General features: G+C 36.9%; 3 protein-coding genes and 2 long non-coding RNA genes across 9 annotated transcripts in view; 1 reads left to right on the top strand and 4 right to left on the bottom strand.

Annotated features, from left to right (window-relative positions):
* Positions 1–11,925: 11,925 nt before the first annotated feature.
* LOC122652864 lies at positions 11,926–32,933 on the bottom strand. Its single transcript, XR_006331657.1, has 4 exons — positions 32,766–32,933; positions 32,411–32,419; positions 12,760–12,763; positions 11,926–11,936 (listed from the first exon to the last, which is right to left on the bottom strand). It is a non-coding gene; the product is annotated as an uncharacterized LOC122652864 (long non-coding RNA).
* Positions 23,500–29,526, bottom strand: LOC122652863 (NAD(P)H dehydrogenase (quinone) FQR1-like). The gene is made up of 4 exons (XM_043846743.1): positions 29,404–29,526; positions 29,129–29,222; positions 28,739–29,004; positions 23,500–23,927 (listed from the first exon to the last, which is right to left on the bottom strand). Exons 1-4 carry the CDS (start codon positions 29,430–29,432, stop codon positions 23,687–23,689), a joined length of 630 nt encoding a protein of 209 aa, XP_043702678.1. The 5' UTR covers positions 29,433–29,526; the 3' UTR covers positions 23,500–23,686.
* Positions 32,934–45,225: 12,292 nt separating the features above from the next.
* On the bottom strand, positions 45,226–45,968 carry LOC122652942 (30S ribosomal protein S31, chloroplastic). Its single transcript, XM_043846829.1, has 3 exons — positions 45,744–45,968; positions 45,581–45,645; positions 45,226–45,480 (listed from the first exon to the last, which is right to left on the bottom strand). Exons 1-3 carry the CDS (start codon positions 45,889–45,891, stop codon positions 45,352–45,354), a joined length of 342 nt encoding a protein of 113 aa, XP_043702764.1. The 5' UTR covers positions 45,892–45,968; the 3' UTR covers positions 45,226–45,351.
* Positions 45,969–61,721: 15,753 nt separating this feature from the next.
* LOC122650114 lies at positions 61,722–62,487 on the top strand. The gene is made up of 3 exons (XR_006331380.1): positions 61,722–61,757; positions 62,035–62,113; positions 62,422–62,487. It is a non-coding gene; the product is annotated as an uncharacterized LOC122650114 (long non-coding RNA).
* Positions 62,488–70,535: 8,048 nt separating this feature from the next.
* LOC122649902 (anthranilate synthase alpha subunit 2, chloroplastic-like) overlaps positions 70,536–72,089 on the bottom strand; it is an 11,629-nt gene continuing 10,075 nt past the window's right edge. For all 5 annotated transcript variants that reach the window (XM_043843159.1, XM_043843160.1, XM_043843157.1 and 2 more), the window contains 3 exons: positions 71,267–71,347; positions 71,020–71,106; positions 70,536–70,922 (listed from right to left, as the gene is read on the bottom strand). In XM_043843159.1, the coding sequence (XP_043699094.1) occupies positions 70,599–70,922; positions 71,020–71,106; positions 71,267–71,347 (492 nt within the window). In that variant the 3' untranslated portion in view covers positions 70,536–70,598. The remainder of the gene's footprint in view (positions 70,923–71,019; positions 71,107–71,266; positions 71,348–72,089) is intronic.

Below are 72,089 nucleotides of genomic sequence, written 5' to 3' on the forward strand. Positions count from 1 at the left end.
GGTTGCATGGGTGAACAACACAAACGTCAAGGTTGTTTGCTCACATATTCCATTGGTGGACTGATTGATCAAGTGCAATGTGATGTCCTCCCTTTGAAAGTCTTCCACATTCTTTTGGGATGCCCATGGTTGTATGACAGTTATGAGAATACATATTCCTTTCAGCATGGTGGATTTGAGATGAAATTCCTCCTAGCGAAGGAGCTTCCATCTATCAAACTCAAGAAGACAGTCGGTACATTTCTCCTACAGCGAGTTGACTCAGGCGGCATTCTTGAACCCTATCCGAACTCGTTGGAGTCAAGTTCTTTTCAGAGGAGGAGAGATGATGCAGTTGCCTTAGCCTGGCTGGACCGACATGACCCACTTTGGAAGCCCAAACCAAGGACTGGTCCTAAACTGGTTTTCTGATCTGGCAAGGGCTGGTAGTTCACTTAGGAGTTAGGATGCAATAATTAATTTGGTTTATTTATTTCATGGGTAGATTATGTAGGAGTATCTTAGTTAGATTCCTTTCTTTAGCTATGGTCGATTTTAGTAGTTTCATTTTGGGTTGTTTCTATTTTAGTTAGGTTTCTATTTGTTATTGGTGAAGCCTGATTTCGGTCCAGAAAGTGTAGTTGGGACCTTCGAAGGGCCGTTTCGGCCTCAAAGCGACCTTGGATTGCCAAAAAATGGCGTACATCACTGCCAAGGGTTGTGAGTTGTGTTGGGCTTGTCGAGATCTTCGAAACAGTATATTTTGGGATATATGTTATGTTTTGGTCCGACCCTGTCCGGTTTGGCATTTTTGGGTCTGAGGGCATTTTTATACTTTCTCGGGTTAGGGCTTCTCTATATAATGTTTTTATCTCTGGGAGGGCTATAAGAGAGGTTTTGTAACATTTTCAAAAGATAGTGAAATCTGTTCTATTGTTCGGCCGTGGACGTAGCTTCCCATCTTGGGGGTGAACCACGTAAATCTCTGGTGTTGTGTGCTTTCTCTGTTTCTCGTTTTTCTTCTGCAAATCGCCATTCTGGGCATTATTTTCTTAACACTATTCCTATGCAAGGCTAATCTCAATTTATTCATTGTAATCGTAGGAGAGCAACAGATTTGAAGATTTGCATAATTGAAGAGAAAAAAACTTATGTTGAGTCACTAGAGAGTTAATTTGGCAACTACTAGAGAAGAGAAGTGTTTCAAGCAAATATGTAGACATAATTAAAGATATGTATGATGGTTTGGTGGCTAGTGTATGAACTGAAAGGGGTCAATATAGTGAATTCCCAATGACAATTGGGTTACATCAAGGATCCGCTTTAAGCCCTTATTTGCTTATCATAGATGATTTAACCAGAGACATTCAAGATGAGGTTCCTTGGTGTATGCTTTTTGTTGATGACATTGTTTTGGTGGATGAGTCAAAAGCATGGATTAACGCTAGGTTGGAGTTATGGAGATCAACCTAGGAATCAAAAAGTTTAAGATAAGTAGAACGAAGACAGAGTGTTCAACTTTAGTAACACTAGGATGGATAATGAGGTGGTGAAAATTTATGAAAGGGAGACTCCGTAAGTATCTAGGATCAATCATATCATAAATAAAGAAGGTGATATAGAGGATGGTATTTCACAAAATTAAAATAGGATGGATGAAGTGGAGAGGTATGTCCGGAGTATTGTGTGATCGAAGTATTTCTCTGAAAAAGAAAAATTTATAGGACAGTTATACGATCGACTATGATGTATGGTGTAAAATGGTGGGTAGTTAAGATTTAAGAAGCATCATATAGATAAACTCAATGTAGTAGAGGATGTTGAGATGAATGTGTAGCAAAACTAGGAATGATAAAGTAAGGAATGATCATATTAGAGCTGATTTGGGAGTAGCTCTGATACATGATAAGCTACAAGAAGTTGTCTAAGCTGGCATAGCCATGCCCAATGGAGACCTTTGGATGCTCCAATATGGAGGAGTGATTTGATTCAGATTGAAGGAACTAAAAGAGCTAGGGGCAGACATAAAATGACCTTAGGAGAAGTGGTGAGGAAAGACATGGATAGCTTAGGCCTTCTAATGTTATCCTAATTCGATAGGAGACCAACTAGGAGCCTGTCAACTAGGATCTATTATGAATAGGTGAATCAACTAGGTTAAAATAGGGTTTTTGGTGAAATTAGGGTTAGGGTTTGGTTAGGATTAGGGTTTGATGTATGGGTTATGTCAAGTTGAGGTAGGGGAGTCTTACAGTGAAGGTCATGAGATGTTTTAATAGAGGGAAGTATGCTAATTTAAATTAACAATAATTTAAGGTTAGGGTTTCGGGTTTTTGAAAAGTGTAAAATAGGGGAATCTAGGGTTTAGAGTGGGAGGATGGGGCATTGGGGCTCGGGTTTGGATCGAATGTTATAAGGGCAAGGGTGGAGAATTTGATCTAAAAAGGAGAGATTTTGATGGTTGTTGGTTTGGACAAAATTTAGGTTATGGGAATGATGTTCAGAGATGGAGGGGATGTTAGGGTCTGGTGGTTTAGAGGATCAAAAGCAGAAAGGTTAGAGTTGAAATGAATCAAACTCACTGTTGTTGTTGTAGTAGTCCCTTGGCAGTAGCTTATTTGATTGAAAAACTTGAATAAAAATTGAATCTTTAACTAGAACTTTAAGGAGATTTCCAATAAACTTGAAGGAAAGCTTCAAAAGAACCACTCGGGCTTCCCACCGCAAGGTGTCAATCGGATCAAACACCGATTCCTTCAAATGATCCACCTAGGCTTCACACCGCAATGTGTCAATTGGATCAAACACCAATCCCACAAGCCTTGATCAAACATAAGACAAAAATCTTCAATGGAGAAGAAGAGCAGCAAAAAGCTTTTCATTAATCAACATTCGTGTTTAATACTTGCCCCCCCCTTTACAACCTTATATAAAAGACCCAAAAATAGACTCCTACACTAAAATGGAAAGGCCTAACCCAATCTTTAATCTATTAGATAACTTAAAATGACTACGAAACTGAAATAGATTCAAAATAGAGTCCTAATCCAGTCCCACTAAACACTTAGAAGAAAACTACTAAAATCACTTAAATTGAACCATTGGTTGAACCGATTCAATTTATAAACAAAACATCAAAATAAAACTAAGTATGGAACTAAAACAACTAACCCCGTATGCAACCTAATTACCCATATTTTAGGCTCATAAAAGTGATATATTACATAGAAAACCCATAGGACCAAAGGCCCAACATATATATAACCCAACCTTATACTTATTCCTAATAAAACAAACTTATATTAGTGATGAATCTGCATCACCTTGTATCAAGTATGACCTCGAATAGAGCTGATTGGAGGGTTAGGATCCATGTAGCCAACTCATTTAGTTAGGATAAGGCTAGGTTATTTGGTTTTTTTTTAGGGGTTCATCAGCTTATAACTAAAAATTTGTAACCATACTTTTTTGTCCCTATAGGATGACATGTTAGTATTTTAAAGGACTTGAAAATGTAAATTCACAAGTAACCTTTAACCCTCTTCAACTCATGATAAATATCTCAGCTTAATGGGTGTTTGGGAAATTCTTTGGCCCAGTGGCGGTAGATCCTCTCTCTTCCTTTGTACACCTTCCTTCCTCACCCTAGATCAGGGTTTGAGGAGGGTTCTAGGTCATCTCCCCTTGCTCTTTTACCAATAATGCAGTCCATCCCTAAACTCGGCCAGTACCACAAAACTATTCCTCCACTACCACTATCATGGCCCCACATCTCATCTAGAAAAGACCCAGGTGTATCATAGTAACAGTCATTAATCTCCCCAAATCCATGTCATCCCCTAAAACTTCCACTGTACCACGACACTGAAGAGACCATTTCAAGCCATCACACTGATGTGGACACGCCTTTGTAATCCTGTATGTCTACTTTGTACCACTTAAAGCAAAATGTAAATTTATCCTAAAAAATAAAGTTATTTCCATTTTCTGGTACATTGATAGAGATGGCATTACTAATTCTCCTCATCATCTCGAGTTCAAGGCTTTACTCAGTTATCCGATTCGCTGCTACTCAAAACAACGTGGCCACCATCACTATCTTCTGGAAGAGCAAAATATGACATCGATACAGCCTTATCATCCAACCCTCATCTTCCAATCCACTCTCACACATATACCTTACACTAACAAAGAATTGTCACCCTCAGAATCACTCTCCTCGTCCACAACGAACCCATGTTACTCTAGAACAGTCCCAACATTATCACCAATATTAGATTCCTGGGTAGCACCCCAACGAGAACTCGAAGTGTCAGATTTGATAGAGAAACTTAAAAGATGCACCCTCATACACTGCAACATCAGCAACCTCCTCTCTATGTTTCTATACTTCATTTACGCCCAAAATACATGAATTCTCAGCGACTTTGGGGGTTTGTTTCTTCTCAATCAACAAGAATTGGAGTCTCGAGCTCAAAGAAGAGAAGCTCGTAGGTGAAGAATCATTTTACATAGCTTGTCAGCCAGGGAAAAATATGACCAGACTCGGTCAATTTACTTCCTAAGTCACAAGAGACTCAATAGTATTCCTTGTCACATAAAACTCAGCATGTCAGGTCATCTTTTAAAATGTGGTCTAACGCACATACTAAACCAGTCAAAATTGTAATAAATCTTTGGTCCAATCTCCAGTCTCCTCGGCCCAGACTTTGGTACTGAATTCCCATTTTAAAAACCTTAAGTGGTTGTTGGCCATTGCAATCTTAAGTTCTCCTTTAGGCTGCAATCCCGCAACTACCTGGATGGTGAGGCAAAGCCTTGACTCCCCTGTGAATCGTCTCTTAGATCAAGCTCCTCTTGCACTCTGCTCTCATGAAATGTCCTCGTCTCAGGCACTGAAATCTAGGGTTCACTTTACAGATTCTTTGCAATGTCCTCTCGAAACACTTGTAATTATCCACACTGCCAATACCATTCTTAACAATCTATCCATGGCATTTCTCACCAAGTTTAGAAATCTGAGTTCCACTGTCCATGTATGAATTTCAAACCAAATGTGACCGATCACCGAGCTACCAAAAATAGTGATCATTTCCATTTCTTCATACAACTATGAATGTCCAATTTGACAAATTCTTATCAATAAGGATGGATCAAATGTATATCAGGCAGCTAATTCCGTCAAATAGGACCTTTGGATCAATCCATAAATATTCATATTGAGGCATATATACATGTAAATCAAGCCATAAAGAATAATTCTATTAACCCAAAATAGACTTATGAATAATGGAGTTTATTTGATAGCTTCCAAATCATAACTTGCAGGTCTGAAGGAAAAAGTAACCTACCTCACTGGAACCGCGGTGATACTACCGATTGGAGCAATTTGAAAAGTCCAAAGCGGAGACAAGCCTTTCCGAATGTTTATTGGATTTTCGTGACTGAAAAGCTGATGCTCGAAGATCAATACTTCGTAAAAAACAGGAGTGGGCGTGGTTGCTATTAGAGAGCAATAGTGAGGTTTGGGAGTTCGGTTTGGGTTTCCAAATCTAAAATGGATAATTTCAAGAGGGGAATATGTCAAGGGTTATAAACTTATGGGTCGGTGTTCTCTGTGTGGGAGCGTGGCCCTTGTGTGTACAGGGACTAATGAAAGTGCATGCATTGGCACCTTGGAGGACAAGATTTCTACCTTTCATGGGGGTGGAGCGGTCATTTTGTCCCCCCCATGTCTGGGCGTGGGCGGTACACTCCCCCACAAAGAACTTATGGGAAAAATGTTTCGGGACATCGTGTAGACCTACATCAATGTAGGGTCAATGAGAGCATGCATAGGGGTATCAACACAAATTTTTTATTTCAAAAGGGGTTTGGCGATAATTTTGTTTGCTCGTGTGCTTGAGTGCATAAGCCATGCAATAAAAAGCTTTTTTTTTTCTAATGTTTCATACAATTTTTTAATGGTAGTGCGTAGCGGAAGAAACAGAATGTAAACGTGAATGGTTGTTGCAAAATGCGTCTCAAATCTCTCTTATAGGGGTGTCAATTGGTCGGTTCGGGCTGGTTGTGGTCTGGCTTGAATCGATTTTGGTGTGGTAAGGGTGAATTCAAAACCAAACAAATAAAGAAAGCTTAGGTTTGGTTCGATTCAGTTTAGTTTGGTTTCGATTTCGATCCAGTTTGGGTTCAATTTATTATTATATATATATATATATATCATACTATTATATAAAATCATGAATGCATGCTTTGTACCAAATCTTTTCCTTGACTACTTTACCCTTCTTTTTAATTTTAATACCCTTTCTCTCTTACTATATTTTTTCTCTCTCCTTTCTATTTTTTAGTGATTCAAGGTACCCTTACTCTCAATTTTTTATAATAAATAAAAAATAAAAAATAAAAAATTTCCTTTCAATTTTAAGGAAACTCTACACTTACCTCTCTCTCTCTCACTCACCTTCTTAGAATATGCCCTCAATAAGATCTTACCTAAAAAAAACTCTCATTAACATCTCTTTTCCTCAATAAGATCGCTCACGTCTCTCCCTCTCTCTCACATTCTCACAACTCTTTCTATTTTGGTGTCTCTGTTGGGGTATTCTGTTGAAGGTAATGAGAGACTTTTGGTTTACGAGTTTATGCCTCAAGGGGCATGAGCAAGCCCCTTTTCCACTGGAAGAGTCTCAAATTGGAGCCTCTTTCTTGGAAGAGGAGACTAAACATTGCCTTGGTGTTGCTAAAGGGATGGAGTATCTTCACGATCTTGCACACCAGAGCTTTATACACAAAGATCTAAAATCTTCAAATATTTTCCTTGGTGATGATTATCGAGCAAAGGTTTCTAATTTCGGTTTGGTCAAACTGGCTGATGGGGAGATAAATCAGTAGTGACAAGACTTGCTAGGACGTTGGGATACCTGGCACCTGAGTATGGTGGTAAGCATTTAATTTTCTGAACTTTTTTGCGTCTATTATTATCAAATACAATGTAGGCAGAGTTTTCCTTTCGTGCAATGTTCAAGGAGATTAGGAAATGATGGGGAATGGTGTATAGTTTTGTCTTATAATTCAACAGCAAAGCCCAAGGTATAATTAGTCGCTTCTCTATATTTTACGACCCAAGGTATAAGTCTTTTCAAGAAGGAAATTGAATCTAAAGTTCTAATTTCTATATTTTTATTTTTGTGCTCATTGATGTCATCTTGATTTCAGGGCTAGCCCATCATAATTTTTCATACCTTTGGCAAAGTACATTAAAGTAGTCTATCATACTTGTGTTTCTGTTTGTTTGAGAATAGAGACTAAAAAGACAAGTATTCATTGGTAGGTGTATGGAACACTTTTGAGAATGTCTATAGTAACACACAATGCATAATCATTTTGCATTGGAGAATATGAACTTTTTGAATCATACATTTGTTCCTATGTATAGGAGAATATGAACATTTCGAATTAGTTATAAGGTAGAGACAGATGCATAAATATGGAGGGGGTTGTTATGTTCTCAAGATAGAAATCTCATTTAAATTTCAGACATTGAAAATATTCTAAATCCTAAATAAATTGGTCATTTAGTCGTATGATCATGGGCATCTATCATGTCACTTCCTTTTGGATAGAAGTGCTGAACTACTCACTGAGTAGGAGACACAGTCCTAGAGGCCTTAAGGAGTGCCCAGTAAATGTATGAACTCACTACTGAGAGGTTACAATTTTTTAATATTATTGCTCCTAGATAGGTATTTTAGCTGCCAAGTTAGCTTGGCACAGGTCATACTGTAAGGAAAATGAGAGGGAGACCATACCATTGTGTTTTCTCTCTATCTATGCTGTCAAGAGACCACTACTACCATCCAATAGGCACGATTTGATTTCTTTCCGGTGTCTATATCTTCTCATGTCTCATTTCTTTTGTTATTGGGCTACTACCTCTTGATAATTAGAAAATTTATGCAGTGTTAATTTCAATTATTCGAGTAAGCACTTTAATTATGGATTCTCAAAATGCATGAATAGAGTAACCATAATGCCTTATCTGGTAGTGTTGCTTTATCTTATAGTAATGAAGTTTTTTTTTCTTCTTACTTTTCCATGATATTCTGCAATCAAACTAGAAAGGTTGAAGAAGTCAATGAAACAAAGAGTAGAACTAGTTTTGTCTATTCAGAGATGGAAGAGCAATTTATCCGTATTGGTGGTGATGTAGTAGAATTCTTTGTCCATATCAAAGGATTGACATCCTTTTCGATGTCACCTTTTACAGTGAAGTGGATTGACTGGTGAGGATGAGTCCGAGAGACAACTATCAAAGGAGAGGTGGTAAGGAAGGTACTCAAGACCAATGTCTCTACACCCGTAGAGCTTTAAAGCATCAATAAACTTGTTGGATCGGCAGTGGTCGATGCTCTAGGTCGCTTCAATGCGCATGCAATCAACATAGTCATTGCTATCTACATAGCAACTACCCAAGATCCAGCACATAATGTTCATATCTCTCACTACATCACCAACATTGAGCCCATTAACGATGAAAAGGATCCTCACATCTTTGTGACCATGCCTTCCATTGAGGTTCCTTATCATTCCCTGTAGCCACCCAATTTTTGTAACAACTTTATCTTAACCAACGTAAATCATGTTAGGGTTTAAGCACAAGGTTGTTTAAAGCAATTCACCCTACATATCAAGTTTGGAATAAACAGGTTGCTACCTCCAGCTAGTATTTATAGGAAAGACTAGGGTTTTAGGTTAGATGGGCTCTATCCAGTGGGACCCACCACAGCCTTATTCCTTATTCAAGTAGACTTATATTAGAACATATAAAAGGGTATAGAATATACCCAACAATCTCCTCTTATGTTCTACATATAGTCAACACCAAGAATAGATAAACATTGTTCCAACGAAATATTGAATCAAATAAACTGAATGTTTAAAACTTTAACGGATCATAAAATAAACTTCAAGAAATAAAAACCTTTGAGTTTTAGATCGAATCTAAATCCAAACGTCTAGAAGTTCCACATGCAAGTGAACTAATTAAAAAAGAAAATAAAAAGATCTTTGCATTCCTTAATGACTTTACTCATCAAGTAAGTCATCATCACCGAGATCCATATATATTTAAATGTTCTCCTCCATCTTTGTCATTTTCTGTAACTTATCCAATATGAATTTCATAAGAAAAATGAATTCAGTCATTTGCATAAAGATATAAGAGTATCTAGTTCAACAAGAAGAACTTAGTACAATTCATATAATGACTAAAAATAAATCAAAATTCAACAATAAGCATTATCGTCAAGTTTCTATACAAGTACAATACCCTACATAGTCTCTTTCATTAGGACTATATCATGTTTCCTTTTGGAATATTATAATCGTCATAGCAATCATAGATTTTGTATCATCAAGTTTGAAATGACACATCATACTATGAAGGACTGGAAGACAAGCATAATATCAATGAAACATATCAAAATAAATTTTCATATTTCTTTGTAGCATAACAAAGTAAGGAAACGACATACAGAAATTTGCTATACCATCAATTTTGGAATGGTTTCACAAACCTCCATACTTAGTAATCTTACCAAATTGTCACAAATGCTTATTATGGCTAGATGAGATTCGAATAACTCAAAATAACATAGGATTAGATTAAGACCTGTCTAAAAGGTCTTTAATCCCATTTCCCCAGCAATTTTAAATGTTTGATCTTTGTTCAGTCCCTTTGTAAGGGTATCTGTCGAATTATCCTTCGATCACACATCGATCAAAGTGATGATTTCGTATTCTGTTAGATAATTCAGCAATGACCTGTTTCAGCCTGATATGCCTCCTCTTTCTGTTAAAGAGTGAATTATTAACTACCATTTTCATAGCTTAATTATCACAGAATATAAATAGAGAGTTTAACTTCAAACTTCTCCATGGAATATCCATAATCAGATCTTTGATCCATTCTGCTTCATCTCCTGCTAAAGCTAGAGCAACAAGTTTTGATTCCATAGATGACAGAGCAATACAAGTCTATCTCTTGGATTTCCATGCAACAGCTGCTCCACCAAGTGTAAAGATATATCCACTGGTAGATTTACTGTCTCCTAAATCTGAGCACCACGATGCATCAGAATATTCTTCTAAAATTAGAGGATGTCTAGTATAGTACAAGGCATACCTTAGAGTACCCTTAAGGTAATCTTATGAGCCTTGTTAGAGCATCCCAATACTCTTTACCAGGGTTACTAGTTAATCGACTCAACATATCTACCGTAAAGGCCATGTCTGGTCTAATACAACTCATTGCATACATGAGACTACCAATCAGTCTAGAATAATTCAACTGGTGCACGGTGTCACTTGCATTAGGTTTCAGCCATTTGGTATAGTCATAAAGTGTCTCAATTGGTTTCCAATCATTGTATCCTTATGTGGAAAGTAGTTTCTCAATATAATGAGTTTGGCTAAGAGTTATCCCTTGCCTATCAAAACTTACTTTCATCCCAAGAATAGTGTCTACTACACCAAGATCTTTCATGTCGAATTTTTTGGACAAGGTTGTTTTAATGTCACTCACTATAGAATGATCAGAACCAAGAATCAACATATCGTATACATACAAGCAAATAATTGTAACCTTATTTGACACAAACTAAAATTAAATACATTTATCCCAGTTACTGGTATGAAAATCAAAGCTCTTTACTGTTCTATCAAACTTTTCATGCCACAATTTATGTGCTTCTTTAAGACCATATAGAGATTTGTTCAACTTACAAACTCTCTTTTCAAAACCCTCTTTGACAAACCTTTCAGGTTGATTCATGTAGATTTCTTCCATTAGATCTCCATAAAAGAAGGTCATTTTCACATCCATTTGATGTACAACATAGTGCTCAATAGATGCCAAAGCAAAAAGAATCCTTATCGTCGTAAAGTGATAGACCAGTGAGTAGATATCAAAATAATCTATCCCACTAACTTGAGTATAGCTTTTAGCTACTAAGCGTGCTTTATATCTGGCTATAGATCCGTCAGGATTAAGTTTCTTCTTCAAAACCCATTTACAACCTAACATTTTAGCCCCTTTAGGCAAATCAACGAGTTGTCGAGTCTTATTCTGCATTAAAGAGCTCATTTCTTTATCAATGACTTCTTTTCATAAAAGTGAGTCTGTAGACCTCATTGCTTCCTTAAATTTAGATGGATCAGCCTCTAAATGGTAAGTCACAAAATTCTCACCAAAATTCTTAGGTCCTCGATCCCTAGTAGAAACACATCTAGACTTTGATTCAGGGAGCATTGTGGGAAGAGTGTCAGAAACAACTGGTTCAGATTTCAAAGTTGTTTCTGTAACCATTCCTGTCAGACCTGATAAGGTCATGCCTTTATGAGAAATTTATCCTAAAAAAACACAGCATCCCTAGATTCTATCACCACATGGTTGAGAGATCCAAAAAAATAGTCTGCAGCACTATCTTCTGCACATCCTATATACATACAAGTGTTGGTTCTAATTCCCACCTTAGGTCTCCTAGGGTCTTGTATCCTTACATCAGCGATACCGTCCCAAGTTTTAAGAGTATCAAATCTACAGGGATGGTTATGCCAAATTTCATGAGTAGAAGTCAACTTAGAGTGTGGTAACCTATTTAGACTGTGATTGGAAGTCAACACTGCTTCTTACCAATAACAAGCAAGCATGCCAACTGTCAATAACATGGAGTTTAACATTTCTGTCAATGTCGTGTTCTTACATTCAACTATGTCATTTGATTGAGGTGAGTAAGGAGCAATAGTTTCAAGTATTATGCCCTGAGAGGTACAAAATTCCTTGAACTTTGACAATTTATATCCTCCTCCTCTATTACTTCTAAGTCTTTTAATCTTTAAGTTCAACTGATTTTCAACTCGGTTCATGAAAATTTTAAATTTTTCAAAAGCTTCATCTTTTGATTTTAATAAATAAATATGACAATACCTAGAAAAATCGTCTATAAAAGTAATTAAATACTTCCGATCACCTCTGGTAGTGAAACTTTTAAAATCACAAAGGTTAGAATGTATTAATTCAAGAAGTTGTGTACTCTTGGAAACCGAACGGAAAGATTTTCTAGTAATTTTGGTTTGAGCACACACGTCACATCTGTCAAATTTAATCAAAGTGTCTAATGGCATATTATGAGTTTTAGCTAGTTTGAGCAATTTTCTATAGTTCACATATCCTAATCTGCAATGTAATAATTTAGGATCAAACAAAATTTGAACTAACTTGATTAATTATCTCATTTGTTAAACTTAATCTGTACATGTCATTAACTAAATAAGCACAACCAAAATAATGAGAGTTAACAGACAAAGTTACTCTACCACCATGAAAAGAAACACACATGTCAGCATCAAATAATAGGCTAAGTGAAATTAAATTCTTTCCAAAATCAGAAACTACTTTAATATCTTTCAAAATTCAACTCTTACCTGAAGACAAGACCAAATTTACAGTTCCTTTTTGAGTTACCTCCACTGATGCTCCATTGGCAACTGTAGCTGTCTCTGCTACATTGGCTTTCTCAATCAGCAAATTTCTGTTGTTGCACACATGACAAGTTACTCTAGAATCCAACCGCTAATCTGAAGAAAATGTAACCTAACCCTTTCCAACCATGGCAACAAAATTTGTAGGCTCAGTCTTATCCACCATCATGTGGACTTCCTTCTTTGGTGTGTCAAAATCTCCCTTTTTAGGGTGTTTACACTCAGATTCATAGTGACCCCACTTACCACAGTTGTGACACTTGCGCTTCTTTTTAAAAATAGCATTTTTAGCCTCCAACTACTTTGGTTCACTTTTAGGTGGCTTGGATTTCTTAAGAAATTTCTTGGGATATGTAACAACTATGTTAGCAGCTGACTGTTGTTGTTTAACCACCTCTAAGTTATTCTTAGTCCTATTCTCATCTTCGATTCTAATGAATCTCTTGAGATCATCCAGCCCCACTTGCACTTTCTTTTTATACATCTTAGTTTAAAAGAATGTCAAATCAAAGGTAACTTAAAAATAATAGCACCAACAAGGAATGCATCACAAACAGGTATTTTTTCTAGGTTTAATTTAGACTGTAAATTCTCAAGATCAATTACTTGAGGGAGGATTGCCTTATCTTCTTAAAATTTAAAGTCCATGAACTTATCCACTAAGTGAGTTTTGGATAGTTCCTCTTCCTTAAATTGGACATCTAAAGTATCTCATATCTCCTTTGTAGTTTCAAATTTACTGTAAGTTTCTGTAAGTCTATCTGACAAGGAATTCAGCAAATAATCTTTACAAAAGTCTTCATCACCGAGCCATTGAGATTCTTTAATATCAATGCAGTCTTTGAAAATATTCGTTACAGTATAGAACACATTCAAATATTTTAGACCAAACCGAGTCTTCCGTTTCCATGCATTGAACTCAGATCCTCTAAAAGTTTCCAATTTGATCATCTCAAACGAAACGACAAGTTTCTCCATCTCAAGATTGCTATAATTTTTTTTTTAAAAAATATTTAAAACAAAACAATCGCACCTGGTGAGAGAAGAAGCGGAGGATACCGACGAATCAGACACAGCAGGCGGGGACTGGATGGTGTTCTACGCTAGCGCTGGTGTTGGCTGCAGGGCTGTTGGTCGCTGCCGCAGGTCGTGCCGATTGGTTATGAAAATCGAAACCAAAAAAATAATAATAATCTGAAAAAGGTCTCTGCACACGCTTCTTCTTTTTTTTTTCTTTTAATCAACCAAAAAGTTTTGTGCAAAACTTTTTGGCAAAAGACAATTTCTGCAGACTCTGCTCTTGTCCCTTTTTTTTTTTTGTAATTTGAAACAATCAAATCAACCTCTAACTTAAAAAAAAAAGCTTAAAATGACTAATCAAAGCTTTTCCAAAGCTTTCTGACTTGCTTTTGTACTTTTTGTAATTAATTAAAAGCTTTGAAGAAAAGCTTCCTGCCAACATCCTTTTGGCTTCTTTTTTTTTTTTTTTTAATTGAATCAGTCGAGGGAAAAAGGCTTTTGACGAAAGCTCTCTTACAAAGGCTTTCTGCAAACTTCCATTTGTTTTGAAGATAAAACACCAACAACCGTGATGCCAAACTCCAAAGCGGATCACATAAAATATTAAAACCCCGAAGCCGATCAAACAATACCAGAACCATGATGCACGATCAAAGGAAAATTCTGCAGAACCGTGACACACGATCAACAAGCCAGAACCGAGATTCCAAAATCCGAATAGGTTTCGCATGATCGAGGAGAACACCGAAGCCAATCTTTCGGAAAAAAAATAAATAACTATTGCTTTAAGATTGTTAGAGTTTAAGCGCAAGGTTGCTTAAAGCAATACACCCTGTATATTAAGTTTGGAATAAACAGGTTGCTGCCTCCAGCTAGTATTTATAAGAATGACTAAGGTTTTAGGTTAGATGGGCTCTATCCAGTGGGGCCCACCACAACCTTATTCCTTATTTAAGTAAACTTATATTAGAACGTATAGAATATACCCAATCATTTGTGGTTCATTTCTTTCCTTGGTGACATTTTATACAAACAAGTTAACAATAGCCATTCCAGTTACAACATCTTGGTTCTTGTCGATAACCCACTTAGATCACACACACTACCATTATAAAATTGAAAGATGTCTTTAAATTTTGATGAAAGATGAGAAATATGCCTTCTGTTAAAGAATTAGGTAGAATCCGAAGTAGTATTCATTTGATATTCTTACGTTTGTTCTATTGCAGAAGTGTATAGTTGGTACTGAGATTCAATATGCATCTCAATCATCTTGTCTAAACTTACTTGGTGTGAAGGGTTCAGATTAAGATTCATCTGGATCAAATGCAAGCTTCTTGGGAACCATTGTAGCTAGCTCCATGCTTACTAAAGAGCTATCCCTCATGTCTACTCTTGAAGCTGGGAAGCTTGTTAAGAGCCACATGAATAAAAACTTATCAATCAAAGACATCTACAAAGCTATAGAGTTGAAGTTCTATCTGGAAAACCTGGTCAACTACAACACTTGGGAGGTCGTTTTCAACAAGTAGCCTAATTTTTTAACTTAGTCGTTTGATTTCGTTTGTCCCTTTTTCTTTCAACTTTCTACATATACATTTTAGACGTCATTTCGTATTAACGTGATAATAAATGAAGTTTGCCTCACTTTTATTTCTTTCCCCTATTCTCCATTGAAAGATGGAAAACATTTATAGCTCTCTACGAATTGTTAATGAATTTTTTAAATTGAATCTTGTAATATCTGTTCTGTTTGTATGTTTTATATTTGACAGATTTTCTCTCTCTCATTGGTTGGCTAGGTCTTGGCTTTTATTATATTTTGAAATATAATAAACCATTCTTGGCAGTGATTTCTTCTTGTATGCTAGGTTTTAAATTCCCATTTTGAATTGGGGTTCGGAGTTCTTGAATCTAGACCTTCTCCTGCATTTAAATATTAGCAATATGAACCTATATCAATATAATTCTTATGAATCCTCTTTTGGTTTCAGATCAAGCAGATTTGTAATGTTTCAAAGCTTCCAATGTGCGATGGCTGGTAAAAACCTTTACAAGTGATTAAGCTACAGTACTATTGTTGTTGTGGGAATGAAAATGGTGTCTAAAGGCATCCAGAAAGTCCTTGACTACCTCCATAACTATTTCCATGAAATGGATCTCATGGAAATATAGGGTTAGATACTTATCCTTGACTTTTGCATTAAAAACAACTGACACTCATAGAAACCAGTCTGGTTAATCTGATGGAGCATGCTTAAATTTCATTGACTCTGCAAATTTGGGTGATTGTTTCTGAAGACTTCATTAACTAATGTATTTGTAACTAGGACTCACTCACAATATCTATAACAGAAGAGAAAAAAAAAAAAAAAAAAAGAATCCCATCAATACTTAAGAAGTGTTTTATCATCCTTCTCATATCCATATCTAGCTATTCAGTCTTCATCTTTTTTAGATATTTTGTTCCAAATTGTTCAGGAATTTTATGTTCAAATAAGAAGCCAGTTGTACTGAATTGGATTAAGGGGCATGGAAAATCTGTAATCCGTGACATGATTATCAAAGAAGAGATGGTAAGGAAGGTATTCAAAATCAATGTCTTTGTACTTGTAGAGCTTAATATGCTCAAGAACCTAGGATGGATTGGCAGCGACCAAAGCTCTGGGTGGCCTCAATGCACATGCAAGCAACATAGTCACTGTTATCTACACATCAACTGGATAAGATACAGCCCAGAATGTTGAGAGATTTCATTGCATCACCATGATGGAACCCCTTAACGAGTGAAATGATCTACAGATCTCTGTGACCATGACTTCCATTGAGGTACATGGTCATTCCCCATAGCCACCAAATGTTATTTCTTTGCTTGCTGGCATTTTATACAAACAAGCTAAGGCGAGAGATTAGAATTGCAACATCTTTGCTCCAGTCTTTCATTACCGTTTTAAAATTGGAAGATGCCTTTAAAATATGAGAAAGATGCCATTGTTAAAGAATTATATGGAATTTGAAGTACAATTCATTTTCTAACCAATAAGTTTATTAGGTGTGGCTGGTGGTATTTATTCTTCAAGTAGGAATGTGGATCATTCTCTACATCCTTTGTACATAACATGAATCCATAAAAGTGAACAACCGCTAGCTTAGTTGGTTGGAGGCTTGCCAGTTGAAGTGCATGCCCCCCCCCCAGGAGGTCATAGGTTCGACTCGCTTGGTCACACTTTCTCCCTCCCCCCTCCCCCCTTGATAGTTGTAGGTTATATTGGCTTGTCTAAGCCTTCCCTTCAATTGGTACTTGTAGTTGGCCTATTTGCCTTGGCCTAGCGCCCCCCCCCCCCCCCAAAAAAAAAAAAAAAAACATGAATCCATGAAGTGATGCAACTACCTATTCCTTATGATTTTCTCAATAATGATTTAATTTCCTCGATATTTTTCCTCTACGGGTATCTTAGGGGATCAAGGTCTAACCTGCAAAAAAACAATACTTCTTTGTGTATAAGATCAAAATTACTAATAATTTAGTTCGCCTTGTTCAGCTTCTTTAGGAGGTATTAGATCATCACAGATGACAGTGGGAAAGTTGAGCATGTTTGAGTATAGTTCAATGTTGCTCTTTGATATGAACTTTTGATGTTGTATGTCACACCCCTAGAAAGACTAGACCTGGTGGGGCCCATGACACCGGATCTAACTGGGGATCGTGCAAGCAAAGCTTAAATAATTTTATTAAAAACATATCATGCATGGATCTTAATTATTGATGAAGTTTAAAACTTCAAACCTAACATGGTAAAACCATTCCTTAGATCCATAACAAGATAATTATCAGTCATAGCAGGACATCAAATTAAAAACCATTAAAACTTACACCCATTCATTGGGTGGTAACACTGTTGGCATCAACTCTATTTAATACAGTCATCCTTAAGAGGTACAATTCTCAAACATCTATAATAAAATGTTTAAAAAACATATCATAGACCTTAGCTAAACTTCCAAGAATAGCAAGGTTCCCTTCAATCCAAGTGATCCTGCTCGATCACGATTCCCTTTCCTTTGTCTTTAGCTCCTTTCTCTGTAAAAACATTTATGATAATGGAATGAGCTTGACAGCTCAGTAAGCAAGATAAACAACTATTCATAATCAAACATACTCTTTATTTTCATCAAAACTAGGGTAACATGCATCTTTTATTATTTTCATTTTTCTTTATATCGTTCACATGATACTCATTTAACATTCTTAGCCTTAATCTCAACTCCTCATTGGAAATGGTTTTATTTCCTGTCGGGCCGTGTCTTGACTAAAGTCTCAATGCCTCTCTAAGCTTTTTGTGTCGGGTCATGTCTTGGCCTTAGCCTCAATGCCTCTCAAAACACCATTAATTACCATTCCGAGTCGTCCATTTACTTAGGCTACATTTTACATTCTTTCTTAAACATTTGACTTACATTATGTATATGTGTACCTTTCCCTTAATCACTCCTAGCCCGATCTTGAACATGTGAGTAATACATAGGAGCATAACATAGTTGTGAGGCACAACATAAGCATGAATATTCAATTCACATGCACAGTTCATAAACCATGATCATGCATCTATCTAAATCATATTCTCAATTGCACATATAATACTAATTATCATTTTCTTCTATAATTAAATAAAACTTTCACTTCCATTCTAACATACATATCTTCATATACTATGCATACAAAAATTTATAAGTTGCATAATAACACTCATTCATTTGTTCATTTGATCATTCAAAAATATATTTATTTTATAACCATAAATTTTAATATGATCATGTATCATTACTTACCGTTCGACGCTTCCAAGACTTCCAAACTTTAATCCAGTTCAAGTAGTCCTAACTCCATAAATACCTTCCTGTTCAAAGCTATTTTTGAGTCATTTCTAGAACACCTGGGTTAATGATTCCTTCATAGAAAAATTATGTTTTTGAGTCCTTTAAACATAGAATAAAAAATCAGGTCATTTTCTTTTGAAATGACCAAATTATACCCATTTTACTGAACTAAGGTCATTTTGCCTCTGTACCTAGAATTCTACCCGGAAGTTTACGTACCCTGACTTTGCATACAAATTTTCCCCTATTTAGGAGCAAAATCTGTGATCGAATCCTTGTCCAATATTTCCCCCCATATGTCTAGTTTCCAACCCAACTTGAATCATTCACTTTTGATTTATAACGAAGTAGATATTCCCTCTGGACTGACCAAAGGTCATTCTGCCAGAGCAGGGTATCCGAATTTTAATGGGATAAAACAAGGGGTAAAGATCGGAGGTCTTAGCCTCACACCATTGCATCTATACCATCATAATTTTAGAATACCATGGTGTACGATCAAAATCTCATAAATCTATAAAATGAACACTTATGAAATCTAGTTAGATTATACAACAAGAACAAACAAACAAACTTACCTTCACAAAGTCGGTTACACATCTATGGAAATCCAACACCTTTTTAGATTCATTATTTTCCTTAATCCTTTCTTCAAGTTCCAAAGGTTCTTCACAAAGACCTTCAAATTTGCCTTACAATTCTTTCCATGAATCAGTAACCTAGCATTAGAATTATATAATCATGCTATTACACTAACAATCCTCTAAAACCCACTCTTAAGAACAAAATTAAACTATTAATATAGATAGGTTTTCTTACCTTCAAAATTATATGCATGGGATTCCTTCTTCTATTAGAGCCTTAATCCTCCAATAGCCCCTTCAAAATCACCTCAGAAACCCTCAGCTTCACAATCTTCTAGCCATTTTCCCCTCTTTCTCTATTCTCCCTTCTTTCTCTTTTTTAGCTAAGTGAATAGAACTAAAAATGTAAATTTTCTTCTCCATAAGGATTATTTATAATCCATGGCACTTTAGTAAATATCAAGTCTCCATTTGAAAATATCCAAAAAACCAAGTCAAAAATCTAAACCCTAATCCTAACATCTAATAGTGTTCAAGGATACAAATATCTAGCTATAGTCTTTTACTTAAATACCCTTAGTTCCATTGCTAGGTTAAAATTAACTCAACCCAAATTCACTTAAATTAACTCAAATTAAATTCACTTAAATTAACTTAAACTAAATTCACTTAAATTAACTCAAATTAAATTCACTTAAATTAACTTAAGATAAATTCACTTAAATTAACTCAAATTAAATTCACTTAAATTAACTCAAATTCATACATAAAATTAAATCAAATCAAATGAACCTAAATGAACTCAAATTCACAAATGGGCCCACAATCAAACACATTACATTCTAGGCCCATAAATAAAATAAAAACCATGGGCTTTAACAGAAAATCTCATGAGGCCCATACCTAGCCATTAATCAAGAATAAACCCATGAACCATTTTAACACAAGTAAAAATCATAATTACAAGAGAATTCTTACCAAAATCAAGCAATATCATACAATAGAATTGATCTCCTTCCATCCAGTCCATTCACTCTATAAAATAAACAATAAACTAATGTTAAAAGATAGTACTTGGGTCGGGGTATTACATCCTCCCCTCCTTATAAAAATTTTGTCCTCAAAATTGACATACCTTAGTCATCAAACAACTGGGGATACTTTTTCCGCATGTCGGACTAAATAATGCAAAGAACCAAGAAAAAGCTTCTTGAACCGGTATGCATGAAGATAAAACCAAGAGAGCAAGTATGGAGCGAGAGAGAGAGAGAGATTTTAGCACATAAAAATCATGTGTTTTTGAGCTAGAGATGACTCCTACTTATAGACAGAAGGAGCCCCATGAGTGCACCTCTACGAAAGGAGTTGTCATTTCAGAGGAGACCGAAACTGACACCAGAAACACTGTGGTCGACACCACTTCACAAGTGACTGGTATCGGCGACTAGATGACATCAAAGGACGTTGGTTACCTTCCTGCCAACATCGGCCAGAATGGCCTACACATCGGTCAGAGAACAAACCCTGTCGTTTTTGTCTCAGATAGATACCGACATGTACTGTGTTATGACCGGCTTCATTTGCATCCCAACCGACATCGAGCAAAAACCAAACGACGTCAGTTAACACAGATTTTAATTTGGTTCAAGTTGGAGCAAAAAAAAAAATATTTTTATATATAAAAGCCTCGCCCCGATATGATCCGATGCACACGTGTGTGTGAAAAGCACTCCGGACATGAGGGAGGAGAGATACCTCTCTTCAAGGAACCCTACCCTTGTAGTTCCCGTATATTAACTTCTCTGGTTTCTCTTCCACTTCCAATGTTGGATTAAAAGTCCTACACAAAAAATGACAAGCTAAAACAACTCCCAAGAAAACAAACCTTGAGGAGGGAAAACATCAAAACTAAAATTTCAAAAAGAAAGAGAATTTTTTTTACAGGGCCGAGTTTCCCTCCACCCACAGTGAATGGGATCCCATTCACTGAGGGGCGGGAATGGGTATCGGGAGGGTATTTTGGAACATACCAAAACCGTAGGAGGGGTTTGTGAACGCTAGGATGGTGAGTGAACCGTCCTCTATGGTGGAGGAAAACTTTGTCCTTTTTTGAAACTTTATTTAAATAAATTTAGTTACAACAATAAACCCATTACGGATTGGATAAATCTCCTACCTGAGACTGAGATATATGATATATGTACATGTATCTGACTAGCTTTCGAACTATCTTGATATATATCAAAAAGCCAACTTTTAGAATATGGATTTCTCTAGATGGATTCGAACACGGATCTAGTCTTGATTTTAGGCTATCCATTTACACTCTGTTTTTTTTTTTTTTTTTTGGGTGAAAAGGGAATTTATTGACATGTGCACAACCAAGGGCTTCAAACTCACCTCATAGAGTCGGTGAAGCCAAGTTTTGGAATGTGGCCAATCTGTCAAACACATGATAGATAGGGCCTTTCGAGCCGGACCATTTACACTCTTAATAGAAAGCTGATAAATAAAAACTAAGCAATGGTACGTTTATAAATAGAAAAAAATTGACTCAACAGAGCCAGTTAAGGATAAAGAAATACTGCTATTTCTTCCGGACTAAAATATCATTATTATCAAACATCTATCCAACTTGTTGAGATAGACAGCTCCATTGAGTGGTATAGGCGTATAGCTCTATTGGCGAAAGCTTAGCTCTACTCTATTCAAGTGATTCTATCAAAGCGGTCTATTTGAGAATGTTCCTTTTTAATCATAATTAGAGATGTTTTCTTATATCTGATATTTTTTTTTCAAACAAATCGAAGAACCAATGGATCAAACTCATCATTGGTCGGAACTAGGGCTGCAACAGGGTCTGGTTGGGTGGGCTTTTTAAAACCCCAGCCCAACCCTGACTCCTCATGGCTAGGCCTATGCTCAACCCGACCCTGACTCAAGGCCTGAAAAAACCAAACCTAACCCACTCTTGGCCCGGCCGGGCTGATCCTATTTGGCCCTGATTATGGGGAGGGGAAGGGATAGATGCATGGGTTGAGCTGGGCCGAGGAAAAAATTATCAATTTTACATAAAATAATATTATAATAAAATATGCAATATCACTTATCACCTTCATATATAATATATTATATAACTAAATGTGTGTGATGTTTAAAGTTTATGATATGTATAGGAGAAAGTTCTCTGTCCGGGAGTGTGGCTTACATCAGCACTCCCATGAGTCTATCTATCTCTTCCCCATATGAAAAGACACCTTTGTCCCCTTGTTTTGAGGATGTAGACCACACTCCCGGACAGAAAACTAATTCTCATATATATTATATCAATGTATATTTTATAATATAACTTCAAACAGAGTCCGACTGGACCAGGCCAGGCTTAGCTCAAGGACTCAACTCAGGCCGGGCCCGACCCTGACTTAGATCCAGAAATTTCCAACCCTAACCTGCCCTCAGGGCCAGGAAATCTCAGCCCAGGCCTTGTTCGGACTCAGGGCGGGCCAGGATGGGTTCGGGCCAACAGGGCCAAACTTGCACCCCTATTTGGTCCTTTTCCTTCACGGCATGGCCATGCCTGCCAGGTCTCTCTCTCTCTCTCTCTGTTGATCATTCTGTACAACACAAGACATTTGGAAATTTCTCAAATTCTCTAGAGATCACTTCAACAAAGAATCATCAAAGTCTTATTTAGGAGTCTCCAAATCTTCTTCAACTTTAATCCACTCGAAACATGATTTATGAGGGAGGATAATTCCACTTGAAGGCTTGTTTCAAGGAGAGAATTCATACCCTCATAGCCGATTGCACGCGAAGCATGGTGTTAAGAACCTATTCGACCAGTGCCATAGATGTGAAACATGTCATTCTGACCCTTTCATTATGGTGTAAATAATCAATAGAGTTCATAACTGCCATAAGTTTGTAGAACCAAGAAAGCAGAGCAAACAAATAGAAAACAAATGAAAAGAACTAAGCTGCACCACATAATCTGGGTCTATTGAAGACATTACTCTAACATAATTTATCCAGAAAGTGAGGAATGAACAAAATGCTGCAGAATAGATGTAATTCCAATTCACTAACCAGTGTTCCAACAAATCTATATATCTTAAAAAAAAAAAAAAAACAGAGGAATTAGATCATTCAGCCCTTGCTGTGGCAGTTGAAAAGATATGGCTACCTGTTCACAGTCAAGAGAAAACAAGGGTTTGAATTTCCCAACGACAATCAGATCATCCAGTACTCTGAGACAATGCATTCACACTTTCTCACTACCCTACTGCAACAGCTACTGTATATATCATCCTAGGTGTGGACTGCAGTCCAATTGCATTTCCAAAAAGCTTCAGAGATGCACAAACACCACATTTGAAACAGCCCAAGCAACCCCATGGCTTTATTTCATCTTTGGTTCAACATATTTAACTTCAGACAACCCCCTTTACTGCAAGGTCACTGAATCGGTCCCAACTTTCCCAACTAAAAATTTTCATTTGCATTCCAACAAGCATGAAACCAACTCATTCATAAGAACCAATAGTATCATGAAGATGTAACCTTCTCACCCTCTTCTTTTGAGGAATAATATATTTACATTTTAGTATCAGAAAAAGAAAAAGGAATAAAATAATTACATTGTTGTAACATTCTACAAACTTCATCTTTAATATACGGTATTGTCACACCATAGGGGTATTATCTTTGAGCTTTTTTGCTATTTCAGCAACATACTTACCCTGGTAAAATGCTTGTTGGAGCTCTAGTTCTGTGGGCTGTCGAGATCCATCTCCTGCATAAGTCCCAGCACCGTATGAAGAGCCACCCTTCCATTCATTCATCTCAAACATGCCACTTCCAAAAGTGTACCCAATAGGGACGAAAAGTATACCGAGATGTGACAACTGTGTTATTGCGGTTAATCTGCAATATGGGAAAATAATCTATACTTCATATACATATCAAAGAAAGAACATTACAATGAAGGCAGAGGAGGGGGGAGGCAAACAAAAATAACCAGCGTCTCTACTCCCCAGTGTAGAACCAACTAGTTACTAAAACCTTCCAAATGCTCGCAAAGATTATTAAAGTAGAAAATAGAGGAAAATGTAGACGATTAAGAGAGAAAAATAATATGCAAACTAATATACAAAGTTACAAACAATACCCATTAAGAATAACTTTAGATAGTAACAAATGAGCATGAGAAGCACAAATGGAACAGACATATCAAGGAATCTCCAATGGTTTCATACACTTGGAGTTCCTCAGAAGGAAAAAAAAAAAAATACTCACGCTCTTAAACTTCCTATATTACCTGAAATTGTGTGTGTGGGACAAGTGGTGATCCTTAGAATCAGAGTTGTAGTAAGCTGTCTTCTGTTCTAAAATATGGGATATAATGGAAATTTAGACAACAGAGCTTTTGCCAAGAACATATCAAGTTTTCTGCACGATTACAAATACCCATGGTGGGTTGATCTGTATATGTTGCCTTAGGTAGCAGAGCCCATGAAGAGACTGGTCTTTCAGGAACCCGAAATGGGTACAAGAAATGAAGGGATTACAAAACATCGTCCACATACAAGACCAATTTTGAAAAGATGAAGTGTTTTCGTGAGTTTTGGTTTGTAACAACCAATTTTGAGAAGATAAAGTGTTTTCATGAGTTTTGGTTGGTTATGACCAGTGCCTTGAGTCATGGCTTGGCAGGTTCTAATCTAAAACTCTCTTCCATTCTCGATAGGAATCAGAAGAAGACTTGATGTTTAAAAAGGGGCATACCCAGTGCGCAAGGCTTCCACCACTGCGGGGTGGTCTGGGGAGGATCATAATGTATGCAGCCTTACCCCCACTTCGCAAAGAGGCTGTTTCCAGAGACTCGAACCCGTGACCACTTGGTCACAATGGAGCAACATTACCGTTGCACCAAGGTCCACCCTCAGAAGAAGCCTAGATGTTTCTGTTACAAAAATTAAGAGAAAAAGATGCTCTTGACTTTTGATACAACTTAGGACATGGAAACACCTCAGAGTACCATGACGATGAGGGGGAGGAGTCCACAAAAGATAATAGATCATAAATATTAGCACAATTTCAAAAATAAATAAATAAACTAAAAATTAACCATATTTAGAAATAAAGGGACTATTGTATGAAGGCATATTTAATTCACCTTAATAAAAATTGGGACCTAGAAAAATGAAAAACAGACTTCCTATTAGTACTAAAAAAGAATCCTGGTTACCCAAAAAAAAAACAAAAACAAAAAGAACTCCTAAATTAAAATTGGACTCAACGGATGGAATGAGATGGGGTCTACTATGGGGGTTCAGATTTTTTTTGTTGGGGGGGGGAGTTTATAACTTCAACCAAGTCACCAAAAGTAAAAGTTGTCAAAAATTAAAACAAACCTTACTAGCAGGGAATCACCCATCTAACCCACCCCATCTCCAGCCATATTGCACTTTATTCTTGAACTCTTAACTATTCTTAACTATGACACACACCCAAAAGACTTTCAGACTTCATATGTGCCATTCCGGCTTCCTCCAAATCCACCTCAGCAGTTCATGATAGTTTGCATCAACAATAGTGTACAAAATTCAGCTAGTTGTAGGGTATCTCCATCTGGATCCTTCTGTTTGTCATCAAGCACTGCCGGTCCGCCCCATCAGGTTGCACTGTTTAATTGTTATGGGGTTACCAGAAAAGGGAAAACCACTACTATTGGTTGCCAGGCTCTCAGATAATTGATCATGACAACTCCACCAAGACAAGTTTTTAATGTTCCTTAAGCATCTAAAAGCTAGTTATGACTAAGTAGGAGAGAAACCAAAAACACGAAATGTGTCCTGCCTCCTATCAAGCTGTCTATGATATATATGATGACGGTGATGGCTATCATCCACTAAAATTTGATATTCTAATGCTTTACCAGTTGATTAATTTGTTAAGTCAGCTCTGTTCAGAAGGTCCAGCAAGCAAAATTTTGAGAGAAACTCTTGCAATCACAACTTGAACAAGTCTAATTATCATCTTCATGCTTCATGCTTATAGGATTTGCGACCCCTTGATAATATCCATAGCTTCCCCAAATTGAGAATTTTGTTCTTCTATATTTAATTCTAGGATGTCTGAGACCATTGATTACTAAAAGATTAACCTATAAGCAACAATAAACTGAAGGGATGTTCACAAAGAAAATAAAAATAGAGCCATAATAATCTAAAAAAGTTGTACATACGGCAATAAATTGGGTGAGGGGTGAATTATCAATTTGTTCACCCACATCAAAAGTTCCAATGACACATATATATATTCTAAGCACCTAGAAACACCCTGCTGAGAAAAATGCAAGCTAGAAAGCATTCATGGAAACACTGGAAGTTTTAGGTAAGGACATCCCCTGAATGCTGTTGAGTATCTATGGAATGCTTGTACCATCCACACATTAAGGCTGTGATTGGAATGCATTCGCAGAACATGTTCAAGGTCTAGAATGTCTTCTGGAATCATAAAAACATTGTTGGGTAGGCGTTCCCATTCTAAATCATTAGAATGGGCATCATTCTTCTGTGCTCTCATTCTTGCTTCTTGCTTCACTTCAACTCATGGAGACCAGTGAAACACTTACATGGTGATCTCGTATCCCAGGACGTGAAACAAAGCTTCAGAATCGGCAGCATCAATTCCGTTGGGAGCTTCTACGACCAAGTAGCGTTATTGGATATCAGTTACTGTTTGAGATCACTTGGAAAGGTCTTGGTGCTTTGGGGATTCACTGCAAGTCTTTGGTTCATTTGAAGGCAATTACTTGGAAGAAACTCTTGGAGATGATAAGTTCTTACTCTGATGATTAGTCTCTGTCTCTGATTTGCCATGGGCATCTTGAATAATCTCTTGAAGCCACCATCAAACTTGGAGAGTTAATCTTCTGATTGGACCAGGTACACTAAAACGAGTTTAAACTCTTCGACTTTGATTTAGAAGGCCTCTGTTATGAGCAAACTTTGCACAGCTACTCTCTGTTGTTCCAGAACACATGATCTTGACGGAGTCTCTTCAGTCCCACTAGGAGATATATGGGCAGAAGAAGGAAGATGACTTCAATACACAGAAAGTGTTTTAGGGGACATGTCTGAAAGCATTGATGGAGAAAGCTACAGACTCCAGCAGTGTTGAAGCGTGAGAAGAGAAATATAAAATTGAAAGGAACTGAGTTAAAAATGATAATGGCTTTCCAAAAGGTCCATAAGACAACACTAACTTAGTAAGATGGGTTAATAGGTTTGGGAACAGGCTAGGTAGGAGGAAAAAAGAAACAGGATGGACTAAGGGTGGGAGTAATTGACCCTAGAAGACCTGGGTTTGAATCGTGTTACAGAGTCACAGTACACGGACAAATATAACAGGGTATGAATTAAGAACGACCAACAAATATTGCCCATGAGGTGTTTGATGAAATGTGAGTATTCTACCATTAAGAATCCATTTTAGCCAAACATATATCCAAATGGTGTTCTCATTTTCAGTTAAGAATGCACTCTGTTATAAGAATGGAAATACACATTCTCAGAATGGGAATGCATACCAAACACAACTAAGTATGCATCACTCTCAACTTGCTTAAATTCAATGCAAGGATGTGAAAGCCACACTCGAAATGTGGTAGTGAAGAGAGCCATTTCAATGGCTGGTTCTCCAAATGGAAGTTTTAAATGGGTAGGGTTAGAGTCTACCAACCATATATATCATTTCCTTATCTAGTCCCATTTCTAGATGGCAACACACATACGGTTACCAATCTAAGCTTATGACTTATCTTCTATGTAGAGTTTATATTCTTATCAACCTCTGTAATGTACAAAAAGTAGGGTTTTCACATTGTATTTATATATATGTTGTCTGAGATTACAGACCATGCTAATAACATTAAACCATGATCTAGCAGAGTCCAAGGATGGAGAGACAAGGTAAGCTGTTTTTAAAGCATTCAAGAAGCACCAAGAAGAGACACGATACAACCTAGATAAACTCAAGAAAGAAACACTCTATTAGCATTACTGGAGAAGAGGGCCTCTAAGAAAATAACTTCCATGGTGAGGTGGGAAGGGGAAACACTGGGAAGGGATAAGAAAAATAGAGACATTATTTTTCCCAGACTCCAACCAGCACAAATGGAATTGACAGAAACCAAAACCATTTAGAAATAGCAAGAGTTTGCAAATTCAGAAATTGTCAACAAAGATTGACATGGAATAGTCCTTTCAGAAAGGCCAAAAGACCTGTTCATCTCTCCTTTTACTCCTTGCACTTCTTGTATGGATGTCTTGTTGCACCCTAGCAAATTTCGCTCAGCAACTGACTGATTTCATAAATACTGATGCAAGAAGTTGTACACACTATGTGATGCAGAAACCGTTAATATCTAAATATAGGAGATGGGAAATAGTCAAACCCAAGTTCCCAAACAGGGGAAAGAAAAAGAAAAGACTTGAAAAATCCTCTGCCCGCAGACTAGCACAGAGACAGGAATCGAGAATCACTTAAACAGAAGATAGATTCTACAAATCCTCCTCTAGCAGCCTAGCACAGAAAAGTATGGAACCCAGATTGGATAACAAACCAGAGGCGGTGATTGCAACAATATCTATATCTTAGGGAGGATTTGAAGTTTGAACTTTCAAATGAAAAAATGTAAGGAAAGGATAAGAAAGAGAAATGGGACGCACGCAGTATTCTCCTGGCCACCTCCATGGAAACCGGTGCTCCAGAAGATGCCAGCAGGTTTGCCAGCGAGGGCCTGAGAATCGCCAAGCTCATGGGTGCCATCAAAGAAAGCTTGGAACTGGGCCGCCATCATCCCAAAACGAGATGGAAATCCAAAAAGAAAACCGTCGGCGTCGACAAGTTGTTCGGGGCTTATCACTGGCACATCCTCTGCTTTTGGTGGGGCCTTCATCTTCTCCAATACCCGCTCCGGGAGCGTTTCAGGTACCTGTTCCATCACTCCATTCCAATCAATTTTTTTTTTTTTTTAAGGGATGAATCAATGAAAGAAATGAAGGAAACAAAAAAAGCCCCCTTCTTCCTCTTGAATCACTGTCAACAACGCTGCTCACCTGCCAGAGCATGGCTTCCACACCTTGAACACTATTAGCTCCTCGATGGACTTCCCGTGCCATGATCCCCACGTGACTGTACAAGGAGTAGTAGCTGCAATGAAGAGGACATGAACACCATTAAGAATTCACGTCACTTGTATAATCAAAGAATATCAGAAATTGAATTACCAACAACAGATGAAGGAAGAGGGAAAGAGGAAATCCAATTTAATCTACTCCTTCGAAAAGAGAAAAAAAAAAAGAGAACTGTAGTTAGGAAGTTAGCTACCCACATTACGTAGAGCTTCGTGTTGTTGGCCATGTCTGCAACAAGATCGTCGATGGGGATAACCACACTTAGCCTGAGTTATGCAAGAAAGCTGAATGCAGAGAGAGAGGGAAACGCCGAGACGGAGATCGAACTCTTATATAAAAATTCGGTTGGGGAACCTAACGAGTTGGGAAGTTAGGATAATGATATTGTGATGTCGGGACTAGGGGGCGTTAGTAACGTTTACTCTGGATTCTTCATATTTTGACACGTGTTCAAGAAAATAAGATCATCGGAGCTTGGTCGATCCGGCTCCTCTCCAGAAAACTCAGCGTCCACGGAGTGCCCAAGGGGCACATAAGGGTGAATTGTTCGGCACATATTTCGGCGCATGTCTAGGGATTTGTGCAGCACAGCCCAACAACTGGATGCACCTTGAGCATGCTGGGTTCTCTGAGGGGAGCTCAATCCCATGGGGAAAGCGGCTTTATCTCATTAGTTCTTCTACACGAATTTAGCTCACCTCCAGGGAGCCTAGCATGCCCAGAGTGCATCCAGCTGTTGGGCTGTGCCGCATACATTCCTAGGCGTGCACCAAGATATGAGCGATACAACTCAACCGTTGGATACCCCCTGACCGCTGGGCTCCCTGGAGACAATCCTGATCCCTTCTACACTGCAATAACAAAAGATCATATAGATGTAAGGATGAAAAAAATAGACAATCATGTTATAACTTTTTTTTTCAGTAAAATATTCTTATAAAAGGTAAAATAAATTCCGTATAGGATAGCTAAAGATTTTTTTTTATTTAAGAATATGATTGTCATTATCATGTGTAACGCTGGTGGGAGATAAGAGACAAGACTCCACCAGCCACGGACTGGAGAGAGGTTAGACTAACGTACACGGATTAGATAGGGCTTTCCAAGTGAGAGAATCTGCTATCGAATTGAAAAAAAGATGATAGATATAAAATATCTGCGATAATTGGTTCAATGGAGATAACGGCTGCTTTGGTTTTTTTTTTTTTGGGGGTAGAAAGGGCTGCTTTCGTCGGGTCTGGAATGAAGGACACTACCCTGGCATTGTCTGACTCTACAATGATGTCCTCGATACAAAGGGAAATGGATTCTAACAAACTAGTGCGATCTGCAAGAGCATTCCCCCAAAGTGAGATTGTTGAAGCACGCGATCTTAAATTTCCCAAAGATGGGATGGCCGGCAGAGTTTCTGATTACAAACCCAAGCCCGCTCAAGCCGTTGTTTTGGATTAAAGAGGCATAACAGTTAAGAAACAACATAACTATGACAGTAATATATATAAATTTTTTTTTGTTATTTTTTTTTATGAAACAAAAATAAAAAATATTTGGATAGTGCACCACATTTTGGATAGCAAAAGTGTTCCAAAAGTGTATTTTCATCCTCCCAAGTGCGATGCATTCCAAACGTAAAATTTAAGTGTTGGGTGAACGGTTGGATTCTTTAATGTGGTGCAGTGGATAGTGCACCGCACTTGAGAAAATTAATTTCCTCCAAGAGCCAGCATTGATGGTTGCTCTCGTTAAACAATTTTGCTAAATTGCCAAAATCTGTCCATATATCTAGGTCTTTGAATTCCAATGTTACGACCCCCTTCCAATCCTTGTTGGAAGCCTCTAACTTCCGCTTCTTGTATACATCCTATTATTCCAAAAAATCCATATATTCCCAAACAATTTTTTGTTAAAAGTAATAAAAGATGCCCATCCTGACTTCCCATTTGTAGGGTCAAAGCTAAGGGTGTAAATCAATTTGCAATCGATTTATTTGGTTTGATTTCAATTCAGTTTCTAGAGGGTGTTGGTGTGATCCGGAACTGAACCGAGAACTGAATCGATTTTGAATTTGATACTCAATTGAGCCTGCTCAGTTTGGTTCGATTTCAGCTTTCAAAATTGAATTCTTACACGATTCAAGTATGGTTCCTATACTTTGTCGATGTACTATGATATATTACACTATAATATTATATTATAATATAGTAGTATTATAAGATCTAATACTAATATTAATAATATATACTATAATATATTAGTATTATAATGTATTAATATACTATACTGTACTAGTATCCAAATTCAGTTTGGTTTCAGTTCCAAAATTTGGCTCTAATGCTAAAATTAGAATCGAACTGAACCGAACTTGGTTCATACATTTCAAAACCGAATTGGATTCAAATTACATTTGCTTCGATTTGGTTTGATTCCGATTCCAAATTGACACATTTAGTTAAAGCTACCATGACATCATGATAGATCCTATGATGGAAGGTAAAGATAGTACTTATTTAATGGCAAAGAATCAGTAAAGGATTAGGTAGGCTTCCTACCAAATCTATAAAGGTTACGAGCATGCCATATAAAATAGGAAGCCACAGAGGCAATAGCAAAAATCCAATGTACATAAGTAGACAAAAAAACTTGGATTAAAAATAAAGAAACTCAAGCAGTGTTTGGTACGCATCTTAATCGATTTCATGTTCTCGGTTAATATAAACAATTATTTTTATCGCCCAAAAATGCGTACCAAACACAGTTTCAATATATACAGCATAGAGGTATCATGGAGGCGGCCTTCAATCCTAAAATCAATGGCCCAACAAACCATTTATATTTAGAGAATATACAAGAAAAAATAAGTGGCAATCCATCTCATCTGCCACATGACAAAAATCACAAGTGAAATCAATTGGATTAAAAGATAACAATTTTATGCTTTGTTACTGAAAATACCCTTATTGTATAGGTTTCGAGCCAAGGGTCAAAAAAAAAAAAAAAAAAAACACTTTTATGGATCACTTGGACAAGATTATATGGCCCCATTATTTTATTTTATTTTTTATAATAAAAGAGTTTCACACTCTCCGATTACACATGGGTTTTTTTTTGGTTTTGGGTAAGGATACACATGGGTTTACATGTGCATTAGGTTTACCCGGTCTACCGCGGTTTCTTTGTTATAAATTAATAAATTTTGAGCTTGACTCTTCTCTACTCTATGGGCCACTTGCATAAGATTCTATGGCCCCATGGGTTACAGGCGGATAAAGCTCCTCTCCAATTTTTTAATCTGGAAATTCCAGGCAGTGCCACTTTTCCTGTGCGATACATGGCGTAAAGAGATTCTATGGTAGAGATTAGTTTGTACCATTTCATGAACCACTAGCCATCGGGTTATGCTAACCGGAATAGTACCCAAACCCAAAAGAGGAAATTAGACGGAAAAAAAAAGTACAGAAAGGAAGTGATTATTTTCAAACCGTTACTTTCCCTCTCCCTCTCTTGCTCTGTTGATCTCTTTCCCTCCTTCCCAACATTAGAGAGCTTCAAGGTCTGAAACCAAAACCCAATACTACGATTCTTCTTTAACATCCAAATCCCTGACCAGTTCCCCTACTGGATTTCCTGCGTACTTTTATCGAAGCAGGAGGAGCTTTAGAGGTGGAGTAGTGGCCATGGCTGCCCCTGGCTCTGTTCAGAAATAGGAGGAAGAATGGCAGGCTATTCTCTCCCCGAAGCAATTCCGTATTCTGTGCCAGAAGGGAACCGAGTAAGAGACTCGAAATTTGAGCTTTGATTTTTTCAATTTGATCTTCCTGTGTTCATGTATTTCGGACCTGGTAAGTAGTCAATTGCAGAAATCCATTTGAAGGAGGGACGGAGATGAAGTGAGAGAGTCATGGTTTGAAAGTATTTCCCCTTTCTGCTAAACTTTTTTTTTCCTTTTTTTCCTCGTTACCACGTTTTTGGGTTTACAATCCACTCGGGTTCAGCTTCATGAAATGGTGCAAACTAATCTCCACCACAAGATCTTTTAACGCCAAATGTCACACATGGAATGTGGCACTACCGGGAATTGCCAGATTAAAGAATTGGAGAGCATCTTTGTCCGTTTCAGGCTTTCCAGTCCACATGGGTTTACATGTGCACTAGGTTTACCTGGTTTAACGCAGTTCTGTGTTAGCCCATGTATGCTCTTCATAAATATACCTGATCGTGTGGCCTCTGCAGTATAACCAATGAGATAATGCGCATGGACATCAATATGGATATGATTTTTTTTTTAATTTTATAGGGGTGGGATGGTAATTTCACATACTTCTGTGTTGAGACATAGGACTCATGCAACCAAATTGTGTTCTTTTTCCTTAAATAAGTAGAGAGAAGGGACAACATCCTAAATCTACTAAAAGTGCACGAGGCTCCCACTACTACGGGGTCTTGGGAGGGTCATAATGCACGCAGCCTTACCCCTGCTTTCACAGAAAGACTGTTTCTAGACTCGAACCCATGACCACTTGGTCACAATGGAGCAACCTTTACCATTGCACCAAGACCCGCCCTCTAATATCCTAGATCTACTAGATAAGAAAAAGGGAAAAAGAAGGCAGCTTGGTTGCACTCCCTACGCCCAGACCCATGGGTGGCAAAATGACCACCACACCCCCATATTGGATGCTTAGGCGTACGTTCCCATTGCTCCCCTACTTGTTTTATAATATTTAAAAAAAGAGTTACAAAGAATGACTCTGAACATACTCAGGGGTTAGAAGTACAAAAAATGGAAGGGCAACCCCACCTTCTCAATGCCATCAATAGGGTTGGCTAACCTCAAAGGAAACTATGAACTAAATCGATATCTGGGTATTCCCAGAATAACATTTCTAATCTCTTCTTGAATATAAATAGGAAATTTATTGACGGATCCTGATACACCTAAAGTTCCAGCTTCTCTTGATAGTAAATCAATTACTGGATTGAATTCTCTAAGACAATAACTATTCTCATTCTGATAACTGATAGATAAAAGAAGTGGTTGGACACTTAACCACTCTTGCCAAAAAAACTATGGAAGCACAACTTCAAGTCATATTCGTTTCAAATATTTGAGAAATCTATCTCATTGAGGAAATGAAGACCTCTGATTAAGGCATAAAACTCAACCGTAACATCAGTTTTAATTTCAAGATATTCTTTGAAGGCACACATAATATTTTTTTCTTATCTAGTGGATCTAGGTAATTTTCCATAAAAAGAAAAAAAAAACTATATCAATGCTCTATGTGTCTCTCTCCCTCTCTCTCCTATCTCAATTTGAAGCAGAGATATCATGTTACAAATGCGATTGGAGAGATAGACCGTGACAGTATTGGCGTAAATCACGGATAGAAAACATTTCCCCATAAATAAATAAAGAAATGCCATTATTTTGATCCTCAAGGCAATTCTAACGATTTCAGTATGTAGCAACAACTTATTGGATGGAAAGTCGATTAACCTTTTAAGATTGACATGTGGTTTGTGTGATTACACTTTCATAAAAACAAAAACAAAAACAAAAAAAATAGATGGAAAAAATATATATTTTTTAATCAATTTAAAACCAATTAGATAAGTGCTTCACGAGTCAATACAAAGTTCAAATATTTTAAAAAACCTGTATTCTCTAATATTTGTCATGATGCATGTAATGCATAGTTTTCTACGCATGAATCATCTTAAGAATAGAAAAATAAAGATTTTGATATATTCAATTTAGAAATACAGAAATCTCTCTCAATTTGATTTGTGTTGGGTGAGAGTTTATTCTACAGAAAAAAGAAAAGTTGAGTGCTAGTTTATCCTTAAATTTCTTCATCTCCTGTCTCCAGACTCTCCACACGTATATGGAAATATTTTATGGAAAAAAGATCATCATGCCGTCTGGTTTATGTACGTCCTCTTATGGGGGCTTTCTTTTCATATTTTTCTCACCTCATTAATCATTGTGGGCCCCTACTCAGGAGATTATGGGAAACCTCAATATTTTTTTGGAAAAATTATTGTCCCCTCCTCTGTATTACACCTTGTATTACACCTGAATGAAAATCTCATCCCCTGCATATTGAATGATACTCCCCTCCCCTAAAATGGAAAGATTCTATTAACCGTACTCATATTGGCTAATGGTGTTAGAAATGCAATGAAAAAAATATATTATCATCATTCTTTCTCTTGAAACCTTCAATACTTCAAGGGAGTATTTGCTCACCTATGGCCATATTGTCTCCATTGGAAAAGAGGCCAGGAGCTGAAACCGCCATTGCAAGTGCAACTCTTCCGGCAAACGTATGTAGACCTGCAACTTATCTTATCTCTCTCCCATTTATTGTTAGACCAATAGGGATCCAAGTAATAAGACAAGTAGAAATAATAGAAAATACTAAAATGTAAAGAGTAAATTCTGCCTCTTGAATACTTGTATGGGTGCCTATGGTACCTTTGTACACGTATGGGTACCTATGGTACCCTTGGATATATGTAGAGGTGCCTCCATGCATGAATGTACATACATGTACCTATTGGAGTTGAGCAAAAAGATACATGTATCTTAGCTCAACCCATATCCATATCCACACCCACACCCACACCCACACCCTCGGCTCGGCATGCATGATTTAAAAGCACCTAAACCCAACCCGTCATCTTAAACAAGGGATACCTCTCTCTCTAGAACCCCAACCCTTAGGTTTCAATCCCAACTTATAAGCTTGAGAAACCACTCTTCCACTTCCAATGTGGGATTAAAGTTGTACACTTAGTTGCTTTAGCTCACACTATCAAATGCAAGAATTCGAATAATGGAGGGAAAGTAAAAGGTGTTTTGAAACTATCAAAAAGTATTTTGAAAACAAATAAAAATACAACAATCCCTCCCAATTTTTTAAACACCGATAAAACATGAATGAGTTATGTAAGCGTATAAGACTCAATAGGACACATCGTTGCAGATGTTCTATCGGACTTGAACCTCCACTAGGTCTGATGAACTAAGCTACAGAGTACGGGTGAAATCAGACTTCTTGAACCTTTCCTCATCGGTGTAGCCGATTAGCTCACCAGCCATATCCTATTGGTCGACTTTAGCAATCAATCCCTCTTATACATGGACATTTTTTAAACAGGCCTTATCCCTTATCTTGGTCTCATGGATGTTTAGAGAGTTCGCCTATAAAAATTCTCATTGGTAAGTGGCCCCACCTCCTACATCCACTTAGGTCAGCCCACAGTGTGCACCACAGTTTACACACCCCCACATTTTATGAGAATTGGCTTGATTAAGAGTACATTACTCATCCTCCTTTCTTTGTAGTGGTACTACTTTAATAGTTTAACTATCTAACCAAAATGAGCGACATATAGTAGTACGAAACAAGTCATCCGATGACTTCGTTGTTATCCTTTGAACCTAATTCAGGATCACTCCTCTTCACATAGGTAGGATTTTCGTCACATGACTTTATGTCACAGGCCTTAAGCCCATTCCTTTAGATAAATTATGTATAACCTTTGTAGGCAAAGGTTTTTGTAAACATATCCGCCAGATTGCTTTCCGACTTTACATAGTCAATAGCTATAATTCCTTCGCTTATGTACTGTCGTACAAGATTGTGTCGAAGATAGATATGTCTTCTTTTCCCATTGTACACCTTACTTTTTGCCTTGGCAATAGCTGCCTGATTATTACAATGTAGTGACATTAAGAGTACCGGCTTAGGCCACAATAGAATATCTATTAATAAATTTCTAAGTCATTCGGCTTCCATTCCGGTTTTTTCTAAAGCTAAAAACTCTGATTCCATGGTGATTCCTATCCCACAGGATTGTTTTACTGGTTTCCATGAAATCGCTCCACCCCCTAGGGTAAAAACATAACCATTAGTAACCAATGATTCATTTGTATCTGAAATCCAATTAGCATCACAGTAACCTTCTAAGACAGAAGGGTTTCTACTAAAGTATAAACCATAGTTCATAGTACCCTTCAAATACCTTAATAACCTTTCCAAAGTATGTCAATGTTCATTATTTGATGTATGAGTATATCGACTCAACTTCTCAACGGCTAATGCACTGTCCGATCTTGTACTGTTCATTAAATATGAGACCGAACCTATTATTTGAGAGTATCTCTTTTGATAAACAGATTCACCTAAACTCAGGGGATGCGGCTATATAATTTAGAAACACAAGGGGTCGCTCTATATTTAGTACAAATCTCAGGGGGTGACAATGTAATTTTCCCTAAATACAAAGCAAAACTCCAGACAAAAGTGTGCGAGTCATTCGAGCATATTCAAACATTTACACCGCACAAAACCACTCACTAGACTACCATTTCAGTCCTTCCTGACACGTTTACCTTCCCTTTGGTCCTCAAATCGAGTGCAGTAGGGTTCCATTGATGAAGGCGAACTGATACATAGATACATAGCTTCCTTTTGAAAACCAATTTCGTATCTGTACCGCTTTGTGCTGAATTCTCTAATAATGTATTGTCAATATGGACAGACCAATAGTGCCCAGAGATTGTTTGAATGAATGTCAAAACGGAATGTTGTGACTTAGAATTTCATTATGTACAAAAAGTAAAGTTTCAAGTTTACAGAATGTATTCTACAGATAAGAATTATCAAACTTATTTCTTATTCTACAATCAATTATGTTTAATAGTGATCAAACGAATAAAATTTGTGGAAACCATAATTTATTGTCACAAATGATTTCTCAAAAATATGTAATAAATACAAATACAAATCATACCAAAGATATCCTAAAGTTAATCAAGGCTTGAAAGATTGGTGTCAAAACTTTCTACTATAGAACATAATCTTCATGAGGCGACTTAATCTGAATCTGAATATGAAACTGCGTCTGAATCTGAATCTGAATTTGAATATGAAGCCTTTGTGTCTTGGTAGTCCAAGTCTTGGCAATGTCCTAAATGACTTTGTCCTCCTCAACTTCCTATTTTCCATTCTTTTCCTATTAGGGGAAACAGACTTCATTTCCTTGAAACTACTCCCACTGGTAAACTTATTGAGCCTATCAAATCCATCATCTTTGATAGTTTGAAATGGTTTTGTGGATGTTGTTGTTTGCCCATGAATGCCACCATCTGCATTACTATAACCTTTGAAATAGGCCTCTGAACTATTGTTCTCCATCTCGAATAATCTTTGTAGAGATGTATTTCCTCCTTTCATCAGTTCTTGTAAACTGCTACTTTTGCTTGATGGAGAGAGAGTGTGGTAAGATGATGAAGGTGACAGAGATGAATAAAGAGAGCTGTTCTTTATGCTTTCCATTGGTGTCTCTGTGTTGATAATGCTAAGATGATTGATCTCTTCTTCTGCATCTTTCCATTGGTGTCTCTGTGTTAATAATGCTAAGATGATTGACATCTTCTTCTTCAACATCATGGCATGGAAAGCTCTTTTTATTCATAAGCTAGGAAACTATGGAACTAAGATGATCAAGCCTTTTTATAGACTACATGTTGGGTTTAACAAAAGTAGCAATTTGGACCTCTCCAATGATTAATTAAACTTGTAATTTAATGGCTAACACGATCTCATATGAGGAGGAATTCTCCATTCTAATTAGAATGAGAATAATAATTAATGTTTTCATTAAAAAAATTTGATGAAACCTTTCTTGACACTCTAACAATAAAAATTATAGCTTGGCTGGCTTGCAGCAAGCCTTCCCACCTTAAAATACGAAAAACAAAAATAAAAAACACTCTTCTAATATAACTAGAGAAATGAGGGAGGGTTTTCTATTTGGAAGTATGACCCATGCACCAACGTGAGAGCCAATGAGAGTGAACACAAAAGCGTCAACATGGGCAGGATTTCTGCCTTTCATGAGGGGCTGGATGGTCATTTCACCCAATCTTGTGTCTAGACGCAGGAGTCACGCTCGTAGACAGAGTCTCCTTTTTCCCTAGAGAAATTTAGTGAAAGAAGTTTTATTTCTTTCCTATCCTCAAATATGAGTGCAAAACATATGATATCTTTTTGAAATCCTACTGATGGCAATGCCGAAGGTGACTCTTTTAAGGCATTATTCAGATTTGTCTTGTGCTCTACTGCTGGCAATACCCAAGGTGGAGTCCAGCAAATTTTTTGTAATTTCGAGTCTAGAAATTTCTAGACTTTAATTTATACATCTTTTTCTCATTAATAATATAACATTTACTGACTTTCAACAAAATAAAATAAAATAAAATTGCAAAAAATACGCTTGGCACGCTTACAAGCTTTCAGGTTAATGCTAGAAGAGAAACTAATACATGCAGCTGACATACAAGTTTGCCTGTTGGGCGGTTCAATGGGCCCCTTATGTCTCTTAGGTCAAATTGCAACCCAATGGCATGACACTTAACACCCAAACTATGCTAATATTTTTAGATGTTTAAGAGCCAAGCATATCAATAATTTTATATATAATGATAACACGTTTTACACGTTTTCCACTCAGAAAAAAAAAATTTTGAAAACATCATTTCTTGAACATCCAAGAGACTTCCACAAAAGGATTGCTTAGACCATTGAACTACAACATAACCTTTGCTTATTCATATATTTTTCCAAGGAAAAAGGTGTCCATCATGCCAATATATAGCAAAAAATCTTCCCATCGTGCCTCCACTATAAATAGCATAGATAGATGACCTTTTTGATATGCCAACTATTAAATAATCTTATCTCAATCATATGGTGAACCACACCATGCATAACTTTTTCTTGATTTTTCGATAACCCTTGTTGAAATGAGTTCTCCTGAATTTTTTTTTCTCAAAACAAAACATTAAATTTCTATAAAATATAATTTATTACTAATATTGGCATGCACTCCAAATTGAAGAAAGTGGCTATGGAATTACATTGTCATTTGTGCCAAACACACTCTTTTCTAGTGTACAAATATAAGTTTAGGAGCATAAACAGTTAACCCATGGATGTGTAGCTAACAAAATGAAGTCACCTCTAGTTGAAGACGTTGCTAAAATAGAATCAAAAGTGGGCACGAGGATCAAGCGCTTCTTCACTTGGATTAGTATGTACATTGGCCAAGATCAAAAAGCTGCCACTTCATATGAAAATTCATTAAATACAGAGGGGGCAAAGGTGTTTTTTCATATGGGGAGGAGAGAGAGTCATGGGAGTGCTAGTGTCGACCACACTCTCGGACAAGAGTTCTTTTTTCCTAAAAGAATTGATACAAAAAGGATATAACCCCACTACATCCAATTAAGTACGCCAATCTTACCAAGAATTATGTCATTCTTGTCAAACATTATTTCTATTGGAAGGTCTTCATGGTAGCCCAACATGCCCTAATCAGTCTGATTTCAAATTGGATTTGGATTAAAATTTATCGCTCTTCTCTTTATAAAAACCTTTCATGACTAAAGTGATAATGGTTACCAAAGTTTTTTTTTTAGATTTTAAAATTCACTTCCCTTCCCTTTAATTTCCTTTGCAACCAAACAGAGCCAACATGGTTCCACAATTTAGGGAAATTCCCGTATTGGAGTTTCTGGTCGGACCTGGAGTTGTTACCCAATGCACACTCAATTTGAGATCTACTTAATCACTGATTAGATGATCTTGTATCTAATGAATTTTCACATGAAGGGGGGCAGATTTCTGATCTTGGCCAATGTACATAATAATCGAAGTCAAAAGAAGCACGTTATCCTTGCGCTCTCTTTCTGATTCTATTTTAGAACTGTATTCAACTAGATGTTGACTTCATTTTGTTAGCTACACATCCATGGGTAAACTGTTTAATCTCCTAAACATATATTTGTACACTAGAAAAGAGTGTGGTTGGCACAAATGAAAAACTTGCAGACAAAGGCTTTAAGTACCCTAGTGGCTCAATAGAACCAACCTAAATTAAACTGAACAAAGATTCTAATGGCAAATTTAAGAATTAAGGAACATATGAAATAGATATTATTACATTATAAGCCACCCAAGGCTCATATCCTTACCAGATTTTACACTACATATCTTTAATTCTCAAGCTCTGTTTTCTAGAGTAATTTGTCTGAGAGGAGATGCAATTAAAGCTTTTCCCACTGAATATTAATTACCAACCTGTGGTACAGGAAGAATGGAGCAATGTAGATGACTCAAACAGGGTTGTTGCCAATTCAAGAAACTGTGTGTATGGTGAAGAATACTCCTAATGGTTTTAGGGCACAATACATGATCAACCAAACTAATTGAATGAAATTATCCCTGTAGAAAAAATGGAATTGAATCACAGAATTCATTTCTAGTATCAGAATTTGTGCATCATTCAGGAACAAGGACTATTTGGTCAAAATAGGTCAAGTCTACTCCTCTCTACTATTGCTTCCAGAATTGCATTGGTTTCAAAAGACATGTAAAAGCTTCAACCTTGAGGATCTAAAAGAAAAGACCCTGTAGTGACACGTTAGATGCTCATCACCTGCAACAACTTAGACTTCTCCCAACTAAATGGAGTCGGTTACATGGATTCTAGCGAAGACAAGATAATAAAGATAAAGGAAAAGAAAAACAACACTACAACAACAAATCAGTCTCATACTGTCTTGAAAAATACATACATGTGTGTTGGGAGGGGGATGCACATACACTTTGTTATAGATACTACAAATTTTATTCTAAAGGAAATAAACAAAAGAAAATATGATCACTGATTTTGCATAGTGATATTATCCTCGGTGATCAAGACCCTAGCATTTGTCAATACATCATTTATCATCTAATTACAGTTGTATTGTATTTTAAGGTTTTTTAGTCAGATTACACTAACATTTCACTCGTGTTTGGCTAATAGAGATTTGAAACTTCCTATGAGATATATTTTCCACAATTGGAGTTTCTAATAGGATAGAAGCAGGTTTCAAAAACCTGATTAACTAGTTACTAAGTTCTTCAACAGTTTCCAAGAACTTTAAGGAATCAATTTATTTTGAATCCCAACCCCCACCTCCCAAAAAAAACATAACAGAGAATAGAAACTCTTAAGGCCTTTTCTGCATCTTCACTTTATTCTTTTCTTTACACACACAGACGAACATTCAAAGCTGGGTTAATTGTTGTGGGAAACACCAGAATAACTGTCTGAAAAGATTCTGGTACATGGTAGCTGAAAGTCCAGCCCAAAAATGTTCACATATTTCTCAGATTATTCCCTTCTTTACATTGAGCCAGTTTCAGCCTGTGGCCAATGTGAAATGCCAAAAAGAAACAATATTGGCACTTTGCCCCCCATGTAGCATAAAGCCCCATAACTGCAAGTTTCACACAAACAACATGTGCGCACGCACACACACACACACACAAACAAACTATCAATAACGTAGAATATTAATTATTTGTGAATTGTTAGTCTTTATTATGTCTAATTTCCTAGTCTTTTTGAAAAGATGAAGAAGCATGAAACTTCCAAGGATTCAAAGATCCATATTAGACCCTGTATTTTTCCAAGGCAACACCGATCTGGATCAGTATAGATCAGCCGATCCAATGAGCTAAACCCAATCAATTCAATTCGCCAATCCAGTTATGTATAATAAATGATATTGGTCCCTCCTGATATTGATCTAAATCAGTAATCTGATTGGTAGTGGCCATTTCTGAAACCATGCCTAAGCCAAAGGCACATAGAGGACAAAATGTTTAACATCATGCCTATAAAACATCAACATCAACACCCCTCACCCCCCAAAAAAAAAAAAAAGAGCATTGCTAACAGATTTTATAAAATATTATTAAATTTTGATGTTTTGATTTATATACTCATTTTATCATTTCAGTTTGTTTCTTTCCCCATTCCACTCCCTCTCCTATTTCCTTTGGCATTAATTGCTGCATATTTTGAGCCATGTTCTGAATCTGAAGCTCTGTAATAAGCAAAGCCACTTCCCTTAAACATGCTAAATAACAGAGCCAAAATAATAAGACGACAGATATATTGGTCCATAAGGAGGTCTCATTTGGATGTGCTTCGCTTGGCAGACTGCTTTCTAACTTAACAAAAATCATTTTAAGTCAAGTACATCAGCGATCATTGGAATTGAAATAGGAAGATGTGTCATATTGTAGATGAATAAACCACCAAAATTGTTAAAATATTAAACAAAAAAATAAGTTTATCACCTAAAGATATTACTCATTTTATTTATGACTTAAAATATTTCTTGTGTCCCAATTTGAAATTTAAGCATAGTATACTAGGAATACTGTATACTGGATTTCTCTCCACTTTCAGATCCTGTAGAGCTAAAGATTTATGGGAACAAGTGGAAGACATAGAGGAATAAGGGGGGAAATGGGAGGAAAAGAACAAGAGAGAAACAAATGATGGTATTTTCAGAAATTTTCTCCATGTAAACAGGAAAAATAAACATAAAACAAACAGAAGCATTTTACGAATCATAGCAACAGATATGTCCCAGAGTCATGTTGGAAAAAAGATCTTTTTATTAATAACAATGACTATTTTTAGAAGAAAAGTAAAACAAACAGAGAAAAGCACAAGAGATAACAATGCCAAATGGACGCACAGGAGCAGTATTATAATGACAGTATTCTCCTTCATACTTGAAAAATGACAAAGAGAAATTAACTTTGAAATGGATGTCCAGGCCCAAGGGCTTGTATGGTGTGGGTATTTGCTTAGTGAACTTTTCAGAAAGTGATCATGACAATTCAGCATTTGAGAACAGAAAAATACAGCAGAAATTCATTTACTTTGAAGAATACTGAAGACAGAGGATGGAACCCAGATAAGCTGAAGACATCTCATGGAATTCGTGCTTGGAAGAATACTATGAAACAACAGGAGTCAATCATGATTTTAACCTCATACAAAGTGAGAATGAAGTAACAGAAGAAATTGGGAAGTGGGCTACGGTGGGAAATTGGGTGACCCTTGCTGTCAACCCACTTCACAGACTTATTGTCAATAAAACATACCAACATCAACAGATGCTTCTCAGTTACCAATAAGAATGTGATTCAGTTGATACGGAGCAACAAAGACCCATCGCCGATCTAGATTTAAACAGACCCACCAAAAGTTGGAAGTGTTTGCAGGCCTGGTAACAGACCATTTGGAAGAAAATGCCACTTGCAAGCAGATGGGTCATCTGTTAAATGGATGAAGAGACAGCATGCACTTTATTCTTGGATTGTAAAGTTGCAAAGGTAATTTGGAGCTATTAGTTCAAACATTTGGGAGTGTGCTGGGAATGACCTAGAGACATGAGATTTTTATGAATACTTGACCAAGCAAAATGTTTGGATCACAAGGAGTGACCATCAGAAATGCACCCATCTGATGTCACTAGGGGGAGTGCGCAAGGAAAGGAACAGAACTGCTATTAAGGGAAGGCAGAGTAATCCCTAGAATCTAATCTGAGGATAGGGTTTATTGGATTGATTGCTCTCAAAAAAGGAATGAAGATCCTCTTGGTAGTATTAAAAGCACAGCTATTGATACAAAATGGAATGCTACACTACAAGAATGAAGACCAAATGCCGTACATCTGTATATGAGACAGAAAATGTATTCCTCCAGAAGATAGGACAATAAATGGATGCATAAATGAATACATCTTTTAAGAGTAAAGGAGAAGTTTCTTCTTACCAATCAAAAGAGCGGAAAACAAGATAACAGTTCAAAAAGGCAATTAGGAAGAAGTGACAAGTTGCTAGAAAATCACAAGTAGACACATCTAACAAACATGATGTAAACCAAACCAAGCAATTTTATCAGCTCACATCCATAGAACAAAGATAGTTGTAACAAATTCCAGCTGCATGGAATATAATCCAGCTATCTACCATGACACCAGTGCAGTTATCTACATTTTCCAGTTTCACCATAAACATTAGTACACCAAAAGATATTACTCATTTTAGGCATTTTCACAACTTAAAACAATTGAGACGAACTTCTATAGCATGTGCATAAATCTCAAAATCAGAATATTATAAAAGCTTTCAGATAGGAATTTTGACAATTTAAGAGAGTAAAGTTCATCACAAGAGAAGTGTATTTCCAATTAACAGAGATAACAGATGGCTCCCAAACTAGAATAGAGATTCGTCAATCTCAATCTTAACAACCTCATTGTCGTCAAAACGATCTTTCTTAGGTGGAGAAGGAGGAATCGGAACCCTAGGAGGACCTCTTCCCTTCTTCTTGTTCCGAGGCCTCGCCTTGTAAAACCGAATCGGAAAACAAAAATTAATCAGGAGAAGCGCACATATGCTTAAGAAAATGTCCTAATAGACTTGGAAACAGCGAAAACAAACTTACATTTCCAAAGGAATGATTGAATCTCTTCCCCTTCGCAGTCTTCCTGTCACCCCTACCACAGTACACTGAACAAGAAGAGGAATCAGCGCACGAAACATAAACATTAAGACTCTTGAAAGAGAGAGTGAGAGAGAATTGTTTCGGAGTTCTCGTCCCAACTCACCTATGGGAAGTGTTTGAGGAGAAGCTGAAACGGTAGTAGGAGTGGAGAGCGCTACACTGAGATTTTTTGTTGGAGAAAACGAGACTCGAGACGAAAGGTTGAAAGATTGAGAGGCCATGGGAAGAGCTCCCAGCATGAGTGACGCCATGACTGATCGAAATGCGCCTCAGGAAGGGATAAGGTCCGGGAACCGTTGAAGCAGTTTCTAATTTCCTTTTCTGTGACCGATTATATATGGGTACTGGAACCGTATATAATCTCGGATCCAGATCATCTACTGCCGAGCTGCCCGGTAGGACCATGCTGCCCAGACACGATGAGGTGCATAATGACCGCCTTACCCTAATTCGGGCAAGGCGCTTGGGCAGGAGTGAGGCGATCATCACGTACCTCACAGTGTCTGAGCAGCACGGTCCAGACACGATGAGGTAGTAGAAGATCCAAATTGATATAATCTCTTGTGAGGTTTTTATAAGGTTTTGCAAGTTACAAATAAATTAACTTCTCATATCCTTAATTTGGGACTTTCAGATTCTAGTGAGAGTTGGTGATGCACGTTGGCTAAAGATGACTGGTATAGTACTAAGCTAGCAGCTAGACCCTTTTTTTATATGTCTGTTACTCTTGATTTGCCACAATTCTCTTGGTGGAAATTCTTTTGAAAACTTAATTTACATCTTAAATTTAAACTCTTTTTTTTGGTATGTATGACATATAGGGCTCCCAATCAAGGCAATTCTCTCGAAAGCTAAACTCTTTTTCTGGTGTGTATTACATGCTCTCTGTGGCACCTATATCGAGACCACATGACACATATATATTCCTTTCATAGGATTGGGACATATTTGGGCTACTGGTCCTCTGGGACTAAGAATCGAGTTTCTCTCCCTTCCCTCCTTGGAACAATTCTGCATTTCTACTCTATTGCATCGCAAGCTTGATAAGTCTTCTTTGATATAGTTTTTTTTTCTATTTTTATAATCACTTGTTATTTTATTTGGAATATTTGGAACTATGTTGTTAAAGGCTTGGACAAGCCTAATCCCTTTAAAGTTATGGGGAATATTGAGCGTTGGATGAAGGATTTAAATTCGCCCCCCCCTCCATTTCTTCCCTTGATGTAATTAATTCTGATGAGGATATGTTCTCTTTGAATAATCTTAATCATTTACCTGTTTTAAATTTCCCTATTTTGGTATGTGCAAATCCAATCCAAAGACCTAACTTCTTTTGGTTGGGCTTTTTGCATTTTGTTAGATGGAAAATTCATTTGGTCGCTACAGGTTACATCATTCCCCACCATGCTTCACAATTAGAAGTTTTTAGCATTAATGTAGTAGGTCTCGATCATGCTTTAAAGTTGGGGTTGAAGGTGAAAGAAGTTTGGTGCTCGAACCAGTTGTTGTCCGGCCTTCTTCCATCTCCAACCCAAGTTGCGTGGCCTTGGCCATTAATGGATTATTTTTTGGATATTTTTGATAATTTTAGTGGCCCTAGTTTTGTCTCTTCCAAGGACCCTCTTTTGTTGACTCTTATGACCTTTTAGGCTTACAAAGCTCAGCTGAATAGATCTTCTTTTGTCCACAACATTGCTGTAAATTTGTCATCTTTCTAATATCAAGTGACATACTTCATTTATCATCCTTTTATACTTCATGTTCTTTTTCGTATGTTCCAAGGGAGGAAAATAGTGTTGTTGACTCTCTGGCAAGGAAGGCACGGCTGGTGATGTGTACAATAGTCTGGTCAAATTCCGATCCATGGATTTTGGAGTTAGGCATAACTTCTTCCATGTGTACTATACGTTAATCTTAATAAAGTTTTTCTACTTCTACCAAAAAAATGACCTGCTAAACTATTATAAGTGATCTAATTAATAATATGGAATAGGTAGTTCTATTTATCCCGGTTTCATATTCGTAAGTTTGGGTTTTGATTTTACATGATTATATGGGAATAAAAACAAATAAAATTAGGCCAAATGTTTTTTGTGCCGGAGGCACAGGCTACGCCTAGACACATGGGTGTGGGCGAAATGACCACCTTGCTCCCCTGAAAGGCACGCCCATGTGTCTGGGCGCACGCTGCGCTGCGGTACAGAGAACTTCAAACCATAAAATTTATAGGAATATAACAGAAAAATTGGCTCTTTTCTTTATTTCTATTCTACCATATCAAATATTTCTATGAAAACTAGTTAAAGAATCATTATCAATATGATTTATCTCATACTAAATGGGCTAGATTAATACCACAAAAATGGCGAAATAGAGTCAATCAACTCCATAGGGCTCAAAATAAAGATTCAAATTTGATATGTTCTCTCTTTCCTCATAATGTAGTGGTGGCTATTATGAAGGTTCCTCTAAGTAATAACACTTTTGATGATTTTTTATTTTATCCATATAGTAAAATTGGTACTTTTAATACAAAAACTGAAGTCTGGTGGTTTCTAAAAATGATATTGATTATAGTATAGGGTGTTTGGATAGGGATGTATGAAATTTTTTATATAGCGTTTACCAAAAAAGATTTAGATGGCATTTGCAAATCTTTCCAAAGTTTATGTAGGATCGAATATCAACACTTACGAGGAGGTGAATTGAGTGACAACGTTTTCTTACACTTTTCTTGCAAAATGTAGCAAACAGTTAAAATAATTATACAAAAACAAGATATAAAAGTAAGAGTTAGAGACAATAAGAGACACAAACGATTTTAGAGTGGTTTAGATTCACCAATCCTACGTCCACTACTCGGCCACACATGCCAAGGATTTCCACTATCAAGCATCTCTTTCCAAATGGCAGGAATCATGTCTTAATTACATCTCTCAATCACAGCCCTTCGAATTGAATTCCCTGGATGACACATATTAAGGATTTCTCACCCGAACCATACAAGCCAAGGATTTCTTTTACCCAAGCCACATAGACCAAAGATTTATACCCGCATCACATAGATTAAGAATTTCTTCCTTCAGCTGCAGAAAACATCCATAAGCACCTCAATAGCTATAGAACAGACCTACAGGCTACACACAACAATATGACTTCATACAATTTGTAATTGCACCAATTCAAGCTCAATGATTCTCACAAGCTGAAAAGCACTTTCTTAAGATGATATTTCCGTGTAAGTTCAAGTATATTAAATTCAAATTACTCAAGTCTTTATATAGACAATAAACTAGTTGTCAGAGTCAAAAAACTAGTTGTTAGAGTCAAGAGTTTGTTTCTTAAAAAATAGATTGTATTAAATCCATTGAGGTCTTCAATAAAACAACTTCAATGTTTAAGAATTCTAGTTGTTGGAGTTTAACATCAATGAAGATGTTTAGGCTACGTTTGGTAAATGTTTGAACAGTGTTCAGAACTGTTTTTCCGTTCTTTAAGAACAAAAAAAACATGAATTTCTGTTTGGCTTGACAGTTCGTTTTTCTGTTCTCTTAGAATGAACCGGAAGAAATCTAACCTAAAAGAACGTTCTTTATAGATTGTCTCTGAGATGGTGTTTTGTAAAGAACGAGAACGACATTATTGACCTCATCTTGAGTAAAACCCGTGATTACATCTTTGTTTTGGGAGGGCTCTCTTGCGATCAACTGGGGAAGAGAAGGGGAAGTGAAGGAGACCTGCCTGCAACTCTGTAGGGGCTTCAAGGTAGGAACAAGGCTATCTCTCTCATCGCTCTCTCACTCTCTCTCGCTATCTCTTTCTCTCTGTCTCGCTCTGTCTCTCTCTCCCTCTCTCTGCAACTCTCTCTCGCTTTCTTGCTCTCTCGCTCTCTAATTTTTACGAGATGTAGGCTGCATTTTGGGTCTTTGATCTAACCTATTTGTTCTTTCTTCTCCCATTTTGTCTCAGAAATTAGTAAGAATTAGCCTATTGTAAGCCCTCTGATGTTAGATTGAAGAAATCAGAAACAGAAAGGTATGGATTTTAGGGTTCTTGATGAAGTTTTTTAGGGCTTTTGAAATCTTTAACTTTGTTTCACTATAATATGTGTAGTAGTTCGTGAGATAATTTGGGGTTGGGCAATAATGTCACTAATAGAAATCATTTGATTAGTTTGAATCTTTTAAGTATTGATTATCTCCTACTTTCCTCGTTTCTGTCAGATGACCAGTCTTTAGGTGTCATATGAGCTGTAATGGGACTGTGCTCACCCTAATTCTTAGAGTAAATAATTGTTAAAAAAGAAGCTGTAACAACATGTTCTAAACAACCGATTGAATTTATTTTGCACTCTGATCTCCTTTTTCTGTGTAGATTCACAGACGTGAACAAAATTAAGGTGGGTGGGTACCTTCAGAAAAAAAATTTCCCATATTTTCTGAGTTTTCCTAGAGATTCCCATCATTATAAAGCGTTTTCTCTTTTGTCTCCAATTACTGTTACAACAGCAGGTCTTTGTGAGAATACAAAATGACTAACAACTATGATTGCTATATTGTGTTAGCAATAATTTTCTTCCAAGCGTGAAATGTTACAGTGAACTTCTGGCTTGGATGGTTGTTCTGATGTCTGAGGTTAAGACCTCTTCCAGATTTTTTGCAAACAAGTTTTTTCCAATATCAAGTCTAATAAGTACTTTGAAATTTAAATTTTGTTATAATAGTTAGTAGATTGTTTACTAGAGAAAACTAAGGTTGTTCTAGGATGAATTATGAGGGTTATTGAAGAAAAATGAAAAGGTTACTAGCACTTAGAGGAGATCCTAAGAAGGGATTGCACCCTAAATGAAAACAAATAGCCAAAGAAACTAGATAGATTTCCCACTAAGGAAAAAGGGGTAGAAGAATGTAGCCAAATGTGGCACTTACCTTGAAGTGGCATATTTTTGTCCAAAAGAAATGCTTGTCATGAGAATGAAACCTTGTGAGTACTTTGATATCAAAAAACTATTGATATTAAACATCTTTCAGTTCAATCTGTGAAATGTGTGTAGCACTTGACCTAAGGCTAGAGAGTCAGCTTTTCAATCAAAGTTGAGAAATTGAAGATACTACTAAGACCACATAAAATTTCTTTTCCACTACATTGCATTGGTTTCCTTTTGGGTGCCGGGGGTGGGAGATGGAGTAGGCATGGATTGGATGTCATTCTGATTGTTTGTTTCTGTTTTGAACTTAAGCTGCTTATGTAAAGTAGGATTTCTATTTGTGAATTTTTGTCACTATGAAATCCTGGTGGTAATTTGGAAGTGCATTCCTGAACTCTGCTTCTTGAGCTAGACAAACTAGAAAAAGTAGTTTGAAAGCTCTTAGATATCTAATTTGGGGGGAAAACTGGTGGGCATTAATTCAGTCTTCACTTTTTCTGGATGCTTTCTGTAATTGTTTAGGGAGTTCTACATTTTCTTGATGTGAAGCTTGTAGGATATACTCGTAACAATTTCCTAATGCATGAATGAAATCTTTTCATTAAAATTCTTTGAAAAAAATTCCCGCTTCTTGTTGTACAACATTTTATTCTTTTGGAATCGCTTTAGGAGATTTCATTCAGTAGCTCCCAATTGTGACCCTATTTGAGTTTTCTATCAAATTGAAAAGAAAACTATCATATCAGTAAGGACATACTAGGTTTTTAGATAGACACACTTTTGCAGTTATTCTTTATTCAGTTTATTTTTTCATCACAAGAATACATTTTTGAATACTTCCAATCAGAGAATTGCAGAAATGCATTGCAAAAACAGAAAGTCTGCTAAAAGTAGTGCTTAAAATGTAGTTATGGTTAATGATATTGTCTGATCAATTATTTGGTCTTCCTCTATTGCTAGATGAATCTGGATTAATTTGATATAGTTGTGCTGTGTTAATGTTTGATTGATATCCTAAAACTGTAGTCTTGCATAATTTATAAATCAGCTAAAAATTAATGCATAATTAGATGATAGACAGTCTAGAAAGAGTGGCAAGAAATGCTGCCATGTGGTAGAATAGATTTTAGAACCTTGGCACCAGCTAGCATTCAGTAGGCAGCATTATACACTGCATCTGTGGATGTGGCAGAATAGATTGTCTCTTCTATTTCACTTTTTGTATTTTTTTATACACAACAGTGGCTGAGGCCACCATTGGCAGCCCCAATCACCTACAACACACCTACACCATTGGCAGCCCCCCTCCCCCTAATCAATGAGTACTTGATGGGTCTTTAGCTCAAATTGGTAGAGCACTTGGAACATGAGCATGTTCCAAGGGGATGGTGGTTCGAATCCACCAAGACCCTTTTTATTCAACTGTTCATAGCATAATCAGTTATGGCATTAATTCACACAAGAACCCAACTTTAATGTCATCTTTGAAATTTGACATATTTTTATAATTATTTTGCTTATGTTAATGAGATATTTTAATTTATGTTAAGGTTTGTAATTATTAGATATTTTAATTTATGTTAAATATGAAAATTTATGAGTTATTTTAATTTATGTTTGGTTGGTAAGAGAGAAAAATATTGACATGTATTTTTTTGTCTTAATATAGATGAGGATGACATTATTGTAATTAATATCAAATAGGGAAGAACAGATTATACTAAACACCATTTTCGTTTTGAACGGTGTTCTTGAGACCGTTACCAAACGGTCATTTTCGGTCTTAGAACGCCGTTCCAGATCAGAAATGTCAAAGAATGTTTTTAGTCAAGAACGGGTGTTCTTTGTTCAAACATTTACCAAACGTAGCTTTAGAAGTCCACTCAATTGATTAGATTCAAAGTGATGCATTAAATTTACTTAAATCCAATCAAACATCATTTTTACGGAACATTAAATGTTTATAAGGTGAAAGTCCGAACGACCATCATGGAAGTCTATGGAAACAGGACCCAAAAATCTTAGTCTCAATTTGGATGAAAGCAAATCATAAAAGTCCATCAAGATTGTGCGTAGACACTTAATATAAGTCACGGTTGTCCATCAGAGATATTTGGCTATGACTGTTGATTTCTTTGTAAGCACGAATGACTGTCACTACCCACAGAAGTCCATGAACAATATAGTCATAGTTTTTTAAGTTAAACAACCTAGTCTCTTGAGTTTGTTCATTTAGATCTTTAGTTGGCTTTTACTTTGGGCTTTCTTTTCTTGTGGATATCAATATAGGGATTACATAAATTTACAAATAATGAGTAAATCCTATATCTATATCATCAGATGTCTTCAACTTGATCCATTTTCATCTTAATATACTCTTTAATTTGTTCTTTGTTGGGGATATAGCAGTTGGTGTTATTATTATTGTCAACACAGTCAGGATCAACATACTCACACAGTGTTACAATGCTCAATACCTTTAGTGTGATCAACATAATTAGTGCCAGAATTACACGGTGGTGGACATTAATACAGTGTAGCAAACATAGCAAGTACAGTTGGCAGAGTACAATGATAGAGTATAGTCTGTAGATACGTTGAAAAGAATAGTTGGAATTAGCAAACTTATGATTAGATAGAATTCAAAGGCTCTATTATATTTTTGTTGTTGCTTGGCATTTTGAATTTCTATTATATTCTATCTGATAATTTTACTTAAGCAAAATACCCTATATACTGAATTTATAACATCTACAATGTGTCTCGGATATGGTTAATTAAATCCACATGAAATCAACAAATGAGTTCATCTTCTAATGAGGAATATATGCATGATAAGTATGTTGTCACATGTCATTATTGTTTTATGAATGGAGAGGCATTTGTTGTCAATTTGAATAAAATATATAAAAGGAATGCTTATAGCTTATATGAGATAACTCTTAAATTCTGATGGGGCTTCACAGGATCTATGTTGGACAATAACTAAGGTTAAGTGGATGATGAGATCAGTAAGGGTTCCTTAATGCACATAAACCTCCATGATTTTAACAAATGTTAAAGATAAATAGAACTTGGTATGCATGGATAACAAATTATATAGCTAATTGAGTTAGAGATTAATATATATAAAAAATTGAAAATCCAAGAAATTCGAAGTGTATTGTGTTGCTACCATATTGTTGATTAGGATTGAAGTTCATATGGTTCTATCACCTAAAGGAGTTGCTTTTAAGAGGATAATAAGTTAAAAGAGATTTGGATAATGTTTCAGTAATGTTATAGTGTTTCAACAACATCAAGATTCTAATGCACATGCAATAATAGTGGAGCATAATCAACAATTTAGTTATCAAGTTTTAACTTGGTACACACACAAACATGCATGAAGCAATATTAGGTTAAGACAGATATATACCTAAATGGACAACAAATTTTTGTTTAAAATTCCTAAGTTGAATGGGGCTCTAAGAAATCCTGGTCTACTAGGGGTTCTTTTGTCATGTTATGCAAATATATTTCTATTTAAGAGAAAGAAGAAATTTAGTCAATCTGAAACTCCCTTAGATGTGTGGGTTGATTAGAGAACCCATTGCTGAAAGTATATGCAAGGTTAAAAAAAAAAAAAAAAGAAGTGGAAGCTGTATTTTTTTTCACGCATATGCATATGGATATGTTGCCCAGCTAGAGGTTGAGATATATATTTCTCTTCTTGCTTAGAATTTTCAGGTAGAGTGAGGATTAGCAAGCTAGATATTACAACAAGAAAAAGAAAGATTTTAATTAACAAGGAAACATTAATACACATAGGTATGGTGATACCAAGCTAAAGAAATCTTACAGTCTAAGATCAAATTCGAGTAGGATACATGTCGCACCCCTATCCCGACAAGGGATAAAATATAACAAAAAGGATATGACTAGGATGCTTACCAACATCCTAAACCGCCTCCAGGATCATTGACGCAGTGGCTTACTTCACAGTCACATAAATGAGAATCAGATCAATTATCAGAATAGCGGAAGACTTATAATAAATACTATTGATCTTCATTTAGGGAATAACTACAATGGTAATAAATACATAAAGTGGATTATCCTTAAATTTAAAAGTTAATACAATTGAAATTGTTTGATAAATACAGAGAAAGGAATGAAACATACATCCAAAAATATAATATCGAAAATAACAAGGAGTAAAGATAGGCATCAATGGTCGTAGACCAACTTTCTCATCAACATCTCTTACCGAGTCCTTCATCATCCATCGGTACCGTACAACCTGCATCACAATCTAAAAAAGAAGGATTTCCCGAGGGATGAGCTTCCACTAGCCCAATGAGCAGGAAATTGAATCCACACACACAACAAATATAGGACTGCAAGTCAAACCTGATGAACAAACATCCTTGACGTCCCATACCACCAATGATGATTCACACATCAGATCCGATTTACAGTCATGCAACAAACACAACAATATGATATGTAATATGAATAATGATGATGATTATGATGAGATGTAATGTAGACATAAATGCTATGCTGTGTAGAGTAATGGAATTGTATCCCTGGTACCAGAACACACCCTCAATCCCCAACGTTACAACACTATTAATCTACGACATAATAAGGCCATATCCCTGGTACCAAAACACACCCTCGATCCCCAACGATATTCCCCTAACTACGTCAGTGGAAGCCTACCGATCCCAGAACACACCATTGGTCTCCCAGCAAGCCTCCGATAATCTCAACCACGGTACCAAAACTTACCCTTGATCCCCGGGTTGGATTACCAGTAAGGTGATACGGCGTAGGAACTTACACATCTACCTTCCGTATCACTGATTATGATGATGAGATGTAATGTATGCATGGATGCTATACAATATAGAGTAATCGATTTGTATCCTTGGTACTGGAACACACCATCGATCCCCAACGATACAACACCATTAATCTACGACATAGTAAGGCCATATCCCTGGTACCGGAACACACCCTCGATCCCCAACGATATACCCCTAACTACGTCAGTAGAAGCCTGTCGGTCCCAGAACACACCATTGGTCTCCCAGCAAGCCTCCGATAATCCTAAGCCAGGGTACCAGAACATACCCTTGATCCCCGGGCTGGATTATCAATAAAGCGATACGGCGTAGGAACTTACACATCTACCTTCCGTATCCCTTTAACACAAAAATCAAATCAAATATGCAACATGCTATATAAAACTATCGTATTGAGAGGTATTCCGGGTGCATCGCTGTACCATACCATCTAGTACCCGGGTACCAGCACGACACGACATATGACAGGCCAAATATAATATATGAAGAAAGACATTAACCAAATCACAGTATCATCTCATACAATTCCAATCACATTTGTAACACATAGTCATCAATTATCACACACATGAACACATTCATAGATAAATAGTATAAACATGTATTTATACATGAAGTGTCACATAACATGAATGCATCAAGCACAACATTTAATCATAGAAACACTTAAAATAAAACAAGATCCAATCCCCACTCACAATATAGTTCGTGTCCCGTTAACTTGATTCATCGTTCGATGACCGCTAAGTGCTTTTCCTCACACAATTAATAAAGTCTAGGATAGTGTAGAAGAGTGTTAGAAAGGGTGGGATAAAGTCCCTTAGGGGAAACCCCATAAATTACATAGCCTGCAGGCCTTTAGGGTAGCACGGATGCAAGCACGGTTGTAGGCAGGGCCTTGCATCCGCCCTTGCTTTCGATCAAGGCATGATACAGTTTTGAAGGTATTCTTTAACCCAATTTGTCCTACTTGGATATTTAAGTCCCAAGGACAAGGGAAGGGTGTCCTAGGGTCTACTAGGGCCTGGTTACATCATTAAATTCATTGGGTGTAGAGAACTTAAGGGATTGAACTCCCAAAGGTCACATTCTAGGGTTTTAAGTAATGAAACCCAAACTAAGCAATAAGGTTGCAAGGAGGGGTTTTAGGGTTGTACTTAGAAGCAACGCCTTACTAATGAGGTCCAACATTGAACCAAGGTCACCCCTTAGGTTCCAAGTGGAACCTCAAGGTCCAACTTCAAACCCCAAAGTTTCTCAACCCAAAACTAATGAGGGAAAGGGATTTTAAGGGCATTAAAGGTAGATCTTGGTACTATAATAAATCAATTAATTAGTGTGATTAGGGGCACCTTAGGTTGTAATTAAACCCCCATTAAACCCTAATAAGTTCTACTCCAATAGCCCCGAAGTAGGCAATGTCATCGACATATAACTTAAATTCTAAAGTTATTATCTAAACACATCATTCAAGTTTGAATCCATTTTTTAGAATCACACACTTATATTGGGTCTAAGGTTTCTTCATAGTAATTGTAGCCCTTTGAGTCTAGTTTATAATGCAAGTTGAATCATATCAATGCGATATGCGTAGATCAAGTTATGGTCAAGACAGTGGGTCAAGGTCAAATGTCAGTAGTTCTGGGAACAGGCGGTTTTATGGGTGGTTTCTCAGAGAGCATGAAACCGTATGTAAAACCGACTTTAACAGGGGCTCAGGAAGGGTTCTTTTAGGTGCAGTTTTACGTGTGATTTTATCTTAGATGTGAAACCGCAAGTAAAATCGACTTTAACAGAGAGCTTCTTAAGAGATGGTCTCAGGGTGGTTGCAGGGGTGGTTTCTCGTAGGTCTTAAAACCGCAAGTAAAACCACCTGCTTCCAAACTCCAAAATCAAAGGATTCTTCACCAAGGCTTTTATTTTCAAGTAGATTGGAGGAAAGAAAACACCAAGAAGACTTTCTCCTTGGCACATTAGGGTCCTAAGACCCCATTAGGCCTATGCAACCTATTGATTCAATAAAGGAAAGCAAGGAGAACCTCATTTAGGGCATAATAAGGTAGAAACCCTATGTCTATTGATGGGGATGGTATTGGGAGCTTTGAGGTTAGCTAATGGAGTCAAATAGCTCCACAAAATCAAGGCCATGAGTTTTCATCGATTCTTGGGTCTCAAAACAAACCCTAAATCGATTCTCTACCATGGCTTCTAACCGTAAAACCCAAAATCGATCAAAGAGGGGGAGGAGATTCTAATGGCTTACCTTACCAATGAGAGGAGTTCCACTATTTGGCCACCAAGAGATGTGGTTCAAGCTTCAGCCAAGCTCTTCTCCCTTCTCCTTCCTTCACTTCTTCCTTTCCACAGCTTCCTCTCTTGGTTTGGCATTCAAGAATGGAGGATAAGATGAGCTTCAAGGGAAGGATAGCAAAGGCCTCCCTTCCTTCCCTCCTTCTCCTTCTTCTTCCTTCTTTCCTTCTTTCCTTCTTTTCTTCTCCTTTCTTCTTTCCTCCACGATTTAGGTTGGATGGGAGAAGTAATGAGAGATAAGTGCTCTCTCCCCCTTTAGACTTATTTGTAAAAATGGGTCTTGGATATTTTAAGTCAAATGGGTCAAGAGGTAATGGGTCGACCCATGGTCTTATTTAGGGTAAAGGAATGGGTTAACCCATCTTTGGGTCAAATAGAGTCAAATGGACCCTCAAGTTAAATGGGCCTCTTAACTAAATGGGCCTGTCCACAAGTTTCAAATAAAAAAGAACCCACTTGGGGATGGGTCCATCCATCATGGGATTATAAGCCCATCACACGCTCCCTTAAATAAGTGGGACCCACAATTGAGTATTTCCTATTCAACCATAATAGATCGGGTGGTTCAAATCCTGACCCGCACTTCGAGGACACCGAAGGGAGGGGTAAGTAATTAAATTAAGGGCTAAAACTTACATCTCCCTTATCATGGTTTTTCACCCGTGACCCCAAATAGCTTCGCCGCAGCAATGCCAAACTCATCACTGAACGAAGTGTCCAACTGAGGCGACGGTCCAGGATGCTTTCTCCTAAACTCCTCGCTTCCCGGGCTGGTACTTGGAGGATAGTCAACAAAGTCGCCGTCAACGAACTTTCCCCACTGGCGGTTGAGGAACCTTTCCTCCACAGGCAAGCCCGTACTGTGGTCAATGATTTTGCAGCTGGGTTTGACCACCAGTGAGAACAGCTCACCAGCATATATGGCAGCGGTAACCACACGTCACGGGAAAAAAATAATAATTAATTATACTCCCGGGGTGCGGGTATAACAATACAACTTTGTCCTTATATGTGTAGAGGATTGAAATATATAGATAGCACCCAGCAAACTTGGGGTCTCCTCAATTAGTAGATCTGAGAGAAATAAAAAAAATAAAATAAAATATAACAACAGAATTAAAAGAGAGAAAAGAAAGAGAATTTGAGGAGCAGTGGATCTGAAGATTTAAGAAGAGTTTAGAGTTGTAGAGGCATGAAGTTCTTGTCTTGTACTGCCATTGCATATCAAATAAAGAAAATTGTTGTTCATTGATTTTGCAAAGGAAAAAAGAAGTTGTTGCCACCATACATTTGGAATCCGAGAATTTGAAAGAACTTATTGGTGCACCTTCTCTAATTTCCTTGATTAAGATCTAAAGAAGAAGGAGTTGAGTTATTTGAGAGGATATGGTTCTTATTACTGCCCTAGTTGAAGGATTTTGATATTTGGATGACTGTGTTGATAATTGTAGCGCATAAGCGGGATTAAATAGGTTAAAGTAATCCGCATTCTGAAAGTTTCTATTTTATTGTGTTAGGTTATGTTTATTATTGAAAGACCTAGAACATTTATGTAATTTGGGGGGGGGGGGGGGAGGACTTGTAATTTACAGATTTAAATTGAATATTGTAACCTAGCAAGTTGGGACTTGTCTAAGGTTTGGGATTGTAGTCATTGTCTTTACATCGTCAAGGGTTGAAACAGGTTTGTGTTCCTGAGTCATTATTGTGACTGCAACACACCACTTGAGATTGTAACCCTTGCACTTATGTAGGCAAGTGTTGAAGAAAGATAGGGTGTTCCTAAGTTGTAGTTTGCAATTAATAATTACTACTGATCAAATAAACGTTGATGTTAGTTTGATCATTACTCCATAGATGTACGCACACTACCGAACCACGTTATATCCTCCATTTTTATAGTTTGCCTTAGTATTGTGGATATTGGAGTGCTATGGTGATAGGATGGGTGTGCATCTCCAAATTTGCTTAACCAATTATGGTTCCGAGGCAGGAGGACACACGAAATTATAAACTGGTAAAATTAGGGTGGCCTAACCAGTGATGTTTGTACTAATACATATTAGTATTTGTGTTATTGCATCTGTGTGTTTACCACAAGTGAGACAGTGTTGGTATGCAAGTTGTGAGTGTCGTACCATCATCGGTGTTGAAATATCAAGGGTGTGTTGGAAATAAATTTGGAAAGAATTTTAATATATTCACCACCTCTCAGTGTCAACCTAGGAATATCATTCTTTAAGCTAAATCAGTCTTTAGCTTCACGGAAGTCCATAACTTCTATCACAAAATTTGTCGACTGCAAATCTTCTTCAATCAATGGTTGCACCTCAAGTACTTGGGTTTCATCAATTTCTTAGCTCATTAACTTATATATATATATATATATATCCATGGTATGCCATGTGTCAAGATAGTACAACCTACTTTTACATCTAAATTACTAAAAATGCCCTGTTGTTATACCATATTAGTTGCCAAAACTCAGATTATATAGTTTTAACTTAAAAAATATTTATGAAATTCCTAATTAAATCATCGCTTGATGTTTCAAGGCATTCTACTTGCTTAATATGTATTCTACCTCCATTAATATTCTTCAAAATCATTTGTCTTAGTAATGTATATGCAGTTAATTTTTATTTTTTTTGGTAAAATATATGCAGTTACCTATGTACATAAATAATTAGATGAGAAAAACTCTTTTGCATGGTCCCCTATATAGGAAGGCTCCCCTACAATGTCTATCATAATTAGTCACAACATTGGTTGGTTTTGATGATTGAAACAATTGTTTATGTTGAGCACCCATGAATTGAGTCTTTTCCTTAACCATCCAAATCTTGATCAAAATGTACTTTCTTTATTTTTTTGGGAGTGGATTTATAGATCGACACATGGTGTAAATCCTTTGGCTAAAAATTATCACTTGAATTGAGGATGATATTTTGAGATCCAATTAACATGCCACTTGGTAGATCTATAGGTCCATTTGGGAAAGAGTTCAGATTTGCTACTCAAATGGGGACAGGTGGGGACAGATCTGGACCTTCCATGGGGATGTGGGACCCACCTCTAGCTAGGGTGTGGGACCTATGTCCCATGAAGGGATCAAATCTGTCCCCACCCGTCCCCATGTGGGTAGCTGATCCAGACTCTTTGAAAAAGGCTTCCTAAACAGACTGTGGAAAAAAAAATGTCCCCTAATAAGATATGAATCTGTTTAATACTTAATTGGTATCTTTAAAATAACATACAAGTTCCCCTCTAGTGATTTCATGTACTATAATGTATTCTCATATCTTTTGTGAGGCATTAGATAAGGTTAGTGGCAAAGTCATTGTGACTGCCACAGAAACCTGGTATTGCAGCTACTTAGGGACTCTTTTTATACATGAAATATGAATAATAAGTGAAATAATAGCAAACTAGTAAGGGGAAAGCAGTAATAATAACAGAGTATATTACAAAAACATTATTCCATTGAGTTTGCAAGAAGCTTGTGCACAAGTACTTGTTGTGAACACTTGTGCGAGAGCTCAGTAGAACTCTTATTTTTGAGCTCTTATTTCTGAACTTCTGTATTTCATCTAAAAGTTAGGGTTATGTTGAAATTCTTAAGATGATTATGTGGGTGTTAAACCCCTTTTTCATTTAAATTATAGACAATACTAACAAAGATAGAGTGACAGAAATAGGAAGATTGATTCATCATCTATAACTTCTAGTCATCCCATGATTCCAAATCAAAAGATTCATTGCACAACTCTCGAATAAAGTAATAACAATAAGAACCGTATCATGTAACTTCATTCACAAATGAAACTCCTTGAATCACTATGGAATAAAGAAAATGATTTCTATTTTGATAATTTTTCTCTTTTTTCAGTCGCATCGATTCAATTTTTGAATGACCAGTATTTATTTAGCTATTTTGTCCATATCATGCAGAGACTGGATGAAATTGATATTCCTAACATTAGCAACTATGCTGAAGGTGACGATCTCTCCAAACATCACCATCAAGGTTTCTACTATACTTTCCCATTCCTGGGTGCCCCTTTTTTAGTTATTACCATCATATAATATTTATGACAATTCATATACATGCATGCATAATTGCTCTACTCCTAGATGGCCCTTGTCTCTACCTCTTGGCTGCTAGTAAGCTGCTGGCTGTATGACTACCTGTTCGGCTGAGCTGTTCATTCTTTTCTTCATTTGAAATTATTAGTTCAAAAGTTGCTATGGTACAATTTTTTTTTTCAAATACTAAGTTCTATATCATTGATTCTCTTTTTCAGCTGATGCTGTTAACAACACATTATTGGATCCTTTTGATTCATACCGGATGGATGCAAATCTATATAATCGCTTTCAGAGGTAGGGCACCAATAAGCTACTTGCAGTTTTAGTACCAACTTTCGAAGATGCATGGTGTTCATATCCTAGTTCTATATCTTTTGCTTTTCAGTTTTCGAGTTTTTTCTTGATACAACAAATCTCTAAATGTATAAGGATTTAATTCTTTATCATTTTCTGCTCCTGCATTGTGTTTTCATATTTTCTTCATCTTATTCCATTTACTCTTCCAAAAAAAATAATAACTCTGTTCTTTGTTTGGTTGGCTGCTAGAGAGCATTCCTATTTTTGAATTAACCATACATTATAAACTGGTTGAACCTCTTTAGGTTTGATATTGATGACGATGAAGGCACACAGTTGAACTCAAGTCCTCAAGAGCACTCACCAATCCCAGCGACTCTAGTATCCTCACTACCTCCCCAAGAGCACTCACCAGTCCCGATGATATATATATATATATATATATTTGTTAGAATACCTAAACGCACATCATACACGGTTTTCATATCCAAAACACATAATCATATAGAACTTTTTAAGTTCAATAATTTAAGATGTTTATTTGAAAACTATTAGTTGGTGTGCTATTTGTTAAAAATAAAATCTTTAGTTTTGCAAATATTGATCTCTTTTTCTTTTTTTTTTTTACAAAAAAAAAAAGAGTAGCATCTTTTTTTGTCATGTGATTTTGCAAAAAGAATCTTGGCAACTAGATCTATGGGGTTAAGATTTGAGTTCCTTCTTGCATTAGTATCCGTAATTTGATTGAATCTATTATTCTAACTTTTATCTTTTCGAAGTCTGAAAAGCATATTGTTCAATAAATTCTTGTAATTTCTTTTTATTATCTCTAGATTTTTCGTAACATGTTAGTTTTGGGAAGAAACTCCCCAACCCAGTTATGCTTATTCAAACTATAAATCATTGGGTAAACTACCTGAAAATCATTCCATGAGAAAATTCTAAGGAAATTCTTGAAGTTCAGACCAAGGATATGAGGGGTACTGATGATTACCATAGGTTATCATGTGGGATGTCGTATATTATCATTTGTGATGAAAGTTATGATACTTCAAAAGGGACAGAAATGGGTTGCTTTATTACTATATCACTTACGTTTTACTGCAACGTATATGAATAATGATTTTGTAGAGAGTTTACAAGAATCGAAAACTGTGAGGAATTTACCAAGGACTATAAGGAGAAAAAGATTAGGGGTTGGCACATGCTATAGTTTGGATGGACTCTCAAGAAGTAAAAGAATGGCTCAAGCAACGGAATGTGAAAGGGTAGCATTGAGAAATGTTTAATTCCACTCATGTGTGCTTCATCATATGATTCATCTAGGATCCATCTGCCTAGATATTATCATATACATCCAGAAAGCCATATGGTTTGGAAGAAGGTTGTACAGTTTGGGGAGGGGTTTTGATTGATCAAAAAGAAGAATTATTATAGGGAAAGAGAACGTTGTTTGGTCGTCTTACACAAAATTACAGCCTAGACCCTCTTGAAGTAAAAAATTCGAGTTGATGCCCATACGCACACTCTGATTGGCTTCCGTACTAGTGCAGGGGCTACAAGACTAAGTAGTGATCTCTTGCCCTTTATTATATTATGTAACCAAACTTATGAAACAGTTGTAGATTTTGTTAAAAAAAGACTAGGTAGGAGGTGACTATTGCGCATAGATGGATAGTAAGGGCAAGGCAATACAAGCTCTCAGTCTCAGAAACTAGGAATGTTGAAATTATATTATTTTCTTAAATAATGTTTTCTTAAAAAAAAAAAAAAGTTACCTGCTAAACTATTTACAACAAAGAGTAACACATTGCCATTGAGCTCAGTCTTGCTTGTATGACTGGTGAGAATATGCAACATTCGCCCTTCCTTAGTGATTTTTTTTTTTTAGCACATGAAGAGAAGGAATATTGGATTTCTCCTCCTTCCATCTTTCACTACCATGGTTTAAGTACTCGATACCAATACCTAATTAATGTAGTGGTATAGACAAATGGTAAAATCATATTAAAATTTCAGTTTTTTAAAGAAAAATAGAAATAAAACCGTTAAATATAGATTGATCCGCATGGATACCATATCACCACCATACCAATACCAATACCTGTTACCTAAACCATTTTCACTACCATGGTAGGCTTCTTTTTACTTCACAAGAAAAAGAAAAAAAATTTTGTATTGGGGGAAGGGTGGGGTTGGTATGATGCGAATGATCCTATGCTTGGGAATGATATCCATAGGCTTTATCAATTGAATCCACCAACTTATGGATGAAGAACCCATTACCTAATATTAGAATATGACAAATTTGTTATGTGCCTAATGAGGCTCGATCTAGTGTATGGGTGCTAGATTGGGCCAGCCTGGTATAAGATAGGTTAAAGGACTTGATTTAATGCGTTACATCAGTTCTAGAGCTTGTGGTGTATCGGTCAAGTACCTAACATTTGGTATCAGAGCCAAGCACAAATTCATGGGTTCGAGTCACGAAAAGGGCTACCTAGGAGAGGGCTACCTGAAATAGAGTGCAAGCCATCAAGAAATGGGTACTTGCTGCCAGGCATAAACCTTAGGATAGAATGGAGCCACTTGGAAAGAGCTACCTACCGCCAGAGTGAGAGCCGCCGAGGATGACAGTAGCGAAAGCATGGTTTTCTATTATGTGCCTAATATGGCTCAATCTAGTGTATCGGTTCGCCCCAATCTACTAGCACAGGAACTAGAGACCCACCCCAGATCTCCAACTGATAGCTCGGGAATGGGTTCCCCAATTGAAGGCTCTACTTCCGTTTCCGCTCTGGGCACTTTGTTCTTTGGTGCTGCTTCCTCTCCAATGAAATATCAATTAAATCGTTCAATCTTGAACCGGAGAATCTGATATAGGTTCTCGATCCATCCCAAAACTTCTTTTGTTTGCTTTGTTTACCTATCGTGCCTATACCTACACCTTTGAAGCCCCTACCTATGCCTTCACTGGTGTTGGTTCAACCTTTCAGTAGGCTTGAAGTATGCATTAGATTTGGCTAACCTAATATAGGATAGGTTAAAGGGCTTGATTTAACGCGTTCCATCAACTCTAGAGATTTTGGAATATCGATCAAGTACCTAAACATAATCATCCTTTCACGTGGTAAAAATAATGTGGGAGATTATTCTGACATCAAACATGCCAAAAAACTACTTGCCAACAAAGTGAGTTTTTAGTAAATTGAATGTCATTCTTGAATTTTTGGTAAGGTCTTCAATTGTTGATGTCGTAGAGATGTCAAGCGGTCGGGTCCAAATGGTTTTGGTTAGACCTAATCGATTCCTATCAATTAAGGTCACGCACTATTTCTACCCATTTAAGCAATAAGGCCTCATTAACCAACGAATGAACACGATTTTATTCAGTCGGCAGGTCGGTTACCAGTCTATTGTCGGATTATAATCAGACTTTAAACAAAATAATTGACTAATTAGATTATAAACGGGACATAAATCGGTTATAATCGGGCTGAATGGGCTTAAATGGTTTATTGTTCTATAAATGGTCAACTATAGATGGTCACAATATTCGGTCAATATTGATCGATCAACCATCGACCTAGTACCTTACACTGGGAACACCTGATTTTTAATCGATCGATGCTTGAACCCGATATGTTTAGTAATCGGTCAAACTAATCTTGGGTTTCAACTAGATGGTTCAGGTCAGTTCTACCATTGGGGGCCAACTTTTGACACCCATAGTTAATGGGATTGAATCCCACCTCATTTGGTGAGTTCAAATTTTTTTTTTTTCCGGGGTGTGAGGGTTTATGGGATCCTTATACCAAAAAAAATTATAGTACAATAGTTTTAATATAATACCATGGAATTGGATTTCAATACTTATTATTATTATTTTTCTGGTAAGAGATTTCAATACTTATTTTGAATGTAGCTCTACTCATGACAATTTCTTATTTGCTAGGGTTGTTTCTAACTTTCTAAGTGGCAAAACTACTTAGGACAACATAGAGTCTTACTCTGTTTCCACAAAAAACTATTTTTATCTCCAAATCTAAAATCTGTAACCCAATTATATCTTGAACAAATGTAAGTTGATTCTTTTTTAAGACTGCTCTTGTATAGTTCTTTTAGGTTTTTATTTGGTTGTGCCTATTGTTGAGAAGCATGTAAGGTAAACACCATTCCAAATCATTGAAAATTGAAAAGTTAGTTCCATGACAGATAATTTCAAAAATCTGGAAATCGAACTCTTAAAATTCTAAAATGGATGCACTACTATCTTATTCAATCAATGATTAATGCCATCTCAATCTTTACGATGCAAATCTATTACATTGGATTTAGGAGTATGGAAATTCAACTCTTAAAATCCTACTCCTAAGCTCTATTTAGTTGCAAAGGAAACACTATTCTTGTTGAGTTAATGACTAGTGCCTATCCCAATCTTATCAATACAAATCTATTATACTAAATAAATTGAATGTAAGTTTAGGGAGAATGATAGTCACACCGCCCATATGCAATAAACTAGTGGGCAGCACCAATGGGGGAGCAGGATGGGATATCATACAGGAGGATCTAGGGATCATTTCAAAGGGAAAAGAGAGAGGTAAACATAATGGGCGCTAGCTTGTGGTACACCGATGGTGTGCCCAGTATTTTTTCTTAAGTTTATTATAGGGATCCTCTGTTGAACATTTGAAAACTCACTTTGTCAATAGGGACAGGATACCCAATCATGATAATTCTTATGCGTCCTTTTGTAAAATGTTTTGGAAAAGAGACCATTATTTTGGTCGTGTAGTGCCAGTACCAACATTGAGGCCAATGAGAGCGCACACAGGAGATCAACATAGATGCGATTTTTTATTTCATGGGGGCAAGGTGGTAATTTCATATGCTCCTATGTTTGAGCGTAAGATCCACACAACTATGTAGAGTTCTTTTTCCCAAAAAATTTTAATGTGACAAATTGAGGATAAAGATACAATTGGAGTGTAGAATCATTGGTAGGTAGGTTCAGGAGTCGAGCCCTATCTATCCAAAACCTGGCCCATATTATATCTGACCATCTCAAACATCTTAAAGTCCATGAGCTTTGCTCTACTGTTTGAGTCTCGGATTTAGTCAAACCAAATGCTTCTTGGGACTTGGTTCAATTGAGGAGGTCTTTTTCGCATATGGAAGTGGAAGCAATTATCAAGATTCCCTTAGTACCATTGGCTCTCCTGGCCAGCTTGTGTGGGGTCCTAACCCCAAAAAGTGTTTTTCTATTAGATCAGCTTATAGATTGGTAGCTATCATGTCTCCTCTACTCCAAAAGATGTTGGAAGATTTTGTGGAACACAAAGGTTCCTCCAAATGTATGGTCCTTCTTGTGGAAGACTTGCTCTAATGTTATCGGAGTGTCAGTAAATCTAAAGCAAAAGCATGTAGTGGTTGATTACACTTATCCAAAGTGTGATCAGGCTCTGGAAAAAGTGGATCATGCTTTCCTTTATTGCCCCTTGGCGCAACAAGCTTGGTTCACGTCTCCAGAGTCTATGAGATTGATTGCAAACCAGAGCTTATCTTTCTATTCTTGGATTTCAAAATGGGGCAGAATCGCAGATGCTTCAAAGAAGGAGCAACAAAATATTTTTATTTCACACTCCATTTTCGTTTGGTAAATCTGGAAGCTAAGAAATGTTGTCAGAAATGTTGATGAGGTGTTATCGTTGATGCCTTCCCAACAGAATGATGAGGTTTTATCCTTGATCCCAGATCGTTCGCTAGTCAGATGCCTTCCCAACAGAATGAAGGGTCTCTCCTCTTTTTCCTGAGGGGTTTTTGTCTATTTATACTGATTCGGGTAGTCTCTGCTCATCCAAAAGCATTGGGGATTACCAGTATAGCCTTGGACCAGTTAGGAAAACTTCAGTTGATTGCTACTGACCTGTGGTGATGCCAACTGTGGTAGTTGAAGCATTGGTTGTTAGGCTGGCCCTTTGTTTAACAAAGAGGGTAGGAAAGACAGGTTTTGATTTGCTTGAACTACCAAGTCCGTGATGGGTGCCGCTAGCCTGCCCTCCTGCTACCTTCATGGGAAATTGCTACCATAGTCCAAGATATCCTATTATTGAAGATTGATCTTGCATTTTGTACCTTTCGATATGTTAGTAGGTCAGCCAATGTGATTGCCCACTCTATTTCCAAATCGGCTATCAATTACCCTAGGCAGAGTTTTTTGTTGTCTTCCTTTCCGGAGGACCTTTTGCGCATTATAATGTAGCCTTTGCCCTTTAAGGCTTCAATATATTTCTGCTTTCCCCCCTCCTTGAGGGCGTTTGTGGGGCTCTTGTACAACAAAAAAAGTCCATGAACTCATTTCAAATGGAGAGTGGCAATTATAGAAGAGCTCAACATATTTGCCTTCATCCATCACAGAATCCAATCTTCCTACTTATTCTCATATCTCAAACTTCTATCCAATCAGCCAAATTGACCTGCCCAACCTTCAATTTTAGTAGATTAAGAAAGGACATCCATTGTTTGGTGAAATTGTCAGACCTAAGTCCCCAAACTTAGCAAGTCTGAAATCTAACCTAATCTGACTCAAGCCCAAATTTGACTCTTAGGTTCATCTTTTGTTAATAAAATTTGTTTGGGGTTGGATTTGTTTGCTCCTCTTCCATCCCAATCTGACTTAGTAGTTAATCGACATTGACTGAAATTGACAACCATTCACTCTATGTACTGCTTGAATGAGCAAAAAGAACTACCAACATAAAATTCTAGTTATTGGTATGATTTTCATTCAAGTTATAGTACTCTGAATATTGTACTTCATTTCCTTCCTTCCCATGCCTACCATAATCCACACTTTTGTTGGGAATTGAGCAACGCCCGAATCTTTGTAGGATTGGATCGAACTCTTCTCAAATGTGAACCTTACAGTACAAAAAATTAATGGAAAGATAAAGGTTACCTTTTGAACTGCAATCGAAGTTCCTCCACGCAAACTTAGCTCTTCCACACTTGAGCAACCAAATTCCAAGCTACTACACGCAATGCTTGCATTCATCAGGAAAATACTAGACTGACACTCTATCTCACCTAGGGTTTCGAAAATCCTAATTTCACAATCCAAGTGAGGGAGAGAGAGAGAGAGAATTTGTTGGAGGGGATGGAGAATAGCCAAAAACCTTGCAATCTCCTCTCCCCTTCTTTTATAGGCTAGGTCACCTATTAAAAGTGGGCTACCTATCTGAGTCAATTTGGGATTCCCAATCCCTGTTTGGTTTTGTTAAGTGAGCTCCTTCACTGATAAGTGTTATTATCAATTCCTACGATTACAAGAGCTTTTGTCAATAGCTAGTGTTATAGTTACATTAGTGGGAAGAGGTAGGATCCCATTGGGAATCTTATCTAATCCTAATACTTTATATTTATCATTAATTTTATTAATGATAATTATAAAATAATAATAGGTAAGTTAATACCATTATCTCCTCCCTAATAATAAACAATTCTCAATTTAATCCAATTAATTGCATAACAGTCCCTCTACAAAAACAATATCACATAGCAGTCCATCGAATATGTCAATGTAAAAATTATGGTTGGACGAAAATATTTTGCTAAATTATTTAATAAAGTAATATTACTTATTCTAGATGTGAAAATATGTAGAATTCACCCATGAAAGGGTATAAGGTATAAGAATAGGCAGAAATCAATATGCTTATGCGTCCCTCAGTTCTTAACAACCTCCGGTGTATAATCGACATGTTGCTAGCCTTTGTTTTATTTCTAATGGCTCGAGCTCCTCTGATCTTTTCTCGACTAAGAAAAGAATCTGACCTCTCGGGAAGCGTATGTATGCTAACTCGACTGGAAATCCGAGTAGTAAAAAAATTTTAAAAAATGATATCGAATCTAGATTTATGTCCAATCATACATAGACATTCTCTCTCCTCAATATTTCCCAAAAGGGCAGTGAATTCCATGTTGAATGACTCTTTCATTCATAATCAAATTCGCTGAATCCAGACATCCAATAAATCGATTTATAGTCTGAAAGACATCAACCATTGATACGCCAAAACTCACAATGCAAAACCGCAATGACAAAGACCTCTCAAGTAAAGAGACCAATTGACTTCTATAAACGAGAACCTTATTACTTATCAATTGAAAATAACACATGCAAGATTCTTGTTCGATCTAACACAATGCACACACCATATATGCACTTACACTTATGTTATGGAATCAACATTCCAAAGAATACATGATGTAACGACCATATGAACAAGATGTTCAGTTATGTCCCTAGTGGAGTACATTTTAGGTGAAAAACCTAAGGACAACCATATTCCATTAATTATCATGCAAATTAAATATAAATTTCAGGTTTGATGGACACATATCCAACAAATTTACCTACCAAAAACATTCCATAGTAATACAACCATTTGGAGAACAATGGAATTCAATGGTGACACCTTCATTTCTCAACAAATGTTGACTCTGCTAGATCAATGGCACGAGCAAGAGCAGCAGCTTTGTTCTCACACTCTTTCTGCTCATCATCAGGAACACTATCAGCAACAATCCCAGCCCCAGCCTGAAGGTGAGCCACCCATTCTTGACGTCTGTTCGCATGTCCATACGAGTACATTGTATCGTAACGAGGCCCAGTTGGGAAAACAATTGTTCTGAGAGCAAGTGCAATGTCCATATCTCCAGTGAATGAAATGCCTCCAAAACCACCACTATATGGCCCTCTCCTAGTAACTTCTAATTGATCTATCAACTCCATGGCTTTCACCTATTATGCACAACAATGAGAATGACACAGATGATAATTAGAGCCTGAAAAACCACTATACCATAGGTGATCATGAAATAAGAAAATTTCTGAATACCTTTGGTGCTCCACTAACTGTTCCAACAGGCAAAGCTGCACGTAGGGCATCCCAGCAAGTGAGACCATCACGTAATTCGCCTGTAACCTATAAAGATGGCCAGGAATTCATCATTAAAAGATTTTAAGCTTCAAAGAGAAGATATTAATTATCTAGATTAATGTGAATAGTACAAATGGATCTTCATGCAGGTGATGCTATAGATGGAGATGAGAAAAGAAATATTGAATTCACTAGTGGTTCTTACTGTGGAGCTGATGTGCATTACATGAGAGTACCCCTCAACATTCATCAGCTTCTCCACCTTCACAGAACCAGGTTTGGAGACCTACACAAACAGCATATCTTTGATAAATAAGCCATTCTATGTCCATAACAAATTTCTTATGAAACTGTCCAACTCAAAAAGATAAAAGGGGAAATGAAATGTTCATTAATCAAATTCTACCAAGAGTGCAAAGATGTGGGCCTCAGCTCTCTCTCTCTCTCTCTCTCTCTCTCTCTCTCTCTCTCTCTCTCTCTCTCTCTCTGTTCTTATAAATCCAAACCCAATCCTTAAGAAATTTAAATAATGTGACAGAAAGAAGAACCATGGTCTAACAGAAGCCTGGGGATGCCCCGGTAAGGAGGAGTGATCTGATTCCGATTGAAATAGCTAAAAGACATAGGGGGAGACCTAAATTGACCATAGGAGAAGTTGTGAGAAATGATATGCTTAGCCTTGGGCTTGTCCCAAGTATGACCTCTGCTAGAGCTGAGTGGAGGCTAAGGATCCATGTAGCTGACCCCATTTAGCTGAGATTTTCTTTTTCTGCTGCGCTTATTTCCTTTTACTTTCATACACTCTATTACCCCATTTGACTCCCCTTTTTCTTGTTTTTTTTTCTCTCGAATCCATGTAGCCGACCCCATTAAGTTGGGATAAGGCTGAGTTTGTTGTTGTTGTAAAGAAGAGCAAATATAGGGAGGGGGGGGGAAGGTCCGGGTATAATACACTACATAAGCTCAATCTTTCAAAAGGGAAACTAAGGGTTGGGTGGAATTCAAATGGAAATACTTAAATGGCTAAA

The sequence above is a fragment of the Telopea speciosissima genome, chromosome 2, assembly GCF_018873765.1.
Source record: "Telopea speciosissima isolate NSW1024214 ecotype Mountain lineage chromosome 2, Tspe_v1, whole genome shotgun sequence".
NCBI classification, from domain to species: Eukaryota; Viridiplantae; Streptophyta; class Magnoliopsida; order Proteales; family Proteaceae; genus Telopea; species Telopea speciosissima.

Excerpts from the sequence above, each read along its gene's own strand:
- LOC122652942 (XM_043846829.1), bottom strand. The coding sequence starts at position 45,891 with ATGGCGTCACTCATGCTGGGAGCTCTTCCCATGGCCTCTCAATCTTTC. Across the intron at positions 45,646-45,743 it reads TCCTCAAACACTTCCCATAG|TGTACTGTGGTAGGGGTGAC; the intron begins GTGAGTTGGGAC and ends CTTCTTGTTCAG. Across the intron at positions 45,481-45,580 it reads TCAATCATTCCTTTGGAAAT|GCGAGGCCTCGGAACAAGAA; the intron begins GTAAGTTTGTTT and ends CGGTTTTACAAG.
- LOC122652863 (XM_043846743.1), bottom strand. The coding sequence starts at position 29,432 with ATGGCCAACAACACGAAGCTCTACGTAAT. Across the intron at positions 29,005-29,128 it reads TGGAAGCCATGCTCTGGCAG|GTACCTGAAACGCTCCCGGA; the intron begins GTGAGCAGCGTT and ends GTGATGGAACAG. Across the intron at positions 23,928-28,738 it reads GGTGGCCAGGAGAATACTGC|ATTAACCGCAATAACACAGT; the intron begins GTGCGTCCCATT and ends CCCATATTGCAG.